This window comes from Pelophylax lessonae, assembly GCF_965119305.1.
Source record: "Pelophylax lessonae genome assembly, chromosome: 7".
Taxonomy (NCBI): Eukaryota; Metazoa; Chordata; class Amphibia; order Anura; family Ranidae; genus Pelophylax; species Pelophylax lessonae.
Genome location: NC_138774.1, coordinates 36,897,554 through 36,969,409, shown reverse-complemented (window position 1 = coordinate 36,969,409; position 71,856 = coordinate 36,897,554). Strand labels below are relative to the sequence as shown.

Genomic DNA, 71,856 nt, shown 5'->3' with positions numbered 1-71,856 from the left:
CCCGCCCGTCGCCCAGTTACAGCTTTCTTGCTTGAAGATCTCACAGGAACACTGGAGAAAAAAGCTGTCTAAAAAAAAAAAATCTTTCTAAGAAAAATTCCTGCCAGGACCGAAGATCCTAGCAAGGCATCTAGGTCCTTACTCCTAACTAGACAGAAAAAAACTGATTTGCTGTAGCAGAGAGAGAGAGAGAGAGAGAGGATATACCCTCTGGGACTGCCCCTAGGGTGTGGCCAGAATGTTTTCTTTCCTGTCTAGTCCTACTCCTGTAGAGGGCAGTATAACCCGAATTGTTATTAATCAACGAGGACTACGTCTGTCAATGAGCGACAGAAATAATTTTACGGTAAGTTCTTACAAAAATTCTAAAATTTTTTTTTTAAATATGTGAGAAGTGTCTGAATAGGCCTGGTCTTCAAGCTAAGGCAGAAGCAATCTACTGAAAATGTATTCAGGCCGTAGGGAGTAATCTGTTAGCATGACAGTGACCATGCTGAAAATTCTTTGACACGCACCCCTCGCCCCCAACACCTTCTATGGATGCAGAGTCTTGTTGCAATCAACCCACCAAGATCTTTATCAAAGTTTCCTTCTGTATCTCATAGGATAGTCACGGTTCACACTGGTACAACATGTGCTCGAGTTTAAAAGCACGTCAAGTCGTGCCCCATTAAGTGCAATGGAACCATTCTAATCTGAGCAATTTGAGTCGCTCCGACTTAGAAAAAGGTTCCTGCACTACTTATGGTCTGACTTTGGCACAAATTGCATTTACTTCAGTTAAAGACAACATATGCAAGTCGTGCCGAAGTCACGCTGAGATGTCAGCTTCAAAGTCGCAGCAATGTGAACTGAGCCTTCAATGCAACATAAGACATCCAACGCCAGAACAAAGTATACAAAGACCAGAAATGGGTGACAATTTTTGATTTTATTGCAAAATGTGCAACAGGAGGCTTTTGATAACTTAACGGTTGGACTTGGCAACTCTCTCCAATTCATCTTTCTTCTTGATGGCGTAGGAGTTAGAGGAGCCCTGAAAGGAAAAAACCAAAAAGGTCAGACATGGAGAAAACCTGCAGCTTTGTTGTAAATAAAGAAAAAAACATGTTTAGTCGCTAAAGAGAAGATGTCAGAATGGCCGCCATCTCTCAAAGCAGTCTCTCCCCCCCTTGCTTCATTCCAGTTCAGCTCTAGCTCATGAGCAAGGCAACCATTACTGCACCATGCACATTCACTAGATAGAAGCCTTGGTGACGAATTCCTTTTAGTGTCAGGAAATTTGGCCTGGCAAACTTTTAGGGCCCATTCACACCATTCACACTGTGCATTTTTACATGCAGTTGAAGCACCTTCATCCGCATCTGTCCTGTGGTGTCAATTTCTTCTTTCATTGGGTTTTATTAGGCACTGTGATGCATCTTTCCGCACCACAAATGCACAAACGCAGCATGCTGTGCATTTTTTTTTCACTGCATACCCCATAGGATAACCTGGATTTTGGACTATGCAGTTGGAATGCATTTACCAATACATCAAACTGCATCTGGTGTGAATGGGGCCCTTGTATTGTGGGCAAATTTGCAGTGATCTAAAAACGCCCATGTGTGAATGACAAATCGCAGAGCGAACATTTGAGATGAAATTTATTTAAACGCCATCTAAAAATCACGGTGCGGTTCTGCCAAGCTGCAAACCGCATCGCGTAAATCATGTTGCCCAAAAGAAGCCCCTGAACTATTTTCTTTTGTGCGACAAGCTTCACGTGATGCGGCTTGCCGCAATTTATCGCGCAACAGGACTGCACCATGATTTTAGGTGCTATTCAAATTAGTGATTGACCGATATCAGTTTTCCGTTGCCGATACCGATATTTTGGCCAATGCATATTGGTATCGGCAGATTTTGGCTGATATTTTCATACAAAAAAAATTTTTTTTTTTTTTTGACAGGTACTGTTGGAGAGATCTGGGGTCTAAAAGACCCCAAACCCCTCTGCACTTAAAAGCATTCAAAATGCCAAATTTGGCAGTTTTGAATGCTGTCTTTTTTTTAATCTGGCGCCAGACAGTACCCAGAAGTGATGTCACTCATGACATCACTTCCAGGTCTTTTGCATGGAGACCCGAATGCGGCTCTGATCGGCGGCGGCCGTGCAGGCTGGTTGCCCGGGTCCCCCGGTGGGACGGGAGACCCGGGCGAGCCGCGGAAGGCGGGGACATCCCCTCCCGCTCCTTGTAATGACAGCCGACCGTCTGCCATGGACGCCAGTACCGGGGTGATGCCTCTAGCTGCAGGCATCTCTCCGGTGCAGCACTTTCCCAAAATATCAGTAATATTGGTCACCTTGGTGGCAGATTCCGATATATCGGGGAAAGTGCAGATCGGCCTCCGTTCTATCAGCTTTTGCCGATAATCAGTCAATCTCGAATTCAAATGAATGCCATCTAAATTGTGTACTGTAAGATTTGTCATTCACACCTGGGCGTCTTAAAATTGTGACAAATCCACCCGCGTTTCAAAACGCAGAGGTGAATGCAGCCTTAGAGGGAGCAAGGAGACTGCACCCACTGACCCCTCTCCTCCGGGCAATGATCATTCCCTGACCGTCACGCAGATCCATTGGTTTGTACATTTTTACTGACCTGGATTAAGTATGGAAATAATCGCTCTGATGTTTTTGATCTGCACTTTTGTCCTAAACAAACTAATCTAAAGTCAGACAGATCGCAATTTCCTGCCTCACCAATGGCTGCCTCTATTTTTCAGTACAGTTTCTTTGCAGGCCAGACAAATCATCATCCAATGTATTTACACTCCCCAACGTTTAACCCAGCTTCAAACTTTAGTCTACTGTTTTGTATACATCCAAGTTATTCTTAATGTCACATGACCCTACAGTTCACACTCCATACACCCCTCATTTACCTTTGCTGCATTGATGAGCTCATCAGCGACGCATTCTGCAATGGTCTTAATGTTCCTGAAGGCAGCTTCACGAGCTCCGGTGCACAAGAGCCAGATAGCCTGAGATAACGAGAGAGCAAGATTTAGAGACAGAATCAGACAACAAATTGGGAGTCTTCAAACATTTTAGCATAGACGTACTGCAGAACCACTTTAGGGATAACTTTTGCAGTTTACAAGGGCTTTAGATAGCCGCACAACGTCCTATTGATGACGAAACGTGTCGACATCCACGTCACATCGCAAGTACGCACACACCGCGCCCATCTTGCCTATCCATGCTCGGATTAATTTGCCTTACATGTGAGTTACTATGTTTCATTTGGGGTTATTAAAGTTTTACATACTACACTATTGGAGTTTCTCTTCCTTGGAGGTCCGCAGTGTTTGCCGATTAACCCCCCTGCATATTAAAGGGAAAAGTTGGGCTGGCCATTTGATACCTCAATACCGATCTTAGCACGCTCTGCTGCCATTTGAGAGGATCTGGTGGATCGCTGGTTTTATTGATGATATGGGGAGAAAATCTCACTACACTCTAATCTGAGGGTCAATTTATTCTGGTAAGCGGTTCACTTATCTTGAGCACTGTGGTGGAGTGACCCCTGGATTTGTCATCTCTCCTGGGCGTGGGATTTTTTTCACTTTCTCACTGATCATGCAGAGTGGACTTACCTGAACTTACCTCACTATTATGTGACTGCTCAATATCATTGCGTTTTTGGCGCTGCACCCCATTATCTTACCCGGACAAGAGTACTTGCCCATTCACAAAGCATGCTTTGAGCATTGACAACCATCGCTGACCCGATTTTTTTTTCTTTTAAGCCTTTGCATAAAAATCAGTGGCATGTGTAACCGTTGTTTGCATGTAACTGCTCACCAGAGTAGTTACATGCAATTATGGATTCTAACTAGGGATGCACCAATCCGATATTAGGATCGGATATCAGCACCGATACTGCCAAAATAGCTGGATCCGGGGATCGGTAAAATTAACCGATCCACGTGCCGATCCGGTTTTGCTGAGTCCCGGCTCAGCTGTCCCTTACTTGGTGTAGTAATAGGATAGTAGTATGGGATGGGAGCCGCTACTTCCTGTATAGGTCCGGCTCACAGGCGGAGTGATATCAGATACACTCCGCCTGTGAATGGAGGAGCCATACACATAATGCAGTGGCTTTGCTCTGTACTGCAGCCGCATGCATATTGTGTATGTGTGTAGTTCCGGATCGGTATCGGCAGATACACAAAGCCAGATATCGTTATCGGGACAAGAAAAGTCGGATCGGTGTACCCCTAGTTCTAATCCTCCCTGGAGACAGTTTGCTTCCAGGGCCAGCATTTCTGGCTATATACAAACTGGCCGTAGCCAACTGTCCCCTTTGAAGATCCATTTAGCTGCACTGGAATGCAGCCACCAATTTGCCCTCCTTCACCCATCTAAAGGATCTAAATCTATTAACTGAGGATCTGTCCCCAAACTCTATTAAGTTTTGGGCATGTAGCAAATTTAAATGGAACCAATACATCACTATGGCATGCCACTGTACCAGATTTTGATAGAATTCCATTGTGGTACCATATGACAGGTACACCGAAACCTACATCAATTTAGTAACACATTTTAAAGGAGACTTTTAAAATATTGTGCTGGAGGAATCAAGAAGCACTTCATCTGCAGTCACCTGATTGACTCTTCTCAGTGGGGACACGTCCACAGCCTGTCTTCTGACTGTTCCGGCTCTACCGATACGGGTGGAGTCTTCACGGGGACCGCTGTTAATGATGGCGTTCACCAACACTTGCAGGGGGTTCTAAAAATCAGAGGAAAAACAAAAAATGTAAGTATACAAGATCTCCTACAAACATCTTCTCCCCAAATAAGCCTATTTATTTTAGTGAGTCAAAACCAAGAGGGTGATAAAAAGGAATACTGAAATGTGTATATGACAACCTCTTTAGCCCGGAAGGATTTACCCCCCTTCATGACCAGGCTATTTTTTGCGATTCAGCACTGCGTTACTTTAACTGGCAATTGTGCGTCGCTGTACCAAAATAAAATTGATGTCCTTTTTTGACACAAAATCAAGCTTTTTTGGTGGTATTGGATTACCATGGCGGTTTTTATTTTTTGTGCCATGAACAAAAATTTAATCCTGTAAACGTATCCTGCTACATATTTTTTGGTAAACAAAAAATTCCCAATAATTCTACTTTAACTAATAATTTTAACAACTATGGGATAGTTATGGAATTTTATTTTTGACTAGTAATGGTGGCGATCAGTAATTTTTAGAGGGACTGATATTGCGGCAGACAAATCTGACACTTTTTGGGGACCAGTGACACCAATACAGTGATCAGTACTAAAAAAAAATGCAGTCACTGTACCAACACTAGCAGAGAATGGGTTATCAGGGGCAATCAAAGGGTTAAATGTCTTACCTGGGAGTGCTTTAAAACTGTGTGGAAGGAGGTGCAAGACAGATCTGGGTTCCTGCTTAGCAGAAACATAGGATCTCCATATTCCCCTCTCACAGAACAGTGAACTGCTGTGTTTACATAGGCAGACCGCCATTCTACATCTCTCAGGAACGATTGTGAGGTGCCGGCGAACAGAGTCTGCCAGTCCACCGATTGGCTCCCGCTGTGTCCAATCACAGCTGAAGCGGGTCCCTGGCGCACCCCAGACCAGGATTCTAGGAAACACATACAGGTATGCGATTTCACCCAGAAAGGCAGCCCTGCCGCAGTGTATATGCGTGCGGCAGTCTGAAAGAGATTAAAGTGGTTGCAAAGGTACATCATGCATTCTATTCAGCTTCTGAAGACGCCCAGTTGAAGGGGGTGAAACTTGCGTCATGCGAGGACAGTGAGTGACGATTTTATACAGCCCCGCACGTCGAAGAAGCCTTTTGGAGTGATACACATGCCTTCATGTGTATGCTAATTTAAGTGCAATTGTGTTTTAATATTTATTTTTTTATAAATTATTTAGTACAACATGAAGGCATATAACAGAACAGTACGAGGAACAATAAAATGGTAAACAGCGGTCAAATAACAGAGTAACCAATGCAGAGTCCATATTTGATGCGATGAGCAAAAACAGAGCATCCAAAAAAGAACTGGAAGAGGAAATAGACCACCGGTATACCAGCTCGGATATAAATAGAATGAGTCACAAAGACAAAGGAGCCCTACGGACAGGACCTCCCCCCCCATCCATCTCAGGGCCGGTAATAGGGAAGGAGCACCCATAGCGCCCCAGGCCTTCAGATTGATCGAGTGGTCAAGTATGTGTGTGTCCCTCATGGGGGAGAGCAGGATGCCAACTCAGGAGACAGGCCAATCTGTATGCAAAGGAGAGATGAAAGAAATCCCGGTCTCCGGGGTCAGACAAAAATAAAGAATGGAGAGGAAAAAGGGGAAAGAAAAGGGGATAGGTGTGGAGCTAGAAGAAAAGAGAGAAGAGAATAGAATTGGAGTGAAGTAGCGGGAGGGGAAGAAGGAAAGAAAGGAATTAAGGGGGGGGGGGGAGGCCTACCCCACAGCTGCGGATGCCATCAGACAATTAAGTCTTTGTATTCCGTTGTAAATGTGAATTCATGCCAGTAAAACCAGCGTGTCAAACTTGTCCATGGTACCGTGCTCGGTGGCAACCAGATCCTCCATTTCATTAAGGCAAGTAACCCTACGGAGCCACATAGCCACCGTGGGGGGCTGAGTCTGCTTCCAAAGTGGGGGGATGCAGCTCTTTGCCGCTGTGAAGAGCGGCAATATCGATTTCCGATAGGACGCCCTCGGAAAGTCATGGCGGTGGAGAAGAAAGCCGGATCTAGCGTAAGGGTATGGTCAGAAAACTTTTGGATGATGCGAAGAACAGACGCCCAAAACGATTGGAGACGAGCGCTGGACCAGAACACATGTAAGTAGGACCCCACCTCCTCCCCATACCTCCAACAGGTGTCCGGACAAGCCGGAAACATCCGATGGAGTTTGGTCGGGGTATAATGCCAACGGGTCAGGCACTTATACCCCACCTCTTGATATCGAGAACATCGTGAGGTTTTGTACGTGAAGAACATCATTCTTTAAACCTGATAATACGAAAAAGTTAGATTAAAATCTCTTTCCCAAAGCGTTATGTAATGGGGTCTAAAAGACTCATCCTGAGTAACCAGGGCATGATAGACTAAAGAGATCATGTGACGCAGAGGAGAAGAATCACAACACAGATCCTCAAAATACGTGAGCCGTCTAGCGAATAACGGGGCCGATGGCAGGGCCCGCAAGAAGTGAGCGAGCTGAACCTTTTGCCAAAAGGATAAAAGCAGAAAAAGCAACTCCCGAATTCAGGTGAGATCTAGAGACCCAGGCACCAGCCCTCACAAAATGTCAGGCCTGATGGCACCTGGTGGCCTTCAAAGATCAGAAACCCGGCTGATCAACCCCGGGCAGAAAGTCGAGGTTATCAATCACCGGGAGAAGAGGCGATGGGTAAGTAGCCAGCCGGCCATCATGACACAGTCTTCTCCCCACCGCCAACGTGGCGCCGATGGTCGGGTGAAAAGACAATTCTTTCGGTACAGGGGAGGGACTCCACAGAGAGGACTCGAGGGGAGACCCTACAGAATGGCGCTCAAGCCGAACCCACTGCTTCAGGGTTCCGTGGAGATACCAGTCCAGAATGCGGTGTTTTAATATTTAAAGCATATCACATTATGGAGATTTCTCCCATCTTTTCCCACATGATATATATGCGTACTGGAGTCTGAAGACTATATTGGAGTGGTAAAGGGGAAACCACATACCCACATTCAACACTTGTTTGATTGAGAGCCATATATTGTTGCCTGGAGATTGTATTGAAATAAGCGGAGGAGTGAAGGAGAGACCACACATTGGTACACTATCCGTGCCTGATTACATCTATTGTAATCGGGGGTATGGTACACTATCCGTGCCTGATTACATCTATTGTTGGTGAGTATGGTACACTATCTGTGCCTGATTACATCTATTGTTGGTGAGTATGGTACACTATCTGTGCCTGATTACATCTATTGTTGGTGAGTATGGTACACTATCTGTGCCTGATTACATCTATTGTTGGTGAGTATGGTACACTATCTGTGCCCGATTACATCTATTGTTGGTGAGTATGGTACACTATCCGTGCCCGATTACATCTATTGTTGGTGAGTATGGTACACTATCCGTGCCTGATTACATCTATTGTTGGTGAGTAGGGTACACTATCCGTGCCTGATTACATCTATTGTTGGTGAGTAGGGTACACTATCCGTGCCTGATTACATCTATTGTTGGTGAGTATGGTACACTATCCGTGCCTGATTACATCCATTGTTGGTGAGTAGGGTACACTATCCGTGCCTGATTACATCTATTGTTGGTGAGTATGGTACACTATCCGTGCATGATTACATCCATTGTTGGCGAGTATGGTACACTATCATTGCCTGAATACATCTATTGGGGAGTATGGTGCAGCACCCGCATGCAAGTCTGGAGGGATGACCATCTGACTACCCCCACTCCAGGAGGTGGACCAGATCACCCACACAGCCCCAGCATAAGTGGAGAGGGTTAAAGGGGTAGGATGGGAGGACAGATGAAGGGCAGTGCCTGACGGGAAGGAGGGGTACCCGGGGGGTCTGACCTTTCCAAGGAGGGGCCCACCTCCACTTCAAAACCCTCCAGGGGGAGAGGGGGGTAGCTACTCCCTAAAGCAGGCGGGCACTGCTCCAGACAGAATCCCTCATCTAAATGGGGGGCTGTCAGTCAGGAGAACGCTGCGACCCATTTGTATGCGACCTCACGAGGCGTTCGGTGGCGCTATGCCGCTGCCAACCTAGCGTGGAGCTGAGGTCTGCATGCGCTCGCTGGCCTGACTGGGGTGACAACTGGATCTAGATTATCCAGCCTGTCGCCCAGTCTGGCAGTTAATTGTAGATCTCACAGGAAAAAAAAAAAAAAACAGGAGAAAAATGTATATTCTAAAAAGAAAAAAAATTGTCAGGACCAGAGATCCCAGCAAGGAACTAGGGTCCTTACTCCTGACTAGGCAGAAAAGAAAAAAAAAAAACAGTGCCTATAGCAGGCAGAGGGAGTATACCCCCTGGGACTGCCCATAGGTGTAGCCAGACTTTTTGCCTAGTGTCCTGTAGCGGGCAGTATAACCCAATGGTTAAGAAGATCAGGAGCTGTGTCCGGCAATGAGCAAAAGAAAAGGAGTGGGCATGATTTTTTAAATCTTGTCCCACCAAAATGCATGGTACTGCAAAAGTTGTTGCACATAGGGACTACATTTCTGAAATCTGAAGTGTATTTCATAATACCCTCCGTCTTGTCCCCCCACGTCAACATGCAAACACTTTTTAAATCAAAATATTTTGGGTCACAGTACCCCATCGCAGATCTTCTTTCAAGAGCATTTACAAGAACACATTGCTGGGATTCCTTTTAGACATGCATGCTCTCCTCCACTGGCCACTGCAGACATCAGCAATCTGCTTATCAGTTGCTTGACCATACACGCCCAATGGGACGCCAGGCATGTGTTCTTTCACAAAGCTTTGGAACAAAATAATTGACAGTGGCGCAACAATACAGATGTGGGGGGGGGGGGGGGAGATGAAATGAAGGCAGGTTTAAGATTAACTACTGCAGCTTTGAAGAGATAGATTATGGAAATGCTAGTTTGCAGGGAACTGACAAAGGCCCCTTTAACACGACCCAAGAGTCATGCAAATTTGACTAGACTTGAAGCAATGCCTGTGTTATCTTGAGGTCTAATGACCTCAAAACCCATCAAAGTCGGACCAAAGTAGTGCAAGGACTACTTTGAAGTCGTTGCAACTTGAAGTAGCGCACAGATATGAACGGTACTCATTGGAAATCATTGAGTACGACTTGTCATGCGACTTTGCAGTCCCAATTGGCTGGACAAGTCGCAGAATGGAGCCCAATTCAATTTCTGGAGAAAAGATAAAACTCATTGTGATACTTCCGAGCAGTGATGCATTTTGGTTTTGTGTTGTCCAAGCCAACACTAAAGTTTACCTCCCACCCCTGCCATGGTATACTGTTCTGGTCTCAGTGTCTGATGAGGAAATTGCAGCCATTCAGTGAACCGCTGCGGCTTCCTCATCAGACCTGATTCATCCAAGTGCCACATATGTGGTCAATGGGGCAGAGGATCGGGCCAGTGGGACATAGGTCAGAGATGAGGTGGCACTGATTGCAAGGATGATCAGTGTAGATGCCCCCCATCACACTGGCTGGTTACCTACTCTCTCACGCTCTGACAGCGCGAGGAAGAGAATGCCAATACCTGGTCAGTGTGCTTACATCCTAATCCGCTGTGATTGAACACAGCTGATCACGTGGTTAAGAGTCGCTGTGATTGGCTCTTTACCCTGATCTGTGATGAGCCGTGTTCGAAGGACACAGAGCGCGCGGTTCTGGGAGGACATCTATAGACGCCCTCTGAGAACTGGACGATCACGCTGTAGCAGTCATTCGGCTATAGCGCGGTCGCCTCCCTGAACTATGTCAACCAAGGCAAACACCTGGTTTGCCTCGCGGTAGATACGCCCCTGCTTTCAGGTGCCTGTTGATTGGCAGGTTGAGGAACACAATCCCGTACATGCACACAAAAGGCAGTCATTCTGCACAGCTGTAGTGTGCTGGAGATGCAGCTAAGGGAACATTCAATAGAAGACTATGAGCAGGCATGTATGTCTTATTGCAAGAGACACATTGCATGTATCTTCAGCAATAAAGACACGGCTGCTTGAAATATTTTAAATGAGAGGTTTAGTTAACGCTCATTCATACATCAAAAGTTTTTATGCACTGGAACAATTACTTCCTTTTAATCATCTATTCTATTTCAGGTACTTGTATAGCGCTGTCAATTTATGCAGCGCTTTACATATACATTGTACATTCACATCAGTCCCTGCCCTCAAGGAGCTTACAATCTAAGGTAATCAAAGCGCTAACACATTCTGCACCATTACCGGCATGGTCACAGTGCACTCCTGTGGAGGTATCTGGAGGACAAGTCACTCACCTCACCGGTCAGCAGGTGGATGATCTCAAAGGCGTGCTTTACAATCCTGACTGTCATCAGCTTCTTGCCATTGTTCCTGCCGTGCATCATGAGGGAGTTTGTCAGACGCTCCACAATGGGGCACTGGGCCTTACGGAAGCGCTTGGCGGCGTAACGTCCTCCGCTGTGTGGAAGGTACTTGGCATACTTCTCCTTAACGGCAATGTAATCCTGGAAAACAACGCTCATGGTAAGTTCAAAGCAACACAAACAGATCACAATAAAGTATACCGGTCATATACATAGTATTAAAGCAGCAACACTGATATCAAACAGGTCAATCATTTTAATGACATCACTGCCACACATGTCCAGAGTGATCGGATAAGTTGCATAACAGAAGGTGTTGGATCACCTTAACCACTTAAGCCCCAGAGGATTTTCCTGCTAAAAGACCAGGGGGTATTTTGCGATTCGGCACTGCGTGACTTTAACGGACAATTGCGCGGTCGTGCGACGCTGTACCTAAACGAATTTGATGTCCTTTTTTTCCCCACAAACAGAGCTTTCTTTTGGTGATATTTGATCACCTGTGCGATTTTTACTTTTTGCGCTATAAACAAAAAAAGAGCGTAAATTTTGCAAAAATACAATATTTTTCACATTTTTTTTTGAAATTCCCAAAAAAAAAAATTAAAAATCAAATTTTTTTAACATTTTCGGCCAATTTGTTTTATCCTACATATGTTTGGTAAAAAAAAAAAAAAAAAAAAAAAAAAAAAAAAAAAAAAAAAAATCGCAAAAAGCGTACTTTTATTGGTTTGCGCAAAAGTTATCGCGTTTACTAACAAAGGGAAAGATTTTTGTCATTTTTGTTGTTTTTTTTTTTAACCAGTAATGGCGGCGATCTGCGATTTTTTTTGCGACATTGCGGCGGACAGATCGGACCCTTGACTGACATTTTTGACACTTTTGGGGTTACCAGTGACATTTCTACAGTAATCAGTGCTATATATATATGCACTGTTACTGTAAAAATACACTGGTAGTGAAGGGGTTAACTTTATTTGGGAGGGAGGGGCTGTGTGTGTCCCTAGGGGCGTGCTTTCTACTGTGATTGGCTGTGGCTTGAGCTGTAAGGACACTGATCAACGGATCTACATAGTAGATCCGTGTGATCAGTGTCTTTACAGCGAGGGGAATGACAGGTGGCTTGTTTACACAAGCTGCCTGACATTCTCCCTCTCCCCCGCCAATCGCCGAGTGACCGGCGGACAACGGGTCCGCCAGTCACACGCGTGGGGGGGGGTCCGTGACCGTGCGGGAGCGCGCCTCCGCGGGCGCGCACTCGCTCCCCAGACCCTTCCAGGCTAGTGACGTTAATTAACGTCACTCTGCCTGGCAGGGGCTGACGGCCGCAGTAAATCTACTTGCGGTGGTCGGCAAGCAGTTCATAAAATGATTTCCTCCGTTATTTTCAGCAACAAAGTTGTATTGTGTCCTTACCCACTTGTCACCAAAATCACGTACACTTATGTCAATTGACTTCAAGTGCTTATACTGGGATGATGCCTGCAACTACAAGCATCATCCCGGTATTGTTTATTTCAGGAGGTAACCGGCTTTAAAGTGTTACTGAACCCAGGAGCCTGCAGTCACTAGATCTGGTCTACCACAGTACATAGAACATGGAAATGCAATTATTTTAGTAAACTGCTAAATACCTTTTCTCATCAGCAGTATATAGCAGTCTTGTGACTTCTATCAGTGTCTAGTTAAAGCTTGCAGGAGGAGTTTTCAATCTGCTCTGATTGTCCTGCAGGACCCCTCATCCTCTGTCTGGACAGTACCAACTGGCCCTGTGCTGATCACATGCACCCACCCAAGAAAAAAAAAAAAAACCTCAATACACACCAAAATGAGTATGTGCAGAGTAATGCCAAAGGCTCGGTTCTATCAGGAGATGGATTGGGAACAGAGGAAGAAGGGGAGGATCAGTGAAGACAGGATCCAACAGCCTTTTTACAAAATGCGGAGGATTGACCCCTTAGGTTCCACAGTGAATATAACAAGCATGCTTTACTGCATATACAGACTGATTTTTAGGGTTGTGGGATTAGTAACACTAATATAAAAGCCCTCCTAGCAGCTAATTAGCCACTAAAGGGCTTTTACAGGTGGAGGGAAGGATTGCCCCCCCCCCCCCCCCTTCTGCCGATGCCTCTCTGGGCTCTCCCATTCTACCGGTGACCCCAGAATGCACTCTATGATATAGGAAACCAGAAAAGAAGAGCATCTGTCACTTATGGTTTCCCCGGATGTAAACAGAACCATTTTAATGACTGGATATATTTTTATTAACAAATTTCAAATGATGCAAAGACAGCCCATCTAGGTGTATAAAAGTAAAACATACATGAAGACTGATCAAAGTAGAAAATAAAATGCACTTGAACAATTTTTAGAAAGGATCATTTTCCCTAAAAGGGTAACGTTGTCTCTGTGTGATCAGATGGTTTTAAGGGCAGAGGAGACATGTGGGGTCTAATAGACCCCTCCATTAAAAGGGCCTCTCACTGCCTATTGCTGAGACAAGACTGGCTATTTCAGTTTTAGAAGCAACACAACACCTAACCTTAGGTACAGGTCCATGCCAGGGACGGATTGGGCTGTCTCAGGTGGCAGCACCATCTGTGTGTGGGCACCCGCAAAGGTCAGTGACCCTGCAGGCTTATTTATCAGAGCTCCCCTAGTGTCCCCTGCACCAATTACATTTAGGATCAGTGGCCGGCAACACTGTGCTCAGAGACACTTCAACCTACAGATTTAAATTCTGCATCAATGAAGCTGCACAGACGCCAGTGCAGCATTGGGCAGGAAGCTCACTAACCCTGGATTTTATAAGAATCGGTGCTACTGAGCTTCACTGAGGACAGAGCGTCCAGTACGAATACTATGCCCTGTATCCTCAATGCAAACCCCCCCCCACGAAACCTGCATCAGTTAGCCTCATGGGTGGGATTCTAACAATCAGAAGACTAGCCTTGAATTCCCATTGGATATCCCCATAAAAGGGGTTGTGTAAAGGTTCAATTTTTTTTTTTTAAGTTATACTTACCTGCTCTGTGCAAAGGGTTTGCACAGAGCAGACCTGATACCTCTCTCTTCTGGGGTGCCCCACCGGCGCTCCTGGCTCCTCCTCTTCAATGGGTACCCCCACAGAGAGACCGTTTCCATAGGGGCACCCATGCTGGCATGCTCCAAAGTTCCGCTGCTGCATCCATAGATAGCAGGACTCTGCCCAGCCCCCTGCATAACTGGAATTGCTTGACAGCAGTGGGAGCCAATGGGCTCAGAGGACAGAGACAGCGGCTGGAGCCACTGGACTTGTGCACAACGCTGCAATGGATGGGCTCAGGTAAGAAAGGGGGGGGGGGGCTCTGGGGGCAGCAAAGAGGGTTTTTTACTTCAATGCATTAAGGTGAAAACCATGAGACTTTACAATCCCTTTAACCCAGGGGATGAGTTGGCCCACAAAACTCCATTCAGAAGGACAACAGAACAAGGTATGGCCCAGAGCAAACCAAATATCAGCCGGCATTCATTCATCATGCTAGAAAATGACATCTGGCTGATATGGATGGCACTTCCAGAACATTCATTCCCAGCCATCATCCTCTACCTGCAGTGAGATGTCATTGATCTGGACATCATCGGTACTCCATTTCCCGAACAGTTTAATCTCAGGGGTCTCGGCCCCAACAGGAACAGATTCCCAGTCTGCCATCCTGCAGGGAAAAAATAAAAAGTTAGATGAACCATAAAATTCCAACAAGACCGATAACCAAATCCTAAACCACCATTATATTCACTACCAACAGCTGGAAACGTGCTGGCAATGGCCACCAAACACTTCCCCCTAAGAAGCTGTCACTGGGCACGGCCAATCATCGTGTTTACATACGACTGTGGGGTGGAGGCCTTATTGGCTGTTTCTGATTGGTGGGCACCATAACATAAGGGATCGGACTGGAAGGTGTCTGAGCTCCTCCATTTGCTGGGTACATACGGGCTGAAGAACAGCCAGTAACATTCGGTCCGTTTGTATAGCTGTCCGTCAGAACACAAAGGCACAGTGGGGGAGATCGCTGCACTAACATTGCTTGTGTTAGTACATCCGTCAGTTTTTTTTCACTCCGTCCGCTGGGTTGAAGAAAAACCCACCTAGCTGTGTGTACCCGGCATTTCTCCTGACCCCTCTTCTCTATACCTTGTACTCCTTCCTCTGCAGTCCTTGCCCTGTGTAAGCTCCGTGTCAGAGGGTGCCGGGGATTACACAGGTCACATGACCTCTCCCCCACTGCATGTGACCGAGATCACACCGGATTGGTACTCCAAACCCAAACATCGTATCAATGGGGAGGGGTGACTGATGCAGGAGCAGAACAGCAGGAGAGGGTACAATGGTGAATCAGGGGGGAAGGGAAGGGGGAAGAGGGCAACGGGAGGGAAGGGGGAAGAGGGCAACGGGAGGGAAGGGGGAAGAGGGCAACGGGAGGGAAGGGGGAAGAGGGCAACGGGAGGGAAGGGGGAAGAGGGCAACGGGAGGGAAGGGGGAAGAGGGCAACGGGAGGGAAGGGGGAAGAGGGCAACGGGAGGGAAGGGGGGAAGAGGGCAACGGGAGGGAAGGGGGGAAGAGGGCAACGGGAGGGAAGGGGGGAAGAGGGCAACGGGAGGGAAGGGGGGAAGAGGGCACGAGAGGGAAGGGGAAGAGGCGATGGAAAGGGCATGAAAAGGAAGGGAATGGGCAGAGGTGGGAAGGTAAAAAGGAAATGGGCAAAGGGCATGAGAGGGAAGGGAAGAGGCAGAGGCCATGAGAGGGAAGGGAAGAGGCAGAGGCCATGAGAGGGAAGGGAAGAGGCAGAGGCCATGAGAGGGAAGGGAAGAGGCAGAGGCCATGAGAGGGAAGGGAAGAGGCAGAGGCCATGAGAGGGAAGGGAAGAGGCAGAGGCCATGAGAGGGAAGGGAAGAGGCAGAGGCCATGAGAGGGAAGAGGCAGAGGCCATGAGAGGGAAGAGGCAGAGGCCATGAGAGGGAAGAGGCAGAGGCCATGAGAGGGAAGAGGCAGAGGCCATGAGAGGGAAGAGGCAGAGGCCATGAGAGGGAAGAGGCAGAGGCCATGAGAGGGAAGAGGCAGAGGCCATGAAAGGGAAGAGGCAGAGGCCATGAAAGGGAAGAGGCAGAGGCCATGAAAGGGAAGAGGCAGAGGCCATGAAAGGGAAGAGGCAGAGGCCATGAAAGGGAAGAGGCAGAGGCCATGAAAGGGAAGAGGCAGAGGCCATGAAAGGGAAGAGGCAGAGGCCATGAAAGGGAAGAGGCAGAGGCAATGAAAGGGAAGGGAAGAGGCAGAGGCAATGAAAGGGAAGGGAAGAGGCAGAGCCCATGAGAGGGAAGGGAAGAGGAAGAGGGCATGACAGGGAAGAGGCAATGGAAAGGGCATGAAAAGGAAGGGAATGGGCAGAGGTGGGAAAGTAAAAAGGAAATGGGCAAAGGGCATGAGAGGGAAGGTAAAGGAAGGGAATGGAAAGGGTATAGGAGGGAAGGTAGAAGGGAATGAGTAGGGATAGACAAAGGGCATAAAAAGGGGAAGCATTGGGAAGGGGGGGGGACTAACAAGAGAACCTTTCCCATCACCCACAGTGTGTAACAAGACAGACTGCATGATCTGGTTGTACAGATCGTAGCACAAAAATGCAAATCCCTCTATGGTGGGGAGGATTGGACACAGATCTGGTTGTACAGATTGTAGCACACAGTGAGATCCCTCCATGGTGGGGGGGGGGGGGGGGGGGAGGATTGGACACAGATCTGGTTGTACAGATTGCAGCACACACAGATCCCTCCATGGTGGGGAGGATTGGACACAGATCTGGTTGTACAGATTGTAGCACACACAGTGAGATCCCTCCATGGTGGGGAGGATTGGACACATGGAGGAGGGGAAGTCACTCCGGTGATCAGTGACAGGTTCTCTTTATTGTGGATCTGTAGTTGTAGAGGAGTGTACACCCCATCCCCCCCTCACGCAGGCCTGTCCCGGCCTCAGCGATGTGTATCCAGCAGAGGACTCGTGTCATTCCCGGCACACATCACCACATGTGTCCCCCGAGCACCCCCCGTCCTCTCCTCCACTCCCGGGGTCCCCCCGCACACATTACACCCGGCCCGCTCCGCCCGGAGCCCCGGAATCCTCATCTCTCACTCACGTGTCTGCTGGCCTAAGTCCTAGCCGGTCGGAGCTCAGAGCGGAAAGAGGCCGGGGCGGGGTCTCCTGCTCAATTATACAGGGGCCCACACTTCCGCTTAGGCCTCAGCCGCCAGCTTTGCCCACACTCAGAACACAGTCATCCCAATAAGAGGAACGGATAGGTCGCCATCTTTGTTCAGGGAGCCGGGAGAAAACGTCACTTCCGCACCCTCCATCCTTGAAGTGGGCATGGCCGTACTCTAAGTGCGGTGGGCATCATGGTTAGTGCTGGCAAAGTCGTGTGCTTGGCGACGCATGGTGTGTTTGAATCAACTTTATTGAAATGTGACAATGAGACTAAAAGCAAAAATAAAGTAAAGTGGAAGGTGGCTGAGGAGTGGAGAGAAGCTGGGCAGATTTTTACTAGGAGTAAGCCAGACTGGCAGTTCTAAATACCCCCACGTTTACTGTATGTTTCCACTAGTGCGACTTCTCAAAGTCGCATGGAATAGAAGGCGTGCCATTGAAATCAATAGGCTGTGACTTGTCATGCGACTTTATGTGTCCGAAGTCACATGACAAATCATAGCCTATCGATTTCAATGGCACTTATTCCAATCTATGCGACTTTGAAAATCAGCGACTTTAACCACTTAAAGACCAGGCCTATTTCTGACACTTGTTGCTTACAAGTTAAAATCTGTATTTTTTGCTAGCAAATTACTTAGAACCCCCAAACATTATATATTTTTAGCAAAGACTCTGGAGAATAAAATAGCGGTTGTTGCTTTATTGTATGTCACACGGTAGTTGCGCAGCAGTCTTTCAAATGCAATTTTTTGGGGGAAAAATAAACTTTGATGAATTAAAAAAAAATGAAACAGTAAAGTTTGCCCAATTTTTTTGTATATTGTAAAAGATGATGTCACACCGAGTAAATAAATACCTAACATGTTGGGGTTTAAAATTGCGCACACTCCTGGAATGGCGACAAACTACGTTACCTAAAAATCTCCATAGGCGACGCTCTAAAAAAAAAATGTTAACGGTTACCAGTTTGGAGGTACAGAGGAGGTCTTGTGCTAGAATTATTGCTCTCACTCTGACAATCGCGGCGATATCTCAGATGTGTGCTTTGAACACTGTTTACACATGGGGCGCAACTTATATATGCATTTTCTTTGGTGCGCTAGCACGCGGGGACGGGGGTGAGGGGGGGGGTGCTTTAAACATCCTTTTTTTTTTTTTTTTATTTACACTGTCCCTTTTAAAAAAAATCTGATCACGTTTATTGCTGTAACAAGCAATGTAAACATCCCTTGTGACAGTAATAGGCAGTGACAGGTACTCTTTATAGAGGGATCGGGGGTCTATAAGACCCCAGAGTCCCCTCCACTGCGTTTCAAAGTATTTAAAGCGGAGTTCCGGGCACAGATGTCATTTTTTAATGAACATACCCCCGGGACAGTCAGGGCTAGTACATTCCACAATGGATAGCCTCTGATCTGTCCCGGTTCGCACTTACCTGCAAGAAGAAATACTCACTTATAAAATTTCTTCCACAGCGTTGCCATCTATCTTGTGGGCAGCTGAAGCCGGCGCGATCCTCTTCTGCGTCTTCTTCTCCCAGAATGTGCCGCACCGGCCCCTTTCGTCACTTCCGGCGCGGCGTCGCCCGGAAGTGACGAGCGGGGCCGGTGCCTTCGCATTGATTCCTGGGAGCGATGACGTTTAGCTCCCAGGAATCATCGCAAGACAGGAAGTGACGGGGTGAGCCTCGGCTCCGAGGGAGGAAGTACCCTGAGGTGAGCATTTACGATCGTCAATTACAAGGTGAGTTTTTAGAAAAAAAAAATCGAACTATCCAAATTCTTTTCAGGTTAGGCTGAACTAGCGGACGGGCACAAAAAAAAAACATAGTTTTTGTGCCCGGAACTCCGCTTTAAAATGTCGAAATCTGCGTCTTTGAATACAGGGAGTGCAGAATTATTAGGCAAACGAGTATTTTGACCACATCATCCTCTTTATGCATGTTGTCTTACTCCAAGCTGTATAGGCTCGAAAGTCTACTACCAATTAAGCATATTAGGTGATGTGCATCTCTGTAATGAGAAGGGGTGTGGTCTAATGACATCAACACCCTATATCAGGTGTGCATAATTATTAGGCAACTTCCTTTCCTTGGGCAAAATGGGTCAAAAGAAGGACTTGACAGGCTCAGAAAAGTAAAAAATAGTGAGATATCTTGCAGAGGGATGCAGCACTCTTAAAATTGCAAAGCTTCTGAAGCGTGATCATCGAACAATCAAGCATTTCATTCATAATAGTCAACAGGGTCGCAAGAAGCGTGTGGAAAAAACAAGGTGCAAAATAACAGCCCATGAACTGAGAAAAGTCAAGCGTGCAGCTGCCAAGATGCCACTTGCCACCAGTTTGGCCATATTTCAGAGCTGCAACATCACTGGAGTGCCCAAAAGCACAAGGTGTGCAATACTCAGAGACATGGCCAAGGTAAGAAAGGCTGAAACACGACCACCACTGAACAAGACACACAAGCTGAAACGTCAAGACTGGGCCAAGAAATATCTCAAGACTGATTTTTCAAAGGTTTTATGGACTGATGAAATGAGAGTGAGTCTTGATGGGCCAGATGGATGGGCCCGTGGCTGGATTGGTAAAGGGCAGAGAGCTCCAGTCCGACTCAGACGCCAGCAAGGTGGAGTACTGGTTTGGGCTGGTATCATCAAAGATGAGCTTGTGGGGCCTTTTCGGGTTGAGGATGGAGTCAAGCTCAACTCCCAGTCCTACTGCCAGTTTCTGGAAGACACCTTCTTCAAGCAGTGGTACAGGAAGAAGTCTGCATCCTTCAAGAAAAACATGATTTTCATGCAGGACAATGCTCCATCACACGCGTCCAAGTACTCCACAGCGTGGCTGGCAAGAAAGGGTATAAAAGAAGAAAAGCTAATGGCATGGCCGCCTCGTTCACCTGATCTGAACCCCATTGAGAAACTGTGGTCCATCATCAAATGTGAGATTTACAAGGAGGGAAAACAGTACACCTCTCTGAACAGTGTCTGGGAGGCTGTGGTTGCTGCTGCACGCAATGTTGATGGTGAACAGATCAAAACACTGACAGAATCCATGGATGGCAGGCTTTTGAGTGTCCTTGCAAAGAAAGGTGGCTATATTGGTCACTGATTTGTTTTTGTTTTGTTTTTGAATGTCAGAAATGTATATTTGTGAATGTTGAGATGTTATATTGGTTTCACTGGTAAAAATAAATAATTGAAATGGGTATACTGTATATTTGGTTTTTGTTAAGTTGCCTAATAATTATGCACAGTAATAGTCACCTGCACACACAGATATCCCCCTAAAATAGCTAAAACTAAAAACAAACTAAAAACTACTTCCAAAAATAGTCAGCTTTGATATTAATGAGTTTTTTGGGTTCATTGAGAACATGGTTGTTGTTCAATAATAAAATTAATCCTCAAAAATACTAATTTGCCTAATAATTCTGCACTCCCTGTACTTTGAATTTTTCAAAATCGGTGCCATTGGCAGCTGAGTAAACCGGAAGTGACGTTGTAATGTCGCTTCCGGGTTACTACAAAGTACATTGGAGACTTGATCCAAGCCAATTCCAGCATTGTTCGGGATTCCGACCAGCCAGCGGACGTGCTGGCAGGTTGCTCGGGTCTCCCATTAAGATGGGTAGGCCCAGGCGGAGTGGCGGAAGGTGGCGGGGGGAACGCTCCCCCCCCCCGCCTCCCGGTCCTTGTGATAAGGGCCGAGCGGCTGCTGAGCCGCATCAGTTTTTATTAGGGATCGACCGATATCGGTTTTCCATTCCCGATACCGATACCGACATTTTGGCCATTGCATATCGGTATTGGTCGATGTGGGCCGATATTTTGAATATTTAAAGTTTTGCAAAATAAACACAATTTTCGACACAAATCTGTTACTGAACCCTGTGGTGTGTGGGTGGCTGGCTGGCACCCTTTGGTGGGTGGCTGGCTGACCCTGTGGTGGGTGACTGGCTGGCACCCTGTGTGGTGGGTGGCTGGCTGATACAGGCAGGGCCTGTGGCTACCTGGCTGGTATAGGCCTGTGGGTGTGTGGGTGGCTGGCTGGCACCAGGCAGCTGTGGGTGGGTGTATGTATGTGGCGGCTGTGTTAAACACACTGTGTGCACTGTACACTCACACTGTCCCGAGACTCCCCGACTCCAGACGAGGCTGAGGGAGGCGGCCTAAGAAGGCAAAAGCTGTCCCAGTGCGTGGAGGCGCGTGGCGCAACATACGCAGTGATGTCACAACAATATCGGCAATATCGGTAACCTCCAGGGGCCAATTCCGATATATCGGGGAAAGTGCATATTGGCCCTCTATATATCGGCCTTGGCGATAATCGGTCGATCGCTAGTTGTTTTTACCTGAAAGCCGACCGTCAGCTCTAAAAAAACAGTACCGGGGTGAAGCCTGCAGCTGCATATCATTCCGCTACAACCACTTCAACAATGTTACGTACAGGTACCTCGTTTTGCGGGAAGCGCTTAAAAAAGGTGCCTGCACTACTTTGATGTGACTTTGATGCAGAGAGTGTAAAGTTGGATCAAAGCTACACTCAAAGTCGCACTCTAAATTGCGTGACTTTGGGGTCGCAATGGTGGAACCGTAGACTTAGGTGAAAATCCCCTGATTATGTTCAAAGTTCGCCATTTTGGGGGAAATCCATTGGAATCAATGAGGACAGTGGGTGGGACTATCCATAGGGGGCAGGGGAATCTTTCGCCACCTCATGAGCAGAGCAGTTTTTTTTCATCCATGCATGAAATATTTAGCGTTTTATGCAATAAAATGACGTAGAACCCCCCAAACAATTTTATAAAAGCTGAGAACCTGGAGAATAAACCGTTGCACAATATTTGCGCAGTTTATAAAAATAATATTTTCAGTAGAAAATACACTAAAATGAATTTCAATACTCATAAACAAGGCTGAGACAAAGGGTGGGCAGGAGGGACGGTTGCCCTGGGTGCAATGGTTAATTGCAGGGATGGGGGGGCACCTTGACCCTAACCCTAAGGGAAGGGGGGGGGCAGTTTGGCATCCTTGCCCTGGGCGCTGGATGAGCTTGTCCCGGCACTGCTCATAAACACAATGTAATACCCATTTTTTGTGGTAAAATATATGTAGCACCCTACTAGTGTAAAACAGGCTGCTGGGAAGATTTCGGTTGGCTCCCCTGTGATCAGTGGTGCAGGGGTTGATTACTTAGGACTGCTCTGTTACTTCCCCCTGTCTTCTAGAGGCTTCTAGAATCTTAGAGGGAGGAAGGACAGGGCACGCAGCCTGAATAGTGACAGCCAGTCCATAAGGGGCACAGGGGGCGCCGCCCCACTAGATTGCATAATCTAATCAGAGAATAACTTATTTTTAGCCACTTGCCGACCACCGCACAACTATTTACTGCGGCAGTCAGCGGCTCCTGGGCAAACCGACGTAGACCTACATCGCTCGCCCAGGAGTCTGTGGGGGGCGAGCGCGCGCTGCCGGAGGTGCGCTCCCGCCCCCGCTCGTTCACGGACATCCCCGCGCATGTGATCGGCGGCTCCGATGTCCGCCGGCCACTTTCGATCTCCCGCAGGAGAGGGAGAAAGGCAGGCGGCTGATGTAAACACAGCCGTATCTCATTCTCCCTGATGTAAGCACAGAGGCTATGCGATCCTGCTATGTAGGATTGTATGTCTCTGTGATTACATCACAAGCCACGCCCCCCACAGTTAGAATCACGCCCCTAGGGATACATTAACCTACTGATCACCAATAAAATTAACCCCTTCCCTGCCAGTGTCATTTTTACAGTAACAGTGCATATTTATAGCACTGATTACTGTAGTAATGTCACTGGTACTCCCAAAAGTGTCAAAAATGTCAGTCAGGGGTCCGATCTGTCCGCCGCAATGTCGCAGTCCCGCAAAAAAGTCGCAGATCGCTGCCATTCATTAGTAAAAAAAAACAATAAAAATGACATAAATCTTTCCCGCACTTAGTAAACGCAATAACTTTTGCGCAAACCAATCAAAATACGCTTATTGCAATTTTTTTTACCAAAAATATGTAGCAGAAAACAAATTGGCCTAAAATGTTAAAAAATTTTGATTTTTAAATTTTATTTTTGAGAATTTCATATAAAAAAACGTGAAAAATATATATTTTTTTAAATTGTCGCTCTTTTTTTATTTATAGCGCAAAAAATAAAAATCGCACAGGTGATCAAATACCACCAAAAGAAAGCTCTGCTTGTGGTTAAAAAAAGGATGTCAATTTCATTTCGTTTGGGTAAAGCATTGCACGACCGCGCAATTGTCGGTTAAATTCACGCAGTGCCCAATCTCAAAATAGGGCCTGGTCTTTGAGCAGCCAAATCCTCCGGGGCTTAAGTGGTTAAATAGCTGATAATATAATATAAGATAATATATAATAATTGAAAAATATGACTAACATTTTTTAACATCTTAACCACTTGCCGCCCGCCCACCGTCACATGATGGCGGAGAGGTGTGTCTCTCGTTCTGGAACGACGTCATATGACCGCACCCAGTAAAGCCGGGGACACGTGGCAATCGTGGGTGCGCCATGTTCCTGGGATACGGCGCGACCCCGATCTCAGCAAAGAGCCACGGCTGTGGCTCTCTACCCATGTGATCGGCTGTGTCCAATCACAGGCAATCATATGTAAACAAGGAAGTGCCATTTATTGGCTTTTCCTCTCTCACACTGACAGAGTGTTAGGTTAGGAGAGCTGATAAGCGGCATCTCCTCACAGGGATTACATGTAAAGGTAATCAGGGCACTGATCAGGGCCCTGGCCCTGGCACGGAGCTTTGAATGTACGGTTATGCCGTCCCTTTAGAGTGCACATGCCGGTGACGTCACCGGGTGCATTCGGTGTGGATATCTCCTAAACAGTGCAAGAAGGGTTACCTGTAGGTACAAGTTAAAAAGTGGAGTTTACTTCCACTTCAAAGTAGTGGTAAGACTAGCACTTTTTGTTTTTTTTGTCCCCCGATAGTGCTGGTATGCACTGCACACTAGCACATTATGACAGACTTACCTTTATAACACATCCCTCCCAGCAGTGCTGTATTTTGGCCTAGGCCAACAAGGCCCAGGCCTAGGGTTGCACTTTGCAGGGGGGCAGTAAAAAAGCCGCCCCCCCCCCCCCACCTGAGACTCTATTGGCTACTGGTTGCTAGAGCCGCCTCTCTCACCCCCCTCTCTCTCTCTTACCCCCCTCTTTCTCTCTCACCCCCTCTGTCTCTCACCCCCTCTCTCTTTCTCTCTTACCCCCTCTCTCTCTCTCTCTCACCCCCTCCTCTCTCTCTCACTTACTCACCCCCCTCTCTCTCTCTCCTCTCTCTCTCACCCCCTCCTCTCTGTCTCTCTCTCTCTCTCATTCCCCCCTCTCTCTCTCTTTCACCCCTCCCCTCTCTAACCCTTGCCCTCACCCCTCCCCTCTCTCTCTCTCTCTCACCCCTCTATCTCTCTCATTCCCTCTCTCTTTCTCTCTCATCCCCCTCTCTCTCTCACCCCCCTCTCTCTCAAATTCCCCCTCTCTCTCTCACACCCTCTTCTCTCTCTCTTTCTCTCTCTCACCCCCCTCTCTCTTTCTCTCACCCCCTCTCTCTCTCTCTCTCTCATCCCCCTCTCTCTCCCATCCCCCCTCACCCACCCCCTCTCTCTCTTCCCCACCCCCTCTCACCCTCCCTCTCACGAGATCTCAGGGGTTCATGCAGGGACTTGTAGTCCTTCAATTTTGGAGGGAGTCACATCCGTTAAAAATGAAGGAGGGGGGCGCCCAATTTTAGTCTGCCTCCCAGTGGTGTATTTTGGTTTTGTGCTGCCCTGGGCAAGACTAAAATTGGGCGCCCCCTCCCCTCCTATGTAACTTTGCCCCACCCTTTGCTGTTTAATGGATGTGACTCCCTCCAAAATTGAAGGACTACAAGTTCCAGCAAGAATCCCTGAGATCTCACGAGAGGGGGGTGAGAGGGAGTGGGAGAGAGAGAGCGCACGCGAGAGAGGAGGGGATGAGTCAGAGAGAGTGAGAGAGGGCGCGCGAAAGGAGGGGAAGAGAGAGAGAGATGAGAGAGTGGGAGACCTAGCCCTGCTTGCAGTCCCTCCCTGTCTGTAGGTAGGTGTGTGTGATGCACCTACCTCCCAGTGTCCTCTGAGCCCTCGGTCAGACTATCTTCCTGTTGATGTCCCAGCTGGGAGCGGAGAGGAGGTTTGAGGAGGAGTCCAGGCTCTGGGAGGAACCAGGGATCTTCCCCCCGCTGCTGCTCAGGTCAGGGTGGTGCCGTGGCAAAGGAGGTCTTCTCCCTCCCGGGCTCTCGGTCCTCCAGGGTCAGCCGGCTGCCTGCTTGGTGTGTGAAAACGCCGACGCTCAGCAGCAGCAGCTTCTGCTGTCGGCAGCTAATTGGCAAATTTTGCTCCATTGCCCTGCACCCCGCTGTCACCAGACTGGTGGGACACTTTGGGCCCCACGAGCACTAGGCGCGGAGGCGGAGGAAGGTAAATCCTCCTCCCCTTTGAATTATAGGCAGGGCTAGGGAGTCACAGCTGTGACGCCACTGGTTGCTAGACGCCAGGCGGCTTTAGCAACCAGTGGCCAATAGAGTCTCAGATGGAGGCGGGGATGGCTATTTTGCTGCCCCCCTGCAAAGTGCCGCCCTAGGCCTCGGCCTTGTTGACCTAGGTCAAAATACAGCACTGAGCCCTCCAGTGGCATGCTGTCACTGCTGCCAGTTCTACCATCTTTGCCTGGTCTTTCTTTCGTATTCTTGATTTCCAGCCAGGTTCTCAATCTCTGACATGCGCATGGAATCATCATCGCTGGCATGGTGCTCTGCATTCCGCAGCACACTCCGTACTCCCTGAATGCAGCACACTCCGTACTCCCTGAATGCAGCACACTCCGTACTCCCTGATCCGTACTCCCTGAATGCAGCACACTCCGTACTCCCTGTATGCAGCACACTCCGTACTCCCTGAATGCAGCACACTCCGTACTCCCTGAATGCAGCACACTCCGTACTCCCTGAATGCAGCACACTCCGTACTCACTGTGCATGTGCAGTGACGTCATCAGCTATTGCTAATGTGAATATCTCCTGAATAGCCCACATTTAGGAGATATCCATTGTACCTACAGGTAAGCTATTTTATAGGCTTATCTGTAGGTACAATTTCATATTGGATGGGTGGATGGGGGTGCATTTTTATTTTTATTTTATTTTATAACAATTAAAAAAAAAAAAAAAAATTAAAAGTGTAAAAAAATGTAAATTGAGCTTTATCTCCATCTAAAGAGGGCTAACAAGCCCCCTATGTGATATCATGGGCAGGTGACACCCAGCGGACTCTGTTTTGCTTACCGGAGATCGATCCGCTGATCCCTGCTGAGCAGGCGGATGACAGCTCCGTCTCCGCTTACTTTGCAGAGACGGAGCTGTCAGATCCCCGCTGTCCTCTATGGGGAGATCGGATGAAAACGGACCGCCTGTCCATTTCCATCCGATCCTCCAGAAGGAGGGAAAATAGGGTTTCCCTCTGTCTGGATTTCATCGACAGGATCAGATTGGAGAGCAGGGGGCGTCAGCGGAGATGTCACTGCTGACATCCGCTGCTCCATAGAGGTGCATGGAGCATCCGATCAGGTCCGCCTAAATAAACTGACAGGCGGACCTGATTGGATCGCCCGTGTGAAAGGGGCCTTACCAAAACAAGAGAGTGCAAAATCTGGTGCAGCTCTGCATAGAAACCAATCAGCTTCCAGGTTGTAGCCCCCCGTTCTCATTTTGGCACGATTGGACATGCAATTAGACAGCTGGTAAATGGAGCGTCACAATCGGTGGGACGCCGACTTTGCGGCACCGTGCCAATTTCCAAAAGTAGTTTCTGCACTACTTTTGCCGACTTTGGGGGGGCGACTTCAATAGACATCTGTGCATGAACCTGCACAGATGCCTTTCAAGTCACCCCTGAAGTTGGACTGAAATGCGGCTTTGAAATCGTGCGAGTCCAAGTGAAGTCGCACAATTTTAAATTGTTCAATGTGAACGAGGGCTTATTGTCAAAGCTCAATTGATCAAGCTGAAGTTAGAAGCTGATTGGCTACCATGTGGGGGCATAACTACAGGGGTTGCAATTGCAACCAGGCCCTATGCTCCCGGGGGCCTGTGCGGCTCCCCTGTACACCTGGACCTCCTTTTTACTCCTGTAGCTGCAGGAGGAAAATTGAGGAGATTGGTTCCTCTTTATGCTGCCCCCACCACTCCTCCTATCCAGTTCACTTGTGTTCTGCTGTCTCTGGGCCCCTGTGTTCTCCCCTGGTCCCCCGTCCCCCACTGTGCTGCAACCCACTGAGTGCTCCAGCCAGGGGTCCGGGGGGGCCCTTCATGGTTTCCTGCACCGGGGCCCTGAAGGTTCTAGTTACGCCTCTGCTACCATGCACAGCTGCACCAGATTTTGCACTCTCCAGTTTTAGTAAAGCAACCCCCAAGTGTCTATTAGACCCCTTGAATGGATGTAGAGAAGAGAAGACTGCAGATAAACAGGTACAATGTATGTAGGAGGATTTGTTTCATCTCTGTGTATCACCTGAGGCCAGTCACTTCACTGGGTATATGGAACAGTTTACAATCACTTTAATGTTTCCTTACTTTATTTCTCGTATTTTTATTTATTTATTTTTTTTGGGGGGGGGGGTGTTGCACAGTATAATTAGGGGTCCATTCTACTATTGCTGTATTTAGGATACCTCTCCTCTCTCCATCCATACAACCCATTCTTCATTCTTTAGCATAAAGCTGAACCTGCACAATCAGGGTTTCACACTCACTTTGGGGTACCTAAGCCAAAAAAATCTAAATGTTCAGCCACAATTAACATGTGAAGCTTCAAAAATGTTTTCTGCAGAGTTTTCTCTTTAATCATAACGTTTAATAAAGCAAATCAGTGTTGTTGCGGTTGGTTGATGCGACTTCCTCTCAGGCCGTCTCTCCACTCACAGGCACAGCCTCTCTCTCCGGCCCTTGGCGCTCTTGGCTCGCAGTCTGGCGGCGGCCCGGTCAATGCGTTCCCCCCACAGCTTGTTGTCCTGGTCTTCTCGCAGCTTCATCTGTGCCACGTGCAGAGATCCGATTCTATCCTGTGCTTTACTAAGAGATTTCTCTAGAGAAGCAGAACCCTGAGGGAGAGAAAACATTATAAATATTATACACATATAGGGTATATATATAAAAATAAAATTGCGTAACTGGATGTAAATTTAGTTTTTTGCAAAATTGATAGTTTCTAAGCTATTTTTAATGTAAATCAAATGTATGAATGTAAAAAATTCTGCATTATGGCCACAAGATGGCGCTAAGGAACATACTTATTTCCTATGGTAGCCAGTGGCATCTGGTGGCCATAAAGTGATTCTACATCGAAATTCTTTTCTGTAACCACTTCAGTCCCGGAAGATTTTACCCCCTTAATGCCCAGGCCATTTTTTTGCGATTTGGCACTGCGTTACTTTAACTGACAATTGCGCGGTCGTGTAATGCCGTACCCAAATACAATTGATGTCCTTTTTTCCCACAAATAGAGCTTTTTTGGTGGTATTTGATCACCTCTGCGGTTTTTCGTTTTTGCGCTAAACAAAAAAAAGAGCGTCAAATTTGAAAAAACACCAATATTTTCTACTTTATGCTATAAAACATTCCCAATAAAAAATTTTAAAAAACCCTTTTTTTTTTCTTAGTTTAGGCCAATTTGTATTCTGCTACATACTTTTGGTAAAAAAAAAATCCCAAAAAGCGTATAATAATTGGTTTGCCCAGTTATAGCGTTTACAAACTACGGGATAGATTTAATGGCGGCAATCTTCGATTTTTAGCGGGACTGCGACATTGCGGCGGATAAATCTGACACCAAGGTGGAGATTTACTAAAACTGCAGCGTGTAAAACCTGGTGCAGCTCTGCATAGAAACCAATCAGCTTGCAGGTTTTATTGTCAAAGCTTAATTGAACAAGAAGTTAGAAGCTGATCGGCTACCATGCAGTTGGCTCCAGTTTTAATAAATCTCCCCCTAAGTGACACTTTTTGGGGGCCAGTGACACCAATACAGTGATCAGTGCTAAATAATATGCACTGTTACTGTATAAATGACACTGGCAGGGAAGGGGTTAACACTGGGGGTGATCAAGGGGTTAAATGTGTTCCCTACATGTGCTTTCTAACTGTGTGGGGGGGGTGGATTGAACAGAGGCAGAGAGAGAACTGTGGATCAGCTTAGCTGAATCACAGATCTTTCCCTGCCTCTCTTACAGGAGAACCGTCTTACATTGTTTACATTCTAGACGGCTCTCCTGTCAGTTTCCCTGAAGGTCGTGGGAGGCCGGCGGTGATCACACCCGCTCCTCCTGCAGTCTGCCTCCCCACTGTGTCTAATCACAGCGGGAGCGCAACTCCGGCGACGCCTGCGCGCCGTCAAAGCCGCGTGCACATAATCACGTAGATCTACATGATTATGGGCAGCCGAGCCACCCTGCCGCAGTAAATCTGCGTGGGTTAGTCGGCAAGTGGTTAATGACCAGGCCATTTTTTGCGATTCGGCACTGCGTTACTTTAATTGAAAATTGCACGGTCGTGTGACGCTGTACCCAAATAAAATTGATGTCCTTTTTTTCCCCACAAATAGAGCTTTCTTTTGGTGATATTTGATCACCTCTTCGGTTTTTATTTTGTTGTGCTATAAACAAAAAAAACGGAAAATTTATATCAATACTTACCGTAATTTTCCTTTCCTGATGGACTCCATGGCAGCACACGTATGGGTAGGCTCCGCCTCCTCTCCTACCCTATAGGACCCCACTCCCATAAATCTTTGCTCCATACCAGGAGCCGTGTTCCATAACTAGAACTACTCCAGCAGATGGGAGGGGACTCCTGCTGCCATGGAGTCCATCAGGAAAGGAAAATTACGGTAAGTATTGATATAAATTTTCCGTTTTCCTGACAGACTCCATGGCAGCACACGTATGGGAAATAACTAGCCATACACACCCGGGCGGGTAACTGCTGGTTTAACAGAAAAAGGTTTAATTTGCACCGTCAACAGACAAGACTTTTAAACCAAAGTTGACCGAAGATAAAGAAGCCGGTTCAACACAGTAATGCGACATAAAGGTATGAATTGATGACCAAGAAGCCGCTCTGCAAATCACGTCAGGAGCTACATGAAGAGAAGCTGCCCACGACGTAGAGATCCCTCTAGTGGAATGAGCTGTCACCACCTCTGGAGGAGCCAGTCCCTTGGCTTTATATGCCCACTGGATGGTCTGAACTATCCAACTTGCTATAGATCTTGAGGAAGCTTGTTTGCCCTTGTTTTTTCCACAGATGAGGACAAAAAGATGGTCTGACTGGCGGAAAGGAGCTGTAGTCTCCAGATATAGCCGAAGAGTTTCCCCCACGTCCAAAGGATGGACAGAATTTTCATCTTGAGATTTGAACGTGGGCAGGACAATTTCCTGGTTGACATGGAATACCGACATTACTTTCGGATTGGAGCCAAGCATCGGAACCAATACTACCCGATCAGGGAAAAACGTAAGGAATGGTTCCTTGTAACCCAAGGCACCGAGTTCAGAAACCCGTTTGGCCGAAGTAATAGCCACCAGAAAGGCTGTTTTCATGGAGATGTTTTTAAGGAAGAATGGATCCTTCTGATTCAAGGTGAGTGAGGAAAGAAACTCCAAGACCGTAGGAAGATCCCACTTAGGGAACCTGGGCTTTCTAGGAGGTCTTAACCTAGTAGCGCCTCTGAAGAACTGGTGAACCAGGGAGTGTTTCGCCCATGCAGTCCCAGTGAAGGCCGAAATGGCTGAAATTTGGACCCGAAGGGAGCTTACTGCCAATGACAGGTCCAGACCGGACTGGAGGAAGCCCAAAATATCCTGGATTCCTGGGTCAGAGACAGAGCTAGATCTGCTATCCACATAATCCTTAAACTTGGACCAGATTTTTTCATAGACCTTGTTCGTGCCGGGTCTTCTGGCACTCATCATTGTAGCGATTGCCTCGTTTGGACAACCGAGCGCTTTCAATCTTTCCCTCTCAACAGCCATGCCATGAGATGAAGCTGTGCTAGGCAGGGGTGAAGAATAGGCCCTTGGGACAGAAGGTCCGGCCTGACTGGCAGAGGTATCGGGTCCCGACAGCTCAGCTGGAGCAACAGAGGAAACCACGGTCTCTTTGGCCAGAAGGGAAGAATCGCTATGATCTGCACTCTCTCTGTTCTGAGTCTGTGAAGAAACTTGAAGATGACTGGCACTGGAGGAAACGCATAGGCCGTTTGAAAATTCCAATGATCCGTCAGGGCGTCTACCCCGTAGGCCTGGGGATAACGCCACCTCGTGTAGAATCTCTCCAGTTTGGCATTGCTTGGAGATGCGAACAGATCTACCTCTGGATGGTAACCTAGAGACATGACCCATATGAAGGTCTCTGGATGGAGTGACCACTCGTTGTTGTCCAGAGCAGACCTCGAGAGGAAGTCTGCCTGGACGTTCTGGTCACCCGGAAGATAGGCGGCTGACAAGTTGGACAGATGTCTTTGAGCCCAATCCATAATAGGTTTCACTTCTTTCAGAAGAGACGGACTGCGGGTGCCCCCTTGTCTCTTGATGTAGGCGACGGCTGTCGTATTGTCCAGTCTTAGGAGGACCGAGGCATCGGTCGCCAGATGCTGAAAGGCCTGGAGAGCACAGAACGCTGCCCGAAGCTCCAGCACATTCGAGACCACCCCGTATGTAGGGAAGTCCCATCTGCCCTGGGCCACCTCCGACAGGCAATGCGCTCCCCATCCCGTCCTGCTGGCGTCCGAGGTCATGACCAACCAGGACGCTGGAACGATTGAATGGCAGTTTAAAAGATTCTTTCGCTGAAGCCACCAGGTTAAGCTGTCCTTCATGGACGTAGTTATCCGAATGAGGACTTCTGGATTCTCGAAATTCCATTGTTGGAGGAATCCCATCTGAAAGGGCCTCATCTTCCACTGTGCCCACTTCACCATGGGAGCCGTGGAAACCATGGTCCCAATTATCTTCATGCACTGGGACGCCCGGAGATGAGAGGCTGATAATGCCGGACGAATCCTGTTGCGAATTGTCGGAATCTTCTCTAATGGAAGGGAGATAGTGCCTCTGGAAGTGTTGAAGAGGGCCCCTAGGAAGACCAACGACTTCGTGGGTTCCAGATGACTTTTTTCCAAATTCAGGAGCCACCCGAACTCTTGAAGGGTGGAAATTACTTGAGATCTGTGAAGCAGAATTTGATCCTGATGTTCTGACAGAAGGAGCAAGTCGTCCAAGTAATGGTAAAGACGAATCCCTTTTGCTCTGATCAGGGCTACTACAGCCAGTAAGATTTTGGAAAAGATTCGAGGTGATGTGGTAAGCCCGAAAGGGAGACAGGTAAATTGAAGATGCACCTGACCCACTGCGAATCGGAGAAATTTTTGCATTTCTGCTGCGACTGGGACGTGAAAGTAGGCATCTTTCAAGTCTATGGATATCATCCAATCCTCTGGCTGTACCACTTGCCGAATTGTAAAAAGTGTTTCCATCCTGAACCTCTCTTTCTTGATGAAGGTGTTTAGGTGTGTTAGGTCTATAACCGGCCTCCAAGAGCCGCTTTTCTTCAAGACCATGAAGAGCGGAGAGTAGATGCCTTGGAACCGTTCCTCGGTTGGGACAGGCACTGCCGCACCCTGGGCAACCAGGGATTCTACATATGTAAGAAGAGTTGACTTCTTCTCTTCTGAACGGGGTAAGGCCGTAGGAATGAAGCGAAGAATGGGGCTTCTGTCGAAAATCCACACATGTCCGTGTGATACGGTTCTGACGGCCCATTGATCTTCGATCGAGGCTGCCCAGACGTGCGCAAACTGAAGCAAGCGTGCGCCTACCCGCACCGTCTGGACAGGTTCGATGTCAAAAAGACTTCGTCGCCTCTCGGCTTGCTGAAAATTTTCCTTTGGAGAACTTCTGCCCTGTAGACTGAGGGCGCTTCCAGTTCTTCCTGAACTCACGACCGGGCCTGTAAAAACGGGCCTCTCTGGCACGATCAGGATTTTGTCTGTTTTGAGGTCTTCTCTGATCTATCAACCGGCGATCCTGGGGAAGGAAACCAGATTTACCACCAGTGGCACGGGTGATAGCACTGTCCAGTTTATTACCAAAGAGGGAGGAACCCTCAAAGGGAATTTTGCACCAGGCCTGCTTAGAGGCAGGGTCGGCCAACCAGGGGCGCAACCACAAGGCGCGTTTGGCCGTGACAGAGGACAGCATGACCCGCGCCGCCAAGCGGATTATATCAATGGATGCCTCACCCAAGAAAGCCGTTGCCAGTCTCAACTCCTGAATGGCTGAACTCCTGGCCACCTCTTCGGAGACACTCTGAAGTGTAGCCTCCACGCTGTCTACCCAGGCTTCCATTGCCTTGGATGTGGCTGCCAAAGCCAGAGCCGGCTTACACGCCATACCTGCGGAGAGATAAATCTTCTTAAGATCTGTGTCAATCCGCCTGTCAAGAGCGTCTTTGAATGAGACTGAGTCTTCCAATGGTAAGGTTACGTGTTTCACCAACCTCATCAAGGCCGCATCCACCGTGGGAGCGGAGTCTAGATGTTTCACCTTATCATCCTTAAAGGGATACATTCTGGAGACCTTAGATGACAAAGAGTTTCTCTTTTAAACTCCCTGCCACTCGTCTGTAATGATTTCTCCCAATTCCCCTAGGAGGGGAAAATGGGAACGCTCTTTTTTGAGATGTTTGAAGTATTTCTTCTGTTTAGCTGGGGACTCAGCTGGATCTTCCCATTTTAATGCCTCCTTAACCGCCTTAACTAGCGGTGGGACCATAGCAAGTTCAAAACCTACATTCTGGTCTGCCAAATCATCCTCACTGTCTGTAGAATCTTCTGACAGACGACTTGGTTGTGAGGTACCTGGCTCCACTTCATCCCTTGGGAGGAAACCAGGAGCCTCTGAAGAGTGACCCGAAAGCCTGCTCGAATCCCAATCTCTAAGGGATTCTTTAACAATCCGCCTGACCATAGCCTCCACTGGTTGTGCAGTGTCTTGCTTTTCCCTCAAAACCCTGGAATAACAGGTATCACATAGGGATCTATCCTCAGGGATATGGGCTCGACAGCCCCAGCATGATTTCCCTGAACTGCGGTCAGAATGGCGGGATTGCCGCGGAGCGACTGAACCGGAAGTGTGCTCATGTCGTTTAGACCTGGAGCTAGACCTATGACCAGACTTTGATGAAGAATGCCGATGGGCTGAAGGAGAACGATCCTTTGATCCAGAAATAGGGCGTTGGTCAGACCTAAAAGGGCTAAATAGGGAAAGAAAAACACACTTAGGCTCCATTCCACCAGCCAACGCAAGCAGGTAAGGGTTAAGAAAACTAGCTCACCTGTTGCGCAGGGACTGGCCACCGGGGGGTGGTGAAGCATCCATTTGCAGATAGAAGCAAAAGCCTGCACAGGAAGAAAGTAAGCATACATGTACTGACTTTCGTCTCCACACCAACCCTTTTACCCCAAATGGCACCTGGATCAAAGCATGACTCACCGCTGAAGAGCAGAGAAACAGCACGGGGAAGCCACCGCAACGCCCGCAGACATCCCATTGTAAACAGGAATGACAGCTGCTTAAATCTCCCGGGCGCCGCAAAGCCACGCCCCAAACGACGCAATATCGTCATAGGAGATCGGGAGCGATGCGCGCGCATGCGCAGACGATACCAGGGCCAAGCCTCATCCTGGACAACCAATTGAAGGTCCAGCGAGGCAGGGGGAGGAGCCTAAGCGACGATCTGGAACGCAGGAGCGCTCCACCGACCACAAACAGGAAATGCAATGAAACCAAAAGAAAGTTTTATACTTTACCACCATGACGATAACCGAACAGTCTCAGGCCTGGATGAATTCATGCGTGTGTGACAGGGCATCAGGGCCTATCCGCTCAATAGCAAGGACGTATTAGCCATCAATGCAGCCCACCTCTCATTCAGGATTTACGGCATCTTCAGCATTTTAAAATAATATTGCCCGGGTCCACCCGATAAATATCGAGATTGCTGGACATAAAACAGGAGGCATCCGACATCAACAAGGTCCACACGCCACCAGCTCGCCTGAAACCGATAGACGTCCTATAAGGTAAGACTTCCTTCTCGCAGGAGGAGGACGAAAAAGGAACACGGCTCCTGGTATGGAGCAAAGATTTATGGGAGTGGGGTCCTATAGGGTAGGAGAGGAGGCGGAGCCTACCCATACGTGTGCTGCCATGGAGTCTGTCAGGAAAGTAACAATTTAAGAAAAAAAAAAAAAAAAAAAACAATATTTTTTTACTTTCTGCTATAAAACATCCAATAAAAAAAAAAATTAAAAATCAAATTTCTTCATCAGTTTAGGCCAATATATATTCAGCTACATATTTTTGGTAACAAAAAGTCCCAATAACCGTATATTGATTGGTTTGCTCAAAATTTGAAATTTGGAATTTTTATTTATTTCGCAACACTTTTTTGGGGACCAGTGACATTAATACAATGATCAGTGCTAAAAATCTGCACTGTCACTGTACAAATGACACTGGCAGGGAAGGGGTTAACATCAGGGGCGATCAAAGGGTTAAATGTGTTCCTAGGGGGTGCTTGCTAACTGTGTGGGGGAGGTGCTTGTACTGTTGGAAGACAGAGATTTGTGTTCCTGCTTGGCAGAAACACAGGATCTCTATCTTCTCCTCTGTCAGAACGGCTATTTGCCTTGTTTACATAGGCCAGGGGTGGGGAACCTACGGTTCGGGGTCCGTATGCGGCCCCCGAAGTCATCTGGTCCGGCCCCCCATGCAGCTGAGTCTGTGTCTCTCAGCTGATCTGTCAGAACAGAGCCGATGCTTCCTGTATAATTCCTGCTCCGTTCTGACAGTCTGAGTGAGTCACAGGCGGATAGATATCAAATGCACTCTGCCTGTGCCCAATACAGGAAACATCGCCTCTTCCTCCAGCGTGGCGCTGCTACACTTCTCCTAGCCAGCATTTCCCGCCAGCAGCACACACAGCAGTACCAGCCAGAGCCAGCAGTACTCACAGCAGTACCAGCAGTACACACAGCACTACCAGCCAGAGCCAGCAGTACTCACAGCAGTACACACAGCAGTACCAGCCAGAACCAGCAGTACCCACAGCAGTACCAGCCAGAGCCAGCAGTACCAGCCAGAGCCAGCAGTACCTACAGCACAGTACAAGCCAGCAGTACCCACAGCAATACCAGCCAGCAGTACATGCCAGCAGTACTAGCCTGAGCCAGCAGTACCCGCCTGAGCCTGCAGTACCAGCCAGCAGTACCCACAGCACAGTACCAGACATCAGTACCAGCCTGAGCCAGCAGTACCCACAGCAATACCAGCAAGCAGTACCCACAGCAGTATCAGCCTGAGCCAGCAGTACCATCCAGCAGTACTCACAGCACAGTACAAGCATGCAGTACCAGCCTGAGCCAGTAGTACCCACAGCAGTACCAGCCAGCTGTACCTGCCAGCAGTTCTTTTCAAAACTTACCAACACAAAAAAGTCGACTGCGCTCCAGACTGACCGACGCAAACCTGGAAAACCAGTTGCGAGTAGCAACATCATCAATACCAGCTAACATCACACACCTCATCAAAGAGAAGCAGTTGCAGCCATCAAATTAGGGGTGAGGTAATTAAATGTTTGACCAAATATAACAGGCACAATTTTAAGGTGATAATTTTGTACGGCCCCCGAATGGTTTTATAAATACCCAAATGGCCCTTGGCAGAAAAAAGGTTCCCCACCCCTGACATAGGCAGACCGCCATTCTGCCTCTCTCGGAAACGATTGTGGGTGGCTGGCAGACATCGGGTCCGCCGGACCCTCTGATTGGCTCCCCCTCTCTCCAATCAGCATGCGATCAGGTCTCCAGCGGCGATTACGCCACCTAGAGGATATTGCATGAAATGACATACTGGTGCATGATTTCGCGCAAAAGAGGCGACCTGCCGCAGTAAATGTACGTTACGCGGTCGGCAAGTGGGTAAAATAAGAAACATGTCATACTTACCTGCTCTGTGCAATGGTTTTTCACAGAGCAGCCCCCACCCTCCACTTTTGGGGGGAAACCTTGCTTTGCTCCCCCTTCCCCTGCTGAGTGCCCCCATAGCTTATATTTTGCTATTCTTTGTTTATTCCTCACTCCTTTACCAACACGCTAATTACAGTTTTAAAATAAACCTTTCCTTTTTCGTTGCATTCCTTATTTTAGACCCTGTAGCCAAAAAATTAACAGCGCATGTAAAATATGGGGTTTGGGGTGTTCCCCACGTCCTCACCAACTCCATACTAGTGTGCCAGACATGGAGGAACCGCCAACGCTTCACCTGTTCACTTCTCCGGTCTGCCCTGTAGCCACACCCTAAAGTTTCGTCATTCCGACTTTGTCACCCCCCCTTTGACAAAGTCGGAATGACATAACATTAGGGCGTGGCTACACGGCAGACCGGAGAAGTGAACGGGTGAAGCGTTGGCGGTTCCTCCATGTTTGGTGGCACACTAGTATGGAGTTGGTGAGGACGTGGGGAACACCCCAAACCCCGTATTTTACATGCGCTGTTGATTTTGGTTCATGTCAGTGCAACTACTATGTTTTAACAATAAAAATTGGAATTTTAAAACTGTATTGCACTAGTGGATTCCCCTTTGTTTTTCCCTATATGTACATGCGAGAGGAGATATCATTTAAGGAGGACCCCTACATTTAACGGTGTATTGTCATTGCGCTTGTAGCCCTGACCATGCAAATGGGGGGCATCTTGTTGGGGTGAGTTACCAGCTGATGGGAGAGGGATCACGCAGGTGGTGGATTTAAAGAGGAAGTAAACCCTCCTCTGCAAGTTGTACCTATAGGTAAGCCTATGATAAGGCTTACCTATAGGTACTGTAAATATCTCCTAAACATTTACCGTTTTAGGAGATACGTACCTTAACCACTTGCCGACTGCCTAACGCCGATCTACGTCGGCAGTCAGCCCCTCACAGGCAAAGTGATGTAGGGCTACGTCACTAGCTTGTGAGGGTCTAGGGAGCGAGCACGCGCCCCCGGAGGCGCGCTCCCGCTCCCGCGTGGTCACGGACCCCCCCGCGCGTGTGACCAGCGGACCCGATGTCCGCCGGTCACTCGGCTATCGGCGGGGGAGAGGGAGAATGTCAGGCAGCTTGTGTAAACAAGCCACCTGTCATTCTCCTCGGTGTAGAAACACTGATCACACGGATCTACTATGTAGATCCGTTGATCAGTGTCCTTACAGCTCAAGCCACAGCCAATCACAGTAGAAAGCACACCCCTAGGGATACACACAGCCCCTCCCTCCCAAATAAAGTTAACCCCTTCACAACCAGTGTATTTTTACAGTAACAGTGCATATGTATAGCACTGATTACTGTAGAAATGTCACTGGTAACCCCAAAAGTGTCACAAATGTCAGTCAAGGGTCCGATCTGTCCGCCCCAATGTCGCAGTACCGCAAAAAAAATCGCAGATCGCCGCCATTACGCGTTAAAAAAAAAAAACAACAAAAATGACAAAAATCTTTCCCTTTGTTAGTAAACGCAATAACTTTTGCGCAAACCAATCAAAATACGCTTTTTGCGATTTTTTTTACCAAACATATGTAGCATAAAACAAATTGGCCGAAAATTTTAAAAAATTTAGATTTTTACTTTTTTTTGGGGGGGAATTTCATATAAAAAAATGTGAAAAATATTGTTATTTTTGCAAAATTGACGCTCTTTTTTTGTTTATAGCGCGTGATCAAAAAATCGCACAGGTGATCAAATACCACCAAAAGAAAGCTCTGTTTGTGGGAAAAAAAGGACGTCAAATTCGTTAAGGTACAGCGTCGCACGACCGCGCAATTGTCCGTTAAAGTCACGCAGTGCCGAATCGCAAAATACCCCCTGGTCAGGAAGGGGGTAAAATCTTCCGAGGCTTAAGTGGTTAAAGTGGTTGTAAACCTCAGATTTTTTTTTTTTTTAGTACACCTGAAAGAAAAACACATAATGAGCTAGTATGCTGCTGGTGCCGTTCCTTCAGAGCCCCGTGCCGTGACCGTCGGCTCCCTCGCGCATGCGCGGGAGTGACGTAATCACGGCTCCAGCCAATCAGATGGCCGGATGCTGGGAACCCGGAAGAAGGGTGACAGAACATGTCACCCATGAGAGAGGTGAGCGGTCGGCACTTCGGGGCTTCATTCTAAGGTTCTAAGGTAAGTATTTCATAATGAGCTAGTATGCGATGCAGACTAGCTCATTATGTGTTTGTCTTTCAGGTGTTTTTTTTTTTTCAAAAAAAAAATTCGGAGGTTTACAACCTCTTTAAGTGATGTCCAACATTCAGCAGGAGCTCCTTTCTTTACACCTGTCAGTACTTTAGCACATTTGATCAATGGACTCTATGTGATTTATTTTGTGCACAATTCCACCTTATATGTGTTTATTTTTTTTTGATTATTTGTTGCAATATTGTATTTTATGGCACATATTTATTTGAACACTTATTTCTTTGAAGTGTTTTTGCGCAGCTTGTGGGGGTTTATTTTTCAAACTTTTTTATAACTATTTGGATCAGACAAAAATAAGGGACAAATAGGGAGGAAAGAGGGACAGAGGGATTTTGTTCCAAATCAGGGACAGTCCCTTGAAATCAGGGGCGGTTGGGAGCTATGTACTATCTGCTGTAACCAGACACTATTCTTAGACTGAGCCACCTAGTGGAAAAGTAGCTAACTGCACCTGAGAGTAGTCAGGTCCAGGCAGAGGTCGAAGCAGGTGGCAGGATCAGGGACAGTTGGGAGCTATGCATGAATGAACCTCCATGATTGAAAGTGCTGAAATCCAAGGAATAAAAGGGCAGGCCAGAGATAGGAAAGGACTAGATGATGCTAGATGCCCTTTCAGTCAGAAATGAGGTAGGATCAAGATCTAGAGCAATATTAATATAATATACAGTGCATCTGGAAAGTTTTTCAAAGCGCTTTGCTTTTCCCACATTTTGTTATGTTACAGCCTTATTCTATAATAGACAAAATTAATTATTTTTCTCAAAATTCTACAAACAAAACCCCATAAACGACAATGTGAAAGAAGCTTGTTTGAAATCTTTGCTAATTTATTAAAAATAAAAAATGAAAAAATCCCATGTACATAAGTATGCACAGCCTTTGCCATGACAATCAGCATTGAGCTCAGATGCATCCGGTTTCCACTGATCATCCTTGAGATGTTTCTACAACTTGATTGGAGTCCACCTGTGGTAAATGCAGTTGATTGGACATGATTTAGAAAAGGCGCACAGCTGTCTATATAAGGTCCCACAGTTAACTGTACATGTCAAGAGTACAATCCAAGCCATGGAGTCCAATGAATTGTCTGTAGACCTCCAAGACAGGATTTTATGGAGGCACAGATCTGGGGAAGGGTACAGAAACATTTCTGCAGCATTGAAGGTCCCAATGAGCACAGTGGACTCCATCATGCATAAATGGAAGAAGTTTGGAACCACCAGGACTCTTCTTAGAGCAGGCCGCCTGGCCAAACTGAGTGATCGGGGGAGAAGGGCCTTAGTCAGGGAGGAGACCAAGAACCCGATGGTCACTCTGACAGAGCTCCAGCGTTTCTCTGTGGAGAGTGGAGAACCTTACAGAAGAACAACCATCTCTGCAGCAGTCCAACAATCAGGCCTGTATGGTAGAGTGGACAGATTAAAGCCACTCCTCAGTGAAAGGCACATGACAGCCCGCCTGGAGTTTACCAAAAGGCACCTGAAGGACTCTTAGACCAAAAGAAACAAAATTCTCTGGTCTGATGAAACAAAGATTGAACTCTTGGGTCTGAATGACAAGCGTCATATCTGGAGGAAATCAGGCACTGCTCATCTCCTGGCCAATACAATCCCTACAGTGAAGCATGGTGGTGGCAGCATCATGCTGTGGGGATGTTTTTCAGCAGCAGGAACTGGGAGACTAGTCAGGATCGAAGGGAAGATGAATGCAGCAATATACAGAGACATCCTTGATTAAAACCTGCTCCAGAGCGCTCTGGACCTTAGACGGGGGCGAAGGTTCATCTTCCAACAGAACAACGACCCTAAGCACACAGCCAAGATAACAAAGGAGTAGCTATGGGACAAATCTGTGAATGTCCTTGAGTGACTCAGCCAGAGCCCAGACTTGAACCCAAAGAATGGGAAAAACTGCCCAATCTTGTAGCATCATACTCAAAAATAATTGAGGCTGTAATTGGTGCCAAAGGTGCTTCAACAAAGTATTGAGTAAAGCCCCGTACACACACACAGATCGTCGTCATACAAACGTTCGTCTTTTCTCCCCGGGATGTCGGTGTCTGTTGAAAAGTGCAAAGACAGCACAAGGACAGCACAAGAATTTTGTCCGCAGACTTCAGCTGACTGCAGAAGTGATGTCATGTAATGGTTAACTTTCCCTGTGTTTTTTATTTTCTGAGCATGCCCAGTCTTGCAAATCTGCGGTCTGTCGGCTGATTTCTGTACTGACAGGCGAACAATCGTCCGTTCTGGTGTCTGCAGACAAAAATTTTCATGTTTGCAAGAAAGACTCTTGTCCGCGGATTGTGTGCAGACAGCTGTCGGAGGCACCATACTAACACGCGTACAATCGGCAGATCTTTCGTCCGCCGACGTTTGTATGACGACGATCTGTGTGTGTGTACGGGGCTTAAAGGCTGTGAATACTTCTGTACATGGGATTTTTTTTCCATTTTTTATTTTTAATAAGTTTTCAAAGATTTCAAAAAAACTTCTCTTTCACGCTGTCATTATGGGGTATTGCTTGTAGAATTTTGAGGAAAATAATAAATTTAATCTATTTTGGAATAAAACTAACATAACAAAATGTTGAAAAAGTGAAGCGCTTTCCAGCACTGTATTAATATAAATTCTGTTGCTGACCTGGATTTTCTCAACCTGACTATTCTCTCTTGCCTGCCATCTGATTCAACCACTGCCTGGACCCGACTACTCTTGGGTGCAGTTAGCTACTTTGCCACTAGGTGGCTCAGTCTCAAAATAGTGTCTGGTTACAGCAGATGGGAGCGATGCACTGTCCCTGATTTGGAACAATGTCCCTCTTTCCTTCTTTCCTCCTCATTTGTCCTTCATATTGGTCTCATCTATATAGTGTATAAAATGCCCTTTTTATCTTTCATTAAAGAGATTGTAAACCTCAGAAAAAAAAAACTGTCAGACAAAGACATAATGAGCTAGTATGCATCGCATACTAGCTCATTATGAAATACTTACCTTAGAACAAAGCCCTGCCGACCGCGCCCCACTGAGACGGCCAACATGCTTGGCCATCCTTCTTCCTGGTTCGGAAAGGGAAGATTGCCCTGGGACTTTAAATGAGGCAAACACAGGTGGCCACTCAATGAAGCAAATGTAATCTCAATTTAATGATTAGTGTAAAAAATGACATCATGTAACATGGTACATAAAACGTTAACCAAGCCAAACAAAGGTATGGGCACAAATATAGTACATGCTTGAAGTTAGTAACTGAATTGTTGCATGGTTATAAACAGGCATCTTAATAACTTTGACGCGTTTCCCGAGCAAACTGCTCGCTTCTTCCGAAATTGATGCATCCATTTCTGAAGAAGCGAGCAGTTTGCTCGGGAAACCTTTGTTTGGCTTGGTTAAGGTTTAATGTACCATGTTACATGATGTAATTCTTTACACTAATCATTAAATTGAGATTAAATTTACTTCATTGAGTGGTCACCTGTGTTCGCCTCATTTAAAGTCCCAGAGCAACCTTCCCTTTCTGCATGTAAATTATTTAGGGATGGAGGCGTTATCACTATAAGTGTTACCAGACCGTTTATTTTTATTCTTCCTGGTTTGCGTCATCTGGCCATCTGATTGGCTGTGAGTGATATCGATGATATCACTCCCGCGCATGCGCGTGGGAGCCGCCGTTCTCGGCAGATGGCTCTGAATAAACAGCACGGGTGATGATGTCATTGGCTGCATGATCTGCAAATATCTCCTAAACTGTGCAAGTTTAGGAGATATTTACAGTACCTATAGGTAAGCCTTATTATAGGCTTACCTATAGGCAAAAGTTGTTACGGGGGGGGGGGGGGGGTTTACAACCCCTTTAAGTGTTTCCCAGTGCTAAATCTTTCATCCAATTTTTAAATTTCTGACTTTGGAAATTTCAAAAGCCAGTATAAAGGAATAGTAGTGGCAAAAAAAAAAAAAAAAAAAGCACTTGTGGGTTAAACTAATAATTATTTTTATGTATAACTCTCCTTTAAGGGGGTGAGGCAGGGGTGTGTTCTATGCCTACATACTTTTGCTAATAGGTGTCCCTCCTTCCCATCTCAAAAAGTTTGGAGGTATGGATAGTGTAATCAGGTGTTAGGCCCATTTTAGGTAAAACCCTCCTGCAGAGAGTCAGCACCCATATATAAGTCAGGCAGGGAGGAGCACAGTCAGACACACATGGGGCATGGGTGCCAAATACATGTGGATGAAGCCAGGACACGTAGGCCCTGGACAGGGCAGGGGGGCAGGAGGTGTGGATCTGTCCCTTATGGAGGTGGGGTTATGGCGGATTGCAAAAGGCCTTTTAGGCCAGGCCGTAAGATTACTGAGTGAGGCTGCTTCCTGGGAGAGATGCACCAAGTGAGGAGGTGACTACAGAGAGCACACTCCTGTGAGTATGAATGACCCCGAGGAGAGACTATAAGGGAGATGACTGCTGAGGTGCTACATATTTTTTTTTTTCAGGTACTTATATAGCGCTGTCAATTTACGCAGCACTTTACATATACATTGTACATTCACATCAGTCCCTGCCCCCAAGGAGCGTACAATCTAAGGTCCCTAACTCACATTCATACATACATAGTAGGGCCAATTTTATACAGGATCCAATTAACCTACCAGCATGTCTTTGGAGTGTGGGAGGAAACCGGAGTACCCGGAGGAAACCCACACAGGCACAGGGAGAACATGCAAGCTCCAGGCAGGTAGTGTCGTGGTTGGGATTCGAACCAGTGACCCTCTTGCTGCTAGGTGAAAGTGCTAACATCTACACCACTGTGCCGCCCTGACATATGCTTTCACATGTGACTACTGTGGACTGTCCACTAAATGTATTGACTATGTACTGTCAAGGGACTGTTTTGCCATTCCCTGAATACCACCAGTAAAGTGCAGAAAAACGACTTATATGTATGGACATTCCTTCCTTTAGGGATGTAAAAATCAATGATTGGAAAAGTTCATTTGGAGGGCTCTGGCATGGAGTGGGCCACAAGATGACAGAGGGTTCAGCCCCTAGCACAGCCTTTCTCAACCTTTTCAACACAGAGGAACCGTCTAAATAATTTTCAGGTCTCAGGGAACCCCAGCTAAAAATTACTATATCTACAACTCATGATACCTTAGTGCACATGTGTCAAACACAAGACCCGCGGGCCGAATTCGGCCCTCCAGGCCATTTCTTGTGGCCCTCGCACCTCTCCTACAGCTGCAGGAAAGCTCCAGACCCTATGCTTTCTGCTTTCCAGCAATGCCTCCAGCTTTTTCCCAGAAGCAGCACAAGGTAAGGGAGGTGCACTGTAATGTAAGGGAGGGTGGAGGATTCAACTTCTGATGGTGGGGAGGCTCCTGACATCTCATGTAAGGGTAGGTGATGCTCTGAACATCTAGTCTTACAGCTACAACCGGCCCTTTTGAGGGCAATCACATTGTTGATTCGGCCCTCGATTAAATGTAGTTTGCCACCCCTGCCTTAGTGTGATGGTCAGTGGGATGAATGCTCCTTACACTTGGGGAGACTGGGAAGAATTACCTTCTTCCAGATAGCTAAAAAGTTCAATGGTGTCAGTGGGAACTTACCTGAGAGGCAGAAATGGCTCATTGCTCAAGGAACCCCTAGCAACCTCTGGAGGAACCCTAGGGTTCCACGGAACCCTGGTTGAGAACCACTGCCCTAGCAGGAGGGACAGTGTTCTGGAAGGACAGGAGCAGGGGAAAGGACTTGTGCTCTTGGTGCCAAATTCAGCCAACCACGTAGCCCCTCTTACGAGGGGGTACCGAAACAATAATTATTGGAAACACAGGTTTTTCTGGGTGTATATACACGGATAACATTTGGCTGTACCTGGGAGATTAGGGTGCTCTCGGGAAGTTGGGTTCCTGGATGTCTCTGCAGGATTCTCACCAGTGGACGATCTAGACGTTCTCTTACAGAAAGATCCAAGCTGGATTCTGGACCCTGAAACATATACATAACATTATACAGATGTACTAAAGAATCTACATTGGGGGAGATTTACTAAAGCTGGAGGGTGCAACATCTGGTGAAGCTGTGCATGGTAACCTATCAGCTTCCAGGTTTTATTGTCAAAGCCTAAGGGCTCTTTCACACTATCCGTCCGTCAAACGGACTCTGCTTTTCTCAGCGGGGGATCGAGCCGCCGATCCCCCGCTGAGCAGGAGGAGGACAGCTGTGTCTCCGCGCTGTGTGCCAAGACAGAGCTGTCAGGTCCCCATGCATCTCTATGGGGGAAATCGAATGGGAACGGACCGTCGGTCCGTTCTCATCCAATCCCATCCGATCCGCTGGACGGATGGAAAATAGGGTTTCCATCCGTCCAGATTTGACGGATCGGATCGGGTGTCAGCGGACATGTCTCCACTGACATCCGATCCCCCATAGAGATGTATGAGGGGACCGTTCAGATCTGCCAAAAAAACGGACAGGTGGATCTGAACGGTCCGCCTGTGTGAAAGGGGCCTAATTGAACAAGCTGAAGTTAGAAGCCGATTGGCTACCATTCACAGCTGCACCAGATTGCTCCAGTTTTAGTAAATCTCCCCCTATGTCTCATTATATAATATAAAGCCCCATGTTCTTTCTTTACACCCCCACCCTTTTATTCATCCACTAATATCTAAATGTCATGCTTTCCTGGTGATGTTCGGCTCCTTTTCCCGGACCAACCTGTGCCCGGGCGAAATTGTTTTGTTTGGTATTTAAAAAATTGACTCATCAGCCCATCCAGATAAGGCTGGCCATACACCATACAATTTTCTTATTCAATTTCCTTTAGATTTACCTTCAACTATGTAGTGCAAGGGCCTGCCTGATTACATACAAATTGAAAGTGTTCAGGTTTGAACTTATATTATATAGTTTTGGTAAATCTAAAGGAAAGTTGAACAAGAAAATTGTATAGTGTATGGCCAGCCTAAGCGTGTGCTATCCAGGAAACACTGCACCTGTGTTCAATTAAAGATTAAAGCAGTGTTAAGCCCCGTACACACGTACCAAATGTCGGCCGAACGATCGGCCGTCTTTTGTCCGGTGCTGTCCTGTCGGTTGAAAAGTGCAAAAGACTGCACACGAATTTTGTCGGTCAACAAAAATCTACTTCAGAAGTGATGTCATGTGATGGTTAACTTTCCCTGTTTTTTCTTCTCTGAGCATGCCCAGTCTTGCTCATCTGCTGTTTGTCGGCCGAATTCTGTACTGACTGGCGAACAATCGGCCGTTGTGGTGACGGCCAACAAAAATTTTAAAGGCTGCACACCTGATTTTGTTCGGCCGAAAAGTCGCAGTCGGTTGTCGGAAGCATCATACTAACAAGCCGACAATCGGCCGATCGGACGTTGGCCGAATATTTACGGCCAACTATCGACACGTGTGTACGGGGCATAAGTGTCCATTCACACTGGTATGACTTGTCAGGCGACTTGGTCAGCCTGACAAGTCGCGCACCGTCGCGGTCCATTGTGTGCTACAGGACCGGTTCTAATAAGAGCGACACAAGTCGCTCCGACTTAGAAAAAGGGTCCTGTACGACTTCGGGGCGACCTAGAGCGACTTGCATGGACATTCATTTTATGAAGTCCGTGCAAGTCGCGCCGAAGTCGCGCTGCACGCGACTTCACAGGTCGCCCCGAAGTCGGATCCGACCTAGTGTGAACGGGGACTCAATGTCCTACTTTCCTGGTGGTGTTCGGCTCCTTTTCCTGCACCAACCTGGGCCCGGGGGAAATTATTTTTTTTGGTATTTAAAAAATGGACTCATCGGCCCAGACATGTGACTCTGAGTGAAACAGCCAATCCAGATAAGCGCGTGCTTTCCAGGAAACACTGCATCTGTGTTCAATTAAAGATTAACCGCTTGCCGACCGCCGCAAGTAGATATACTGCGGCGGTCAGCCCCTCACAGGCAAAGTGACGTATGCCTGCCAGTGTAATTTTACAGTAACAGTGCATATGTATAGCACTGATTACTGTAGAATTGTCACTGGTAACCCCAAAAGTGTCAAAAATGTCAGTCAGGGGTCCGATCTGTCCACCCCAATGTCGCAAAAAAAATCGCAGATCGCCGCCATTACGCGTTAAAAAAAAAACAACAAAAATGACAAAAATCTTTCCCTTTGTTAGTAAACGTGATAACTTTTGCGCAAACCAATCAAAATACGCTTTTTGCGATTTTTTTTTTTTTTTACCAAACATATGTAGCATAAAACAAGTTGGCCGAAAATGTTAAAAAATTTTGATTTTTACTTTTTTTTTTTGGGGGAATTTCATATAAAAAAATGTGAAAAATATTGTTATTTTTGCAAAATTGTCGCTCTTTTTTTGTTTATAGCGCATGATCAAAAAATCGCACAGGTGATCAAATACCACCAAAAGAAAGCTCTGCTTGTGGGAAAAAAAGGACGTCAAATTCGTTTAGGTACAGCGTTGCACGACCGCGCAATTGTCCGTTAAAGTCACGCAGTGCCGAATCGCAAAATACCCCCTGGTCTTTTAGCAGCCAAATCCTCCAGGGCTTAAGTGGTTAAAGCAGTATTAAACCCAACACCAATCATTGGATGTGATTGCTGCATTCGTTTTCTTTCTATTGACTTTTTCCCTTCTGTTTTCACCTGGTGATCTGGCCAGTAACACACCTCCTGTCTAATAGCACCCCCACTCTGGATGAAGGAGCACAGGGGGCACTTTTGGACAGCAGCATTGTCAGTCTTGGGTGGAGTTGAGTGTTAGATGCACTAGCAGATTTAGATACATTAACAAACTGAAGCCAAGCTCCAGCTCACACTATATATTAACAGTTTATTTCCTTTTGGGATAAAGGTTTTACATAAATAAATAAAAGCTGGTCATTGTAAGGGCCCCTGCCAGTGGTAAATGGTTTGTCTCATTCCTCTAACTGCTATAGCTTCAGGACAGCTCATTCTATTGAAAAAAATAGGCTCACTGGCTAGACAACCAGGTAAAAATAAAAGAAAGAAAGCCTAAAAAAGAAAATGAATGCAGCCACCACTTCTAAGAATTGGTAAGCTGCAATATTATACATTTCTAATCCAATTATTAAAGGTTACTGGCCACCATGGACATTCCTATTCAATACATACTCATTGCACTCTATGGGGTGACATCTTCCCCCCTCTTCCATAATAATACAGACATGGGGGGAGGGGGGATAATTTCCCGTGACAGATCCCCCCCTCCACGGAGATGTGAGGGGGGCTGTGGTCACTGGGAGCCCCCCCCCCCCACAGTTCAAGGGGGCCTCTGTGGACTCTGATGTAAATGGAAACTTTAATGTAAAGCCCCGTACACACGTACCGATCGTCGGCTGAACGATCGGCCGTCTTTTGTCCCCGGGCTGTCGTGTCCGCTGAAAAGTGCAAAAGACTGCACACAAATTTTGTCCACCGACTGCAGAAGTGATGTCATGTGATGGTTAACTTTCCCTGTGTTTTTTCTTTTCTGAGCATGCCCAGTCTTGCAAATCTGCTGTCTGTCGGCCGAATTCTGTACTGACTGGCGAACAATCGGCCGTTCTGGTGTCGGCATACAAAAATTTTAATGCTTGCACGACAGATTCTGTTCGGCCGAAAATGCGCTGTCGGCTGTCGGAAGCATCATACTAACAAGCCGAAAATCGGCCGATCGGTCGTCGGCCGAATCTTTTCGGCCGACAATCGATACGTGTGTACGGGCCTTAAGAGTAAACACTGCAGACCCTGATGTAAAGGGGAACGCTGCGGACTGTGATGGAAGGGGGTAAGGGGGGCTTTAGTGACCAGAGAATACCTCACATCAGAGTTCCCCGCTATATCGCGGTCCACAGTGTCCCCCTTACATCAGAGTTCCCCTTTACATCAGGGTCCGCAGAGGTTTCCATTGCACTGCAAGGGGGAGCCATACAGATTCTGATGTAAAGGAGAACTCTGAGGACTCTGATGTAAGAAGAACTCTTGTGTAAGGGGGGCTCTGGTGACCAGAGACCCCCTTATTATTATAAATATCATACAGGATTTATATAGCGCCAACAGTACAGTTACAATTAAATCCAATACAGGAGGAATCAGAGAGACCTGCTCACTAGAGCTTACAATCTAAGAGGGAGGGTCAAGTAATGCAAAAGGTAATAACTGTGGGGGGATGAGCTGATGAAGAAAAAAAAGAACAGTTGTTATAAGGGCGCAGGATAGGCTTTTCTGAAGAGAAACGTTTTCAGGGATCGCCTAACAATGGCTAGAGCTGGAGATAGTCGGATAGGTTGGGGTAGGGAATTCCAAAGGACGGGAGAGGCCCGGGAGAAGTCCTTGAGGCGAGTATGGGAGAAGGTGGCGAGGGAGCTAGAGAGCAGGAGGGGCGAGGAATGAAGATGATGATTTGGTTGGTATTTTGAGACTAGGTTAGTGATGTAGCTGGGGGGCCAGGTTGTGGATGGCTTTGTAAGTTATTGTTAGTATTTTGAATTTGATTTGCTGGGGGAATGGGGGCCAAAGGAGGGATTGGCAGAGAGGGGTAGCAGACGCTGAGTGGTTTGTAAGGTGGATGAGTCCAGTGGTGTATTTTGGTTTTGTGCTACCCTTGGCGCCCCTCCTCCTCCTCCTTTGTAAATTTGCCCCACCCCTTCCTGTTTAACAGATGTGACTCCCTCCAAAATTGAAGGACTTTAAGTCCCAGCAAGGAGCCCAGAGATCTCTAGAGAGGGGGGAGGGTTAGAGGGGGTGGGAGAGAGAGAGAGGAGCGGGTAAGGGAGGGTGAGGGGGAGAAAGAGGGTGGGAGAAAGAGAGAGAGAGAGGGAAGGTGGTGGGAGAGAGAGGGAAGGTGGTGGGAAAAAGAGAGAGGGCAGTGGGAGAGACAGAGAACATGGTGGAAGAGAGAGAGAAAGAGGGTGGTGAGAGAGGGAGAGGGAGGATGAGAGAGAGAAGGGGGGAGTGAGAAAGAGGGGGTGGATGAGAGAGGGGGGAATGGAGAGAGAGACAGGGGGTGAGAGAAAGAGAGGGAGAGTAGGAGAGAGAGGGTATGGGTCGGAGAGAGAGAGGATGTGGGTGGGAGAGAGAAAGAGGGGGTGTGGTGGGAGAGAAAGAGGGGGGGTGGGAGAGTGAGGAAGAAGGAAGTGGAAGAGAGAGGGAGAGAGGGGTGGGGGGAGCTCTAGGCGTGGAGGAAGAGGAAGTTAAATCCTCCTCCACTTTGAATTATGGGCAGGGCCAGGGAGTCACGGCGCCAGGTGGCTCTAGCAACCAGTGGCCAATAGAGTCTCAGATGGAGGCGGAAGCTGCTATTTTGCTGCCCCCCTGCAAAGTGCTGCCCTAGGCCTGGGCCTTGTTGGCCTAGGCCAAAAAACAGCACTGGATGAGTCTGGCAGCAGCATTCATGATGGACTAAAGGAGGGATAACCTATTTAAAGGTAAGCCAATGAGAAGGGAGTTGCAGTAGTCAGAGTACCCTTTCACATCAAAGTCCGCAGCATTACCCTTTACACATAAAAAAATATTTTATCAAGAAAAAAAAAGCCAGTCTTACTGTTTTTTTTTTTTTTTTTTAGGGGGGGGGGGGCACTTCAGAATTCTTTGCCTATAGGCTCCTAAGATGTAAATCCGGCCCTGAGTGCAGCCCCTTACCTCCCTCTAATGACGCCCCGGAGTGTCCGGGAGTGGGCGGAGTCGGAACCAGGGAACGCACTGATCTAAATTTCTGCATCATACATACCAGCTGCAGCTGATAACTGCCCTCCATCTCCTGGTACATCCTCTGCTGCCTCTGAATCATGTTCCTCACATTTCCCAACGCCAGCGTCACATCCTCCTAAAACAAGACATTTTATTATCATTTATTTATTAGTTATGAAAACTGTTTTTTTTGTTCTTGAAAGACGTCAGTTGCTATAGCTGTAGAAATGTATTTTTTTTAAATGGGAACAAAATAAAACTAGAGAAAAAAAAAAAACACCTTCTAGCCCCAGTTCACACTAGAATTTGATGCTTGAAAAACCCACGATCCATGCATGTTTCTCAAACTGCGTTCAACTTGCATTGTCCTTGCAATCTGCAGCAGCTGTCAGTGCAATGTTAATGAGATCCCAAACACAGATCACAGAGGCATGCTACTTTTGTACCATATGATCTGATTGCAGTGTATTTCCAAAAGTAGTGCATGCACTACTTTGGTGCGATGTGGTGCGATTTGAACCCATTCAAAATAAATGGGTTAAAATCTCACCATGCTGAATCTCATATGAATTGCACAGGAATGCTCTGTGTGATTCATAGTGTGAACCTAGCCTGCTGCTTTTTTGCTCACAGCATAAATTTCCCCTCTGCCCAGTGCAAATCTGCCCCCTGCTAAAATCCTCCCTCCCTGCACAAATCTTTGCCCCCCCCCATCCTCCAAATCCCCCCAGCACAAATGCCCCCCCCCAAAAAAAATAAAAAATCACACCTCCTAGCATAAATCCTCTACCCCTCAAATTTCCCCTCTTAGCAAAAATCCTACCTGGCCACAAATGATCCCTCCTAGCACAAATCCCCCCCCCCCCCCACAGAAAAAAGAAAAGCCTGATGAAGCTGGCGTGCCTTGCCTCTGAAACACTTTCAGCCAATTTCCACCCAAAAAGTGGGTGAATGCACAACAGACCATTAGCGGGGATAACTGCGTCCCAGGATTCGGGACCATAATGTTGATAAGTATGGGAGTTACCCGAATGCGGGAGCTCTCCTCTGCCTTATTGCGGAGTCCTTGTGTCACGCTGTCTTTTAATTCTGTACAGTCCAACGGTCTCTGCCAGTTTGAAGGCTGCGTTTTTCGGAAGTTTTCACGCGTTGAACGGGTGTCTTTCATGGCAGCCTGACAATCTTAATAGAAAAGGGAAAAAAAATATATAAAAATAAAAAGAATCAAAGAATCAACAAAAAATAATAAAATAAAAAAAGCATCAAAGAAAATCATCAAATCAAAGTCAGCTAATACAAAAAACACTGCAATTATTCTGAAGTCAGAAGCACAAGAAAAGCACAAAATAATGTAGCTTTGTAATCATTATTAATATTATTATTTTTTATATTATATTACGTCTATCAGTGTTAATTTCGTCGACTAAAACCGACTAAAACGTTTTCGTCGACTAACATAATTCAGATGACTAAAATACGACTAAAACTAAAATGGCATTTTAGTCTTAAGACTAAAATACGACTAAAACTAAAATGGCATTTTAGTCAAAAGACAACTAAAACTAAATGAAAATTTAGATTTTGAATATTAGATTTTTCACTCCAGGACCAGCAGTAGTATATAATAAGTTTGGAAATTGTAGAGAAATGCTTAAATAATGCATTACAAATTACAATTGAACTACACCCATTCGATTATAGATGACTAAAATGAGCTTTAGTCGACTAAAATGTAAGACATTTAGTCGACTAAAATATATTGGAGTTTTAGTCGACTAAATACGACTAAAACTAAAACACTTGCAGAAGACTAATATGGGACTAAAACTAAAATGCCATTTTAGTCCTAAGACTAAGACTAAAACTAAATTGAAATTTGCTGCCAAAATTAACACTGACGTCTATTAATATATTATGTCTGCTTTAAATATAATCAGTGTAAATACCTGAATATGACCTGGTATCTACCTCTTGTTACCCCCTGTAAAGCAGGGTTAGAGTGTGAGAGGAAAAAGCAGCACAAGGTGCCATTCAGTTCATGTGCAGACAAGAAGCATGCTGATAGGAGGAGAAAGCAGAGTGACAGAGAGAGATGAGCCCATAAATGTGCTTTTTTCCCTCTTTTCATTGCCCAGTAAAAGGCTAAAGGGCAGGTCCAGGGAAATCTAGGCTCAGAGAAAGTGGGTTGAGCAATGCTGGATGTCAGAATGAGGACATCTAGTGGCAGAAATTTAGTACTACAGGGGACAGTTCTGGATTTACAGTTTTGTATTGGCAGTGGTAAACCATGCACCAGAGAGGGACGCCCAAGAACAAACCAAGCAGGTTCTACACCTTTATTCAACAAAGCAATAAACAAACACAGTCTCAATGCAGGAGCGCTTTTTACAGCCAGTCCATAGTATAAAACAAAATATCCGCTCATCCAAACCACTAACTAAATTCGGGTTAGCTCCTGACTAGCCAGGGGGCCCCCATAAGGAATTCCCTAAAACAAGCAGGCAGCTCTTGTACCTTTTAATGTTCCGTCGGTACTCAGCCTTTTCACCCAGCAGCAGGCTTCCACAGCACAGAGAGAGGTCTGAGCACCAGTAGATACATATTCGTCAGAACACCAAGGATCTTGCAAAAGCAGTGCAAAAACTTTATTCCAGAGAAGATCACATCAAAAATAAAAAGTGCTACGCAGGACCCCTTCATCAGGCATGTCTGAGCACCAGTCATCCCACATAGATAAAGGACTTTGGATAGCCTAGACTAGTAATGAGGTCTGCCTACCAGGTAAAATGTGGATCTAGGAATGGAGGCTTCATCCCACTCACAGCTCTACAAAGCCTCCAGGCTCCATGACTCAAAACACTACTATTTAAAGGCCTGTGGACATGTGGCTGTTGTGTTTTGTGCCCTGGACCCCGGAGGATTTGTAGAGCTTTGAGTGGGATAAAGCCTCCATTCCTAGGTCCACAGTTTACCTGGTAGGCAGACCTCATTATTAATCTCAGCTGTCCACAGGCCTTAAAGAGAGAGAGGTGTTCTGGATTTTCAGTTTAAATACCAGAAGGCCAGCAGGCCTAAACTTTGAGTGGGATGTTTCCAGGGGCAGACTGGCAACTTTCGGCGCAGGGGGCAAGTACAAACCAGATGGCAATGGTGTAGCGACTTGGCTTCCCCCCTCCCACTCTCCCAATCCTCCCCCTGACCCCCACTCCAAGCTGAAACCCTGCTCCAGATACTCTCTACTTACCCGCTGAATCATGGGTTTCTGACCTGGCCAGAATTAATATCACCCCCTCCTCCTTCAGATTCCTGTTCTCAGCCCCCCCTTTATGTCACCCACTCCTACTTCACATTCCGCCCCCCTCCCTTTCCATTCCTGTCGTCATTCCCCCTTCACATTCCTTTTCTCACCCTTTACATTCCTATCCTCAAACCCCCCCTCCTTTACATTCCTGTCTTCTCTTCACCCCCCCCCCTTTACATTCCTTTTCTCAGCTCCTCCTCCCTTTAAAATCCCCCTCCTCCAGATTCATGCCTTGGTACCCCTTCACATCATCCTTGGCTTCCCACATATCCTTCACAGCAGTGACCGCTCTCTTTGATGTCCTACCTACAAAGGGCTGAAGGCGGGAGGCGCATCTAGAGCTGACATAGGCGGCAGGACAGCTCCACCTGAATGGTGGGTGGGGAATATCAGCAGCAGGACAGCTCCGCATGGACCCGGGAGGCAAGAGGGGGACATTGGCAGCAGGACAGGTCCGCATGGACCCCAGGAGGCAGGAGGGGGGCATCAGCGACAGGACACCTCCCCATGGACCCTGGGAGACAGCTGGGGGACATCGGTGGCAGGACAGTCCCGCCTAGACCCCGGGAGACAGGTGGGGGACATCGGTGGCAGGACAGCCCCGCCTAGACCCCAGGAGACAGGTGGGGGACATCAGCGACAGGACAGCTCTGGAAGGAGGACGGGAGCTGCAGAACTTTTTCTGGTAACCAGCTTGTGATTGGGTGCTAGCAACCAATCGACTGCTAATTAACTTGCCAGCTACCGCCCTCCATCTGGAGATGTACTACCTCAGATGTGCCCCTCCTGCAGTCCATGCAGAGCTTTCCTACCACCGATAACAACTCGATAAGGATGACAGCAGTGAGGGCAGCTGATCAAGCTCCTAAATGGCGGGACTGCGGCCGGTCCGGATGAAACAGTGACTCGGGCCGGTACTGGACCGCGTTCCGCCATTTAGTGAGGTCTGCCCTACATCTATATATACCTTAGGTTCAGCTATGTGAACTGTAGCTATGACTAAGCACTAGTGTAGGTGTGAAACGCGTCAGCTGTCTTTGTTCCTGTACCTCTACAGTGCTGTATGGATTTTATCTATTCCAATAAATGTGAGTTGCATCGAAGTGCGGCTGTCCAGACCTTTTCATTTTCTTATGTCCACAGGCCTTGTTATTTTCCCACGCAAAGCTCTACAAAGGCTCCAGAACCCAGAACACAACTTTTTACAGTTCTGGGGAAATGACAAAGATTGTTTTCTCTGTATTAGCCATAAACTCTGAAACCCCTCACAATGTGTAGGTGGGAAATATGGGTGACAAATACACGCTGTCTACAACCCTGCCAGTCAGTGCCTCACAGCAGGTAAAGCATTTCACACATACATACTTGTATATTTAATTGCTTTTCTGGAGTTCTCCTTTGATAGCTTATATAGGTTGTAGTAAGTAAAGAGAACACATTAACAGAATGCAGTGGCGGTGGTTGTCTGTTCTAGGGATATCACAATACCTTTATTTTCCGGGCCAAGAAGAGTGCTGCCCCCTGGTGTTTTCTGTCCACGTAACTGAGGCCGAGCGTTCTCACTGATAATGTCCAATACTCGGCCCTTTTCTTTGCAAAACTCTGATAGTTTCTGTCGGTGAGAATATAGCACCTGCAAGGCCAGAGAGATGCTCAGGAAGTTGCATGACACACTACAAGTAACAGAACAAGTTGTGCTTGAAACATATACAGTATGGTTGGTGAAAAATCGGTGAAAAGTGAGGCATTTTTGGCAAATTAATTTACAGAGATTTTCCAACATGCTGATGAATCTCCATGTTAGTGTGATAACAGATACTTCCCGATTTTGCTACATACTAACCCCCCTACCTTGCACAGGCTATGCTGGCCATACACTAGTACAGGGGTTTACAATCTTTCCAAACAAATGGTTAGTTTACTGTCTTTCAGACTTTAGGGGGGCCGGACTTTGCCCAATGGGATTAGAAAATGGCCCGATGTCAGTGGATATAACCAATGGCTCATCATTGGTTTTAGTGGGAAGAATAGTGCTTCAACATTGGTATCAATGGGAGGAATAGGGTCCCATCGTTGGTATCAATGGGAGGAATAGGGCCCCATCCTTGGTCAAATGGGAGGAATAGGGCCCCATCATTGGTATCAATGAGAGGAATAAGGCCCCATCACTGATATAGTCAGTCCAAATCGCTGGCGACAGATTGAGGAATAGTCATATCAGTGGGAGAAATAATGCCCCACTGTTGGTGTCAGTGGAAGAAAAAATGCCCCATTGGTGTTATCAGTGGGAAAAAGAGTGCTCCATTGTTGGTGTCAGTGGGGAGAATAGTGCCCCAAGGTCTGGTTATTGGCAAGAAAAGAGCTACAATCGACCCTTTGGCTGCAGTTTGGAGACCACTGTGCTAGTAGAATATTGTTTGAAATTGTTTTGTTTTAAGAACATTTATTCAATTTTCTAATAGTTAGTGGGGTCTAATCAATGTTCATTTTCAAACTGAGATTAAAAGGATAAAAAGCGCAGGATACAAAATTTTTCTTGAAATAATGAATTTCTAACAATGTATGCGGTTTTCGTTTGGTAAAATTAATTTGGGGGGCGCATGTGCGGCGCGAAGCTGGACGGAAGTCACTAGTCGGAGCTCCGTCGGTACCGACCGCTTCTTTTGATTCCCCAGGGCCATTACAAGCACATTTTCTCCTCGAGATTTCACGCACCCCTGTGGGAAAGTCCAGCACATGCCAACACCTCGGAACCAGAAGAAAAAGACTGCTCCAAGGTCCCTCACCACTTACCTGCTCCAAGTACAGGAAAAGATGGTCATGCCCCAAGATGTTGCCGAGGCGTTTCCTCCCAGCGCGAAGGTCCCTGGCCCTGCGGCCCCTCCTGCAAACTCTGCAGACAGTGAGCACGCTGTGCAACTTACTAAGGCTGATCTGGACAACAGCCTTATGGCCATATATTGAAAAATGGCAAACAAGTTCCAGACGGAACTGAACAAGTCCACCGCGGTCCTCTCTCAGGAACTGGCAGCCCTGGGCACTCGCACAGACCTGCTTGAAACCAAGCATGACGAGTTGCACCTGGCCTACTCTGACCTGAGAAGAGACCATGAATCTCTCTCTGAGACAGTGGTCCAGCTCCAGGCTCACTAAGAGGACCTTGACATCCATAATAGGCGCAACAATCTAAGGATTCGTTGGGTCCCAGAGGCTGTGTCAGACCTGCCGGATGCCATGCAAAGACTGTTCCTATCCTTGCTCCCAGAGGCTTCTCCTTCCTCCTTTGTATGTGACAGAATCCATAGGGCCCTCCGCCCTAAGCCCCCACCTGACAAGCCCCCTAGAAACATAGTACTATGCCTTAAGGATTTCCTGATGAAAGAAGAGATCTTGTGAGCCTCCCTTTCTAATCACCACATTCAACTAGATCGCACAGTAGTCCAGATCTACCCAGATATTTCCCCAACTACTTTGGAGAAGAGGCATAAGATGAAGGAGGTCACTTCTGTTCTTCAGCAGGCCAGGATTCACTACAGGTGGGGGTTCCCCTTTAAGCTATAGATCCCTCACAATGGCACCACTTATATAGTGTTTACCGTAAGGGAAGGAGCTTCTGGTGAAGTTGGGCTTGTTGGCTGTAGAGGAGTTGCAGAGAATCCTGTCTGCTGTTCGCCCCCCAGCTATTTGGGCCACCCCTTCGCCATGGAGGACTCGCCGGAGACAGCGGCATGAAGCCGGAGGCCCATAGATCAGCGGGAGAACTGGGCGCACTGTTAATTTTCCTGACCATTTATCCCTGTATCCTGATGCAGCTACTCTTTACCTGGTCTTGGCGTGCACATTAGCACCGGGTTTTTTGTAAACCTGTCAGACTGGCGTCACAGTACCACCCGCTGGTTTGTCCCCCTTCTCTATACTATCACCACTGTGTGTTGTTGACGTCCCCCCCGAGTACTTTGACGCTAACTGCACCCAGAGGAAATATATGCCATTAGGCATGCCTCCAGCATGCCACCTGTGTTCATCAAACTACAGGATCTTTTGCAGAGAATTGGACTTGATGGTCCAGCTCCAAGTCTTTTTTTTGGTTTGGAGGCATTTTTTCCCTCTGACCCCCGATTTACAGGTTATTCAAAAAATTGCTATTTTGTTTTTGTATATTTTGTGTTTTACAGTTACCCAGTCATCAACCTCCCCCCCCCTTGTTGTTTATTATTGCATACTCAGGGAACCGCTCTGCTACTGGTGGACTCCAGTTTGCCGACAGGTTTGTGTGTAGTGAGTGGCCCTCTGGATCTGGACTCCGGGGTAGATTTTGTCTTAATTCAATGGTTACCATGGCTCTCCAAATAATATCCCATAACGTTCAAGGATTTAACTCTCCCCATAAGCGTAGAAAGGTCTTTCGGGCCTATAAGAGAATGGGTGCAGATATCCTCCTATAAATCAAATGTTAAAACCAAACCTAAAAATACCTTGAAACAACATCCCTCAAGTCAAATGTCCTAAGAAATTTATTTTGAACTTTCGCTCGGAATTCTACTAGTGTATGGCCAGCTTAAATGTCTTCAGGAACAACTGCCAACTTGTGCTACTCTGTTCCTGAACCACTTTGTATTATCCCAAAACAATCTGGCATATGTTTTTCAAGAGTGGCACAAAACAGATTAGGACGAAGACTTGTATGTTTTGCCCCCTCCGGGGCAGTGACTAACTTTAAGCTGTCTTGAGATCTCATGCAGCTGGCGTTCTGTGTGTCGCTTTAGGTCCAGGAGGCCATTCCTCTCCTCTTGAAGAAGAGTGTCAACTTTGTCTGGGTACTAAAAAAAAAAAAATACAAGATGATATATGTTAGAATTAGCTAATGACAGCATGTTGGGCTGGACTCTGAACATCAATGACAGGACATTCTTCACTTTGGCGCTACTCCTTAGGACAGTCCCCTTTAGTAATGGCCCAGAAAAGACTGCCCTGAGCCACCATCAGAGATATATCCCAGGCCAAACAAGCACTATTACTGAGGAAGGGAGCAGCAACAGTCACCAGGATCTTATATTCAGCTTTGTACTGCAATATCCTTGGATACTTAGATGCCCCCGTCCAATATCAGACAAACATTTCTCCCATGAACTCTCTAGACCAGATCCTCAGTAAAATCTCTCGCTTAGCTTCAGAGATTCTCAGCAAACAGACCCCCCCAGCTCTTCTACAGCTGGAACCTTGATGAACACAGGTGGATTTTCAGCTTGGCTGCCTAGAAGGGCAGCAGCCCTTCAGGCTGGGAACTTCTCCTCCTGGAAGAACAGGGCTGCCTCAGAACTCATGTTATTTATGCACACCCCAGCCACCTACTGGCCATCCTTCCCCAGGGATTAGCTGAAGCTACATAAATATTCAGGCTGCTAAATTTCCTTCCTCCCAACCCACTATGTTCTGGAATCCTCTAGAAAAACAGGGGGAAACAATCAAACCCGCAAAGCCCAGAACAGCCCAAAGCAATACCAATCTGCTTCCCTGAATAGAAACAAACCAAAAAAGAAACACTAAATTTACCTATCTAGGAGGGTGCTACATAAAATCAAAACTTTTTTTGTTTTCCATTTTAGATAGTGTAAGAAAAGAGTTAAAAACCTCTATTAGTTTTCACTATCTCTGTTCCATTGGGGAGATTTCCCATCACTTCTTGTCATGTAGACAGAAGGAGAAGTAAATCCCCCATAGACAATTGTTACAAGAACAAATGTTCCTATTGGAAGATTTCCCCTCTATTCCTGTACTGGTGACATCTCAATATTCTGTTCTGGGGTCAATGGCCACCAGGACAAATAATGAAGAGGTAGAACAGAGAACAATAAAACCTGATAGAGGTTCTACATTTTTCTCAGTCTATCCAAAAAAAGAAAGAAAGAGTTTGGGCTTTAAATACACTTAAAAAAATACATTTAATTTGACTGAAAGAGTTCTGGTAAACTGTTTTTCCTTTAACTGTTCAAACACAAGAACAAAAAGAGTGCTGGATTCGGAGGTCACTAAAGGGTCACTAAAAAAGTCAGTGGCTCCGGTTTGGAAGCACTCCACAAAACACAAGACCCCCATCAGGGGAAAGGGAATGGATCCAGAGTTACAAATCCAGACATATACAATCCAATGAGAGCACCAAAAAATGTCAGATAATCTCATGATAAAATTGATTCATAGCATAATAGAGCCAACACGTTTCAGGGGCCAAACTTACTCTCATTCATCAGGGCTAGAAGCATTTGTATGTCAGGGCCTGGGTCTGAACCTGTAAACTCTGCTGTGTGTGGTGATGTCCCTTCTTGCTGAGCCACTTAGGATGATGAACAGCTCTCTGGTCACTATGCTCCTCCCATGAACTTCCTATTAAAGCCATGCCTTTGCACTTTGTGTTTGTCACATCATTGTAATGTCGCCATTCAATATCTCGCTCTTATCACTCCTGCTGCCATCGTTAGCTTCACTACTACTTGTTACCAACCTTTGGCTTGTTCTTCATCCACGCTTCTGCTTAATCCCAACCTGCAACCACCTGTTACTGACCTATGGCTTCTTTACTAACTATGCTTCTGCTTGATCCCTACCTGCTATATCTACTACTGGACCCTGGCTTACTCACCTTCTGGGGGGCGATCCTGAGGACCATGATTTGGTACTAATACAAAGCAAACCCCATCTCTACCATCAAGAGCTCTGGTTAACACCGATTGGTGCTTACACTCCTCAGTTGAACCCACCTCATCCGCGAGGGTGAACTGCTGTTGCCCTTATCCAGTTAAGTCGCTGGGAGTCCACCTCATCCACGAGGGTGAACTGCTGTTGCCCTTAACCAGCTGGTCGCTGGGAGCCCAACCTCATCCATGAGGGTGAACTGCTGTTGCCCTTAACCAGCTGGTCGCTGGGAACCCACCTCATCCGCGAGGGTAAACTGCTGTTGCCCTTATCCAGCTGGTCGCTGGGAGCCTCTCTACTGCTATAGCTACTGGTCTCTGAACCTGACCCCTGACCATGACACTGTACTTGTTTTATAGCCCTGATGAAAGAGTAGTTTGTTTTGCCACGAAAATTGGGGAGAATTAAATTATCTTGGACACTTGGGAAGTTTTTTTTTGGCACACTCATTGGATTGCATGTCTCTGTTGGCTGGTTTGCAGCACCATTCTTGAGCAGCAGATGACACTAGAGATCAGCAAAAGCATTCGCTCACCCTCTCAGTCATTGGTCTTGTACTGCGTAATTGCACAGTCTCATTATTGGTCAACATATCTCTTCGAGTGTTGGCATGGGATCGTTCCAATATGTCTCTCTCTTTCTGCAATCTCTGGATATGGCGATCTGTCTCCCACAAGGCCTGTCTGAGGATGAACACAGAGCTTCGGGTTTCTCTCATGTAATCACAGGCATATGCATTGCATGTGCTGACTATTAGGTCCCGATTAAAAGGTGGAGGTGTTGGTTGAGGCCCCGTAGTTTCCTTTCTTTGGGTGTTTTCATCTTGTGGCTTTATTTTTCCTTGGCTGGTCTCAGTGGAGGGAAGAGTAGAAAAAGGACGTAATCGTAGACTGTGGGCCAGTCGGATCGTCTTGTAGGAAGCATCTCGCCAGGTGGCAGAGCCCACAGGAGTCACTGCCATGGGGTCAACACACCTGAAATAGTAAAGGGACAAAATATCTTCATTTACATACCATAGCTACGGTTTTTACTATGTAATATACTATTACAGTAAAACCTTGGTTTGAGAGTAACTTGGTTTGAGAGCGCTTTGCAAGGCAAGCAAATTTTTAAAATAAACTTTGACTTGATATACAAGCGATGTCTTGATATACAAGTAGAGTCATGTCACAACTGAGTATAAAAGAGAAGAGAGGCGCATCTAAGTGTAGCAATATGGTTACATTTAATGAAGGTTCAATATTTAGCAACTCACATGGTTGATGATTAAAACAGGCACATCTAAGTATGCAGGCATCCAGGGTAAAGCTGTCCACATAGACCGTCCTCCGCACTGCCATCTTCATCACACCCTTCCACACTGCGCTCCACGAGCAATTCAAAGTCTCGCTTTCAAATCACTCTACTGCAGGGTAGTCTTCCCAATCACAATTGCAGACTGACATCGGTGAGAGCCAGTGGTTCAGAAGATGGTCTATGTGGACAGCTTTACCCCGGATGCCTGCATACTTAGATGTGCCTCTTTAATCATCAACCATGTGAGTTGCTAAATGTTGGAACCTTCATTAAATGTCCCCATACTGCTACACTTAGAGGTGCCTCTCTTCTCTTTTATACTCTGTAGCTCCTGCTGGATTTTGCTTCTAATCCCCTTGTGGAGGCGCCATTTGTGGATGGACATTTTATGATGACACAACCTATCACATCGCTATAATCTTTGTATATAGACTATAAACTGAAAGACTTATGAATAAATGGTTGTGGAACATATCATCTGAGTTTCCATTATTTCTTATGGGAAAATTCACTTTGATAAAAGAGTGCTTTGGATTACAAGCATGCTTCCGGAACGAATTATGCTCGCAATCCAAGGTTTTACTGTATTATGTATATACTAGTGCTCTGTGTCCAAGATAGACTTAATATGCAGTAATTAATTTTGCAGAGCGACTGCAATAGGCCTTAAAGCAGAGTTTTAGTCTGGGAAAAAAAATTAAAAGTCAGCATCTACAAATATTGTAGCTGCTAAGTTTTATTATAAGGACATTTACCTGTACAGGGATTCCACGACGTTGGCATCCCAAGCCGATTCGTCCATTGGCTTTCGGGCGCAGGCGCCAGCATTGAAAGTAAGGGAAACCATCAGTGAAGGCTTTATGCTTCAGTCGGTTTCCTAATGCGCATGCACAAGTCGCTCTGCACTTTCTGAATTTCCCGCCGTCTTCTGAGACACACACGGGTCCCAGAAGGCATTGGGGGAAGGAGGAGGGGCCGGACATGATACAGATCGCTATGCGTCGTGCAGCGATCTTACCAGGAAGTAAGGTACCCACTCCCCAAAAAAAGTACCAAATGTTGCAGTGGGGGGGGGTTGCAAAACTTAACTTAAGTTATTAAAAGGGACAAAATGACTTTAAATTTATTTTTTCACACTGGAATATAATAGCCCCACTGCAAGGGATATTTTTTAAGTTATTGGGCTTTAAAGGAGAAGTCCACCCTAACACTAAAATTGCTACATCTATAGACATCCACGATCTAACAATAACCTATCAATCTCAAGCGGTGGAAGCTCTGCAGAGGACACGGCCAACAACGGCTGTGAAATGAATGGGGAGTGACATCACCCATAGACTTACTATGGGGCTTCCATCGTCAGATGTGTCCTCTACACCCGCCTCCACCGACAGCTCAGCATGGGATCGGATCGGATAAGCCCCACATCCAATCACTGTCCAAATCCTGCTGCCTTAACCTCTGCAACATCTCCAAAATACGCCCCTTTCTAACCAAAGACACAACAAAGCTCCTAGTTCACTCCCTGGTCATCTCACAGAAACATAGAATGTGTCGGCAGATAAGAACCATTTGGCCCATCTAGTCTGCCCAATATATCTGAATCCTATGAATAGTTCCTGGCCCTATCTTATATGAAGGATAGCCTTATGCCTATCCCATGCATGCTTAAACTCCTTCACTGTATTTGCAGCTACCACTTCTGCAGGAAGGTTATTCCATGCATCCACTACTCTCTCAGTAAAGTAATACTTCCTCATATTACTTTTAAACCTTTGCCCCTCTAATTTAAAACTGTGTCCTCTTGTGGTAGTTTTTCTTCTTTTAAATATGCTCTCCTCCTTTACCGAGTTGATTCCCTTTATGTATTTAAAAGTTTCTATCATATCCCCTCTGTCTCTTCTTTCTTCCAAGCTATACATGTTAAGGTCCTTTAACCTTTCCTGGTAAGTTTTTTCCTGCAATCCATATACTAGTTTAGTAGCTCTTCTCTGAACTCTCTCTAGAGTATCTATATCCTTCTGGAGATATGGCCTCCAGTACTGCGCACAATACTCCAAGTGAGGTCTCACCAGTGTTCTGTACAGCGGCATAAGCACTTCTCTCTTTCTACTGCTTATACCTCTCCCTATACATCCAAGCATTCTGCTGGCATTTCGTGCTGCTCTATTACATTGTCTTCCCACCTTTAAGTCTTCTGAAATAATTACTCCTAAATCCCTTTCCTCAGATACTGAGGTCAGGACTGTGTCAAATATTCTATATTCTGCCCTTGGGTTTTTACGCCCCAGGTGCATTATCTTGCACTTATCCACATTAAATTTCAGTTGCCAGAGTTCTGACCATTCTTCTAGTTTTCCTAAATCCTTTTCCATTTGGCGTTTCCCTCCAGGAACATCAACCCTGTTACATATCTTTGTGTCATCAGCAAAAAGACAAACCTTACCATCGAGGCCTTTTGCAATATCACTTATGAAGATATTAAACAAAATTGGTCCCAGTACAGATCCCTGAGGTACCCCTCTGGTAACATGACCTTGTTCTGAATGTTCTCCATTGACTACAACCCTCTGTTGTCTGTCACTCAGCCACTGCCTAATCCACTCAACAATATGGGAGTCCATGCTCAATGACTGTAGTTTATTGATAAGTCTTCTATGTGGGACAGTGTCAAAAGCCTTCTATGTGGGACAGTGTCATCTCGTGCCTCGACTACTGCAATTCCCTTCTCGTTGGCTTACCTCTACACAGGCTATCTCCCCTTCAAACCATCATGAATGCTGCCGCCAGGCTCATCCACCTCACCAATCGCTCAGTGTCCGCTGCTCCTCTCTGTCAAGCCCTCCACTGGCTTCCGCTCACCCAACGAATTCAATTCAAAATACTTACAACATCTTACAAAGCAATCCACAACTTAGCCCCCAGCTACATCACTAGCCTAGTCTCAAAATACCAACCGAATCGCTCTCTTCGTTCCTCTCAAAACCTCCTGCTCTCTAGCTCCCTCGTCACCTCCTCCCATGCTCGCCTCCAGGACTTTTCCAGAGCCTCTCCAATCCTATGGAACTCCTTACCCTTATCTGTCCGATTATCTCCTACTCTATTAGCTTTTAGACGATCTCTGAAAACCCTCCTCTTCAGAGAAGCCTATCCTACCCACACCTGACAACTGTACCTCCATTTTCTCCATCAGCTAATCCCCCACAGCTATTGCCTTTTGTTTCACTTGACCCCCCTTCTAGATTGTAAGCTCTAACGAGCAGGGCCCTCTAAATCCTCCTGTATTGAACTGTATTGTAACTGTATTGTCTTCTCTCATATTGTAAAGCGCTGCGCAAACTGTCGGCGCTATATAAATCCTGTATAATAATAATAATAATAATAATTGGCATCAGAAAAGGCATGTATACTGATCATTTAATCTTTACAGGGTTAGATAGTGTTAGATCGTGGATGTCTGTAGATGTAGCGATTTTAGTGTTAGGCTGGACTTCTCCTTTAAGAGTAGTTGGCCTATATACAAGACTGTACATAGTAAACGTATAACAACATTGCAGTTTGATATGCTGTGGCCATAGTTACAGACAGAAGGCCAGGCAGGGAAATGGCAATTACGTTACAGAACACAAAGTGATACAATGTCTAATAGACAGGAAACCTGGCAGCACCTCAAACACAACAACTGATAACCACAGAATGATCGGTGGTCTGAGCAGTGATTAGAGATAAATCAATAATTTGTTTCCACAATGCAGTTTGTCTCAGGTTTTATATTTTCCAGCCTGTCATTTGTATTTTTATTATACTTTAATATAAATGTTATATACAGTAATGTGCAAAGGTTTTAGGCAGATGTGATGAAATGCTGTACAGTAAAAACGCTTTCAAAAATATATATTTTAATTGTTTAGTTTTAACAGTTTACAAAATGCAGAAAAAGTGAGCGAACAGAAGAAAAAAGCGAAATCAAACCAATATTCACTGTGCCTAGTCTTTGGCTTCAAAGCACCATCAATTCTTACACTTGCACACTTTGTACACATGCACAAAGTTATGGATTTTGTAGGATTAGAGTCAGGTGTATGATTAACCTCCCGGGCGGTCTGATTTTTTTACGATAAAAGCGGTACATTGTTATGCATGGAAATCTGTTGTTTTATATTTTAGGCCTGTAATTCTTAGGAATAACTCACTTCCGGCCTCAAAATCGAAAAAAATCGATTTTGGGCCATCCGCTTGCTGAGGGCCACCTGAAAAAGAAATGGATGCTCCCGATTTTTAATTTTTTTTGGTCACTTACCTTGATATAGAAGAAAATATACTCACCTTCCTTCCACTTCCTACCTCTGCGGCCGCAGCCCGCGCTGTCACTTCCGGTTTGCGATGACTCCTGGGAGCTGAACGTCATCGCTCCCAGGAGTCAATGCGCCTGCACTGGCCCCGCTCGTCACTTCCGGTGCAGGCACGGCATTCCCTGCTAAACAGCTTCTGGGCATGCCCAGAAGCTGTGCAGGGATGCCGCGCCTGCACCGGAAGTGACGTGCAGGGCCGCAGCAGTGCATTGTGGGACTCCGACGTCACCAAAGAGGCCGCAGAAGAGGACGCGCTGATTTTAGCTGCCCACACCTGAGATGGCAGCGCTGGAGAAGAACTTTTCAAGGTAAGTATTTCTTCTTACAGGTAAGTGCGACCCGGGACAGTTCAGAGGCTATCCTTTGTGGAATGTACTAGCCCTGACTGTCCCGGGGGTATTTTTATCTAAAATGCACCCCCGAGGCCGGAACTCCGCTTTAAATCTATCCAAACAAGAGTCTAGTAGACATTCCGGGTATGAAAGTTTGAAACACAAAATCATAAATTGTAATGTAATAATAATACATTTCATCAAAGTCTTCATTGTTTTCGAAGTGGAGATATTTTATTATGAGGGAGAATCTGTACTCTGACATGACCGTGCCAAAGAATGGAGTGGTAAGTAATGTATTGGTTGTCCAATACCACTTCTGCAGGGGTTTCCCCACCACTCCCTGAAGAATTATTAGGCCCAGAAATTTCAAAATGTCATCTTTGGTCAGTGGTTCCCACTTTCTGCTTCTTGCAAACTTCCGATGCGTAGCCAATTGTTGCTCTTTGTACCGGTTTGCCTCGGTAACTATTTTTTCAATAACATCATCGGTCAGAAATAATCGTAGGTATGCCAAGGGGTTGTCATGATCAATGTCAACTTTCATACCAGATGCTCCAGTAAATGGGAATCTTGGGGGTGCTGCCTGATCCATACCGCAGTCAATAGGAGCACCAAGTTCTCACATTGCTGAGCTCAGTCGCAGAATTGTCGCTGTTGTCTCTTTTAGTACCTGATGACGAATTTTCCCACGAATTGCTATCGCTCAGTTCTTCAAATATTACCGATTTACCGTCGCTGTTTTCCAGTTTGTCAAAAAGCGTTTTTGAGCTAAAAGAACCCATTTTGGAGGCCATGGACGTTATCAAATTTCCAGGCACAAAGTACCCCAAAAAGTACAGGCAGGGCGCTGGAAAAGCCACTAGGTGAAATGGCATGATACAAAGTTGTAATCCTAACAGATTACACTGTATCATGTCATTTCTTTTTTAATCTCCCGCCGGTTCCACCCCCTGCGACGTGGCGCTCGCAGGGAAGGGAACCGGAGAAGTTGCCGGTATCGGCCGAACACACAGCGGAAGGATGGCCAGAGGAAGGCTGAGGAGGACGGTGGGGGATCGCAGGGGAAGGTGAGTTTCATTTTGGGGTAATCCAGAGTGTGGCTCGGGGTTACCTCTTTTGGCACTGAATATTAACCCCAAGCCACACTCGGGAATACCACTAGGGAGGTTAAAGAGGAAGTAAACCCTCCTCTGACACTTTTACCTATAGGTAAGCCTATGATAAGACTTACCTATAGGTACTGTAAATATCTCCTAAACATGTACCGTTTAGGAGATATTTACCTTACATGCAGCCAGTGACGTCACTGGCGCATGCGCTCTGAAGGAACGGCCGCTGGTGCCGTTTCTTCAGAGACCCGTGCCGTGACTGTCGGTGCACGTGCGCGGGAGTGACGTCACCGCGGCTCCGGCCAATCAGATGGCCGGATGCCGCGATCCCGGAAGACGGGCGACTGGACATGTCGCCCGTCATAGAGGTGAGCGGACAGCACGGCGGGGGCTCGTTCTAAGGTAAGTATTTCATAATGAGCTAGTATGCGATGCATACTAGCTCATTATGTGTTTCTCTTTCAGCTTGTAAAAAAAAAAAATTTAACTGAGTTTACAACCTCTTTAATCAGTGATATCAAGTGGGTGCTAATGATCATCAATTTCATATACAGGTTGAAACGTAATCATTAACTGAAACAGAAACAGTTGTGCAGAAGGCTTCAAACTGGGTGAGGAACAGACAAATTCTGCTGCTAAGGTGAAGAAAGTTTCATGTCACAGGTCATACACCATGGCAAGACTGAACACAAAGGGTAGTTATACTGCATCAGCAAGGTCTCTCCTAGGTAAAGAGTTCAAAGCAGACTGGAGTTTGAAGATGTGCTCTTCAAGCTCTTTTGAAGAAGCACAAAGAAACGGGCAACGTTGAGGATCGAAGACATAGTGATTGGGCAGGGGTACTTAATGCAGCAGATGAAAGACACATCGTGCTTACTTCCCTTCAACAACAGAAGATGTCCAGCAGTGCCATCAGCACACAGCTAAAAGAAACCAGTAGGACCCAGGTATGCCCATCTACTGTCTGGAGAAGTCTGGCCAGAAGTGATCTTCATGGAAGAATTGAGGCCAAAAACCCATCCTTCCAATGTGGAAACAAGGCTAATAGACTCAAATATACAAGGAAAACATAGGAACTGGGGTGCAAAAAAATGGCAGCAGGTGCTCTGGACTGAGAAGTCAAAATGTGAAATAGTTAAACTGTTAACACTGCTATTTCTTAAAGCATTCCTAATTTATAGCGATTTTTCTTTCCTGCCTATTATTTTTGCAGTAGTGTAGATGAAATAATAATTCCAGGCATGTCTATATTATACACAGTTGCATTGGTCCAACTTTGACCAGTGTAAGTATGTATAAACCATACAAGGCCAATGCCCCTGGAAGCTGGAAATCACTGAAGTAGACACCACCACACCCGGAAGCCCCGGTGTCAGGAGACCCAGAAGCAAGTGGAGATGTGGAGATCAGTGGAGTAATGGTGTCTACTTCAGTGATTTCCAGCTTCCAGGGCCAACGGCCAGGTATTCTATATAACAGATATATTGCCATAGTTCTCCTTGTGGCTCCCCATCTTGAAATGAGATCCACCATATGCACAGACACCATGGATCTCTGCCAGGTCCCATAATCCTGGCAGAGACCTGTGACATGTACATGAATGCTCCAGATTTCCCGTTCCCGCACATGCGTAAACATGCAGTGGGTCTCTACCAGGGACCTGCAGCATATCTGCGGCTCTGCAAGATCTTGAAAACTGCTTCCTGGGATTTCTGATGTGGACATTCCAGGAGCAGTGGGCGACCGGGTTCCGCCTAAAGGAGAATTAAGAAAGTGAAGCTTAAAAACAATAAAATAAAATGTATTTATGTGAAAAAAAATTGGCAATTGTGTTCTTACAGGGGGGAGGGGGGGGGTGGTCCTCTTTCACATAAAAGTGGTCCCAGAGGCTGATTTGCTGCGGGATCACTTTTTTGGGCGGTGGGAGAGGTGCCCCCGCCTCCTGCTGCTTCCTGATCATTTTCCCTGCTTACCAGAACCCTCGGTAGTGGGGAAAACAAATCGGTCCATTGCAGTCCTGGGCAGGAAGTCGACTGAGGGCAAGATGGCCCCCACTCGACTCTATGGCCTTGGAGGACAGGAGGAACATTATATGTCGCTTCCTCCCAATGGTCGTAAAGGGCTTATTTTTTTTCATGCTGAAAAAAAATGATTTTTTATTTTTTTTGCTTTTAAGTGTAGATGTAAGATCTGAGGTCTTTTTGACCCCAGATCTCACATTAAAGAGGACCTGTCCTGCCTATTTATATTACAAGGGATGTTTACAGTACATTCCTTGTAATAGGAATAAAAGTGATAAAAAAAATGGTAAAATAAATAAAAAAAAAAATAAAAAAAGCGCCCCCTCCCTTCAAGCTTGCGCGCAGAAGCGAATGCATATGAAAGTCAAGCCCACATATGTAAACAGTGTTCAAACCACACATGTGAGGTATTGCCACGGTTGTTAGAGTGAGAGCATTAATTTGAGCCCTAGACCTCCTCTATAACTCTAAACTGGTAACCTGCAGAAATTTTTAAAATGTCGCCAAGGAGATTTTTTGGTACCAATGTTTGTCACCATTCCACGAGCGTGCGCAATTTTGAAATATGACATGTCGGGTATCTATTAACTCGGCATAATCTTTCACATTGTAGAAAAAAATTGGGCTAACTTTACTGTTTTTTTATTTTTTAATTTTTAATTTAAAAAAGTGGATTTTTCCCCAGAAAAATGCGTTTGTAAGAGGCTGCCCAAATACGGTGTGGCAAAGTATTGCAAAAATCTCCATTTTATTCTCTAGGGTCTCTGCTAAAAAAATATATATAATGTTTGGGGGTTCTAAGTAATTTACTAGCAAAAAATACTGATTTTAACTTGTAAACAACAAGTGTCAGAAATAGTCCGGGTCCCTAAGTGGTAAATGGGTTATAGTCCAGCCTGAACTTGAACAGTGCTGGATTAAACTCCGTGGAGGCCCCTAGGCAGTCATAAACCTTGCGGCCCACCTTGCACATTTTTCAAGTTTTTTTCTGTGCGTGGGATTTCTATGGTTTATGTACCTTAAGTTGGTATTGGATACGTTACATTAATAAAGTATTTTCTCTATGGAGTCTTTAATGTAAAGTTGTTTCTTTATTTGAGTTGATTCATTTTTTTCTATCGTTTGTAAAAAATGTATAATTTTATTTATTCATAATAACAATACATAAAATGTATACTTTTCCTTTAAGGTAATGGGAGTGTAGATATACTATACAGTATTACTTTCATGTTACTAAATGACATAACAGAGTACTTTTT

The 71,856-nt window shown here is 46.4% G+C and overlaps 2 protein-coding genes across 2 annotated transcripts; both read right to left on the bottom strand.

Annotated features, from left to right (window-relative positions):
- Positions 1 to 920: 920 nt before the first annotated feature.
- Positions 921 to 17,442, bottom strand: RPS5 (ribosomal protein S5). Its single transcript, XM_082264528.1, has 6 exons — positions 17,317 to 17,442; positions 14,733 to 14,838; positions 11,072 to 11,281; positions 4,656 to 4,784; positions 2,929 to 3,027; positions 921 to 1,036 (listed from the first exon to the last, which is right to left on the bottom strand). Exons 2-6 carry the CDS (start codon positions 14,835 to 14,837, stop codon positions 968 to 970), a joined length of 612 nt encoding a protein of 203 aa, XP_082120654.1. The 5' UTR covers position 14,838; positions 17,317 to 17,442; the 3' UTR covers positions 921 to 967.
- Positions 17,443 to 28,336: 10,894 nt separating this feature from the next.
- TEKTL1 (tektin like 1) lies at positions 28,337 to 62,450 on the bottom strand. Its single transcript, XM_082262501.1, has 7 exons — positions 62,020 to 62,450; positions 59,510 to 59,614; positions 56,283 to 56,427; positions 52,521 to 52,675; positions 51,534 to 51,629; positions 45,666 to 45,779; positions 28,337 to 28,562 (listed from the first exon to the last, which is right to left on the bottom strand). Exons 1-7 carry the CDS (start codon positions 62,443 to 62,445, stop codon positions 28,380 to 28,382), a joined length of 1,224 nt encoding a protein of 407 aa, XP_082118627.1. The 5' UTR covers positions 62,446 to 62,450; the 3' UTR covers positions 28,337 to 28,379.
- Positions 62,451 to 71,856: the final 9,406 nt, after the last annotated feature.

Excerpts from the sequence above, each read along its gene's own strand:
- TEKTL1 (XM_082262501.1), bottom strand. The coding sequence starts at position 62,445 with ATGGCAGTGACTCCTGTGGGCTCTGCCACCTGGCGAGATGCTTCCTAC. Across the intron at positions 59,615-62,019 it reads CAAGACCAATGACTGAGAGG|TACCCAGACAAAGTTGACAC; the intron begins GTGAGCGAATGC and ends TTTTTTTTTTAG. Across the intron at positions 45,780-51,533 it reads GCAGTTATCAGCTGCAGCTG|GGTCCAGAATCCAGCTTGGA; the intron begins GTATGTATGATG and ends TATATGTTTCAG.
- RPS5 (XM_082264528.1), bottom strand. The coding sequence starts at position 14,837 with ATGGCAGACTGGGAATCTGTTCCTGTTGGGGCCGAGACCCCTGAGATT. Across the intron at positions 11,282-14,732 it reads TCAATGACATCTCACTGCAG|GATTACATTGCCGTTAAGGA; the intron begins GTAGAGGATGAT and ends GTTGTTTTCCAG. Across the intron at positions 1,037-2,928 it reads AGCTCATCAATGCAGCAAAG|GGCTCCTCTAACTCCTACGC; the intron begins GTAAATGAGGGG and ends TTTTCCTTTCAG.